Here is a 72,089-nt window from a genome sequence, read left to right as displayed (position 1 = left end):
TTTTCCCAATTAATCAATGATGGCCGGCCACATCAATGGGAAGCAAATTGGACAAGTTTCAATCAACAATTAAAACTTTCCTTATTTGTTTCCGGAAATTTTAAAAATAAAATTTCTCTTCAAAAAACCTCTTCATGATTAATAAAAAGAAATTTCCATAATTTTAATTTTACAACATGTGAATAATTTTTAAAAAGAAAATAAAATATCTCACCAATCTACAAATAAGGAAAGCGATCTAATCTCTTTCTTTAATCTTTTGTAAATTTTACAAGAGAGATAATTTAATTTAAATCCTCTTTAATAAATTATTTCTTCCACATAATAAAAATTAAAATTGAAATTCTTTTTAATTTATTTTGGCCGACCCTACTAGCTTGGGTTCAAGCTAGGGCCGGCCACCCAATATTATACCTAGGCCGGCCCTAGCTTGTTCCAAGCTAGCTTGGCCGACCCCTATTGGGTGGGTATAGAAGGTGGGTATAGGTGGGTATAGAACTCTATAAATAAGAGGCTACGATAGGGACCGAGAGGAGGAATTGGTTTTGGTCTCCTGATAAAATTAAGCCCTGAATACACAACTTAATTTTATCAATGATAATTCATTCCACTAGAGAACTATCATTGAACTACCGCACCAATCCCAAATTACATTTTTGGGCTCCTTCTTATTATGAGTGTGTTAGTCTCCCTGTGTTTAAGATATCGAATGTCCACTAATTAAGTGAGTTACTGACAACTCATTTAATTAATATCTAAGTCCAAGAGTAGTACCACTCAACCTTATTATCATGTCGGACTAAGTCCACCTGCAGGGTTTAACATGACAATCTTTATGAGCTCCTCTTGAGGACATTATCAACCTAGTATCTCTAGGACACAGTTTTCTTCTATAATCAACAACACACACTATAAGTGATACCATTTCTCAACTTATCGGGTTTATTGATTCATCGAACTAAATCTCACCCATTGATAAATTAAAGAAATAAATATCAAACATATGTGCTTGTTATTATATTAGGATTAAGAGCACACACTTCCATAATAACTGAGGTCTTTATTCCTTTACAAAGTCAGTATAAAAGAAACGACCTCTGATGGTCCTACTCAATACACTCTGAGTGTACTAGTGTAATTATATAGTCAAGATAAACTAATACCTAATTACACTATGACCTTCTAATGGTTTGTTCCTTTCCATTTTAGTCGTGAGCTACTGTTTATAATTTATAAGGTACTGATAACATCATCTTCTGCATGTGACACCACATACTATGTTATCTACAATATAAATTATATGAACAACTACAAAAAAATGTAGACAATTTGACCAAATGTGATTCTTTATTCATAATGAATGTTTACAAAGCTTAGGCTTTCAGTATACACTCCAACAGAAGTAACTCGGACGAGTCTTCATAGGAGGAACCGGAGACTCTAAACCATCAGAGACAACAAGTCGATCGAGAAATCTTATGAAGTAGCTCGGACGGGTCTTCATAGGAGAAACCGGAGACTCTAAACCATCAGAGATAACAGGTCGATCGAGAAAATCTTATGAAGTAACATGGACGGGTCTTCATAGGAGGAACCGGAGACTCTAAACCATCAGAGACAACAAGTCAATCGGGAAATCTTATGAAGTAACTCGGACGGGTCTTCATAGGAGGAACCGGAGACTCTAAACCATCAAAGATAGCAAGTCGATCGGGAAATCTTATGAAGTAACTCGGACGGGTCTTCATAGGAGGAACCGGAGACTCTAAACCATCAGAGATAACAAGTCGATCGGGAAAATCTTATGAAGTAACTCGGACAGGTCTTCATTGGAAGAACCGGAGACTCTAAACCATCAGAGATAACAAGTCGATCGGGAAAATCTTATGAAGTAACTTGGACGGGTCTTCATAGGAGGAACCGGAGACTCTAAACCATCAGAGAACATAAGTCGATCGGAAAATCTTATGAAGTAACTCGGACGGGTCTTCATGGGAGGAACCGGAGACTCTAAACCATCAGGGAACATAAGTCGATCGAGAAATCTTATGAAGTAACTCGGACGGGTCTTCATAGGAGGAACCGGAGACTCTAAATCATCAGAGATAATAAGTCGATCGGGAAATCTTATGAAGTAACTCGGACGGGTCTTCATAAGAGAAACCGGAGATTCTTAACCTGTTTGAATGTATACTGAAAGCCTAAGCTTTTGTAAACATTTGTTATGAATAAAGAATCACATTTGGTCAAATTATCTACATTTGTTTGTAGTTGTTTAATTAGTTTATATTGTAGATAACATAGTATGTGGAGTCACATGCAGAAGATGATGTTATCAGTACCTTATAAATTATAAACAGTAGCTCACGACCAAAATGGAATGGAACAAACCATTAGAAGGTCGTAGTGTAATTAGGTATTAGTGTATCTTGACTATATAATTACACTAGTACACTCAGAGTGTATTGAGTAGGACCATTTGAGGTCGTTTCTTTTATATTGACTTTGTAAAGGAACAAAGACCTCAGTTATTATGGAAGTGTGTGCTCTTAATCCTAATATAATAACAAGCACATATGTTTGATATTTATTTCTTTAATTTATCAATGGGTGAGATTTAGTTCGATGAATCAATAAACCCGATAAGTTGGGAAATGGTATCACTTATAGTGTGTGTTGTTGATTATAGAAGGAAACTGTGTCCTAGAGATACTAGGTTGATAATGTCCTCAAGAGGAGCTCATAAAGATTGTCATGTTAAACCCTGCAGGTGGACTTAGTCCGACATGATAATAAGGTTGAGTGGTACTACTCTTGGATTAAGATATTAATTAAATGAGTTGTCAGTAACTCACTTAATTAGTGGACATTCGATATCTTAAACACAGGGAGACTAACACACTCATAATAAGAAGGAGCCCAAAAATGTAATTTGGGATTGGTGCGGTAGTTCAATAATAGTTCTCTAGTGGAATGAATTATTATTGATAAAATTAAGTTGTGTGTTCGGGGCGAACACGGGATGCTTAATTTTATCGGGAGACCAAAACCAATTCCTCCTCTCGGTCCCTATCGTAGCCTCTTATTTATAAAGTACTATACCCACCTTTGTACCCATGATGTAGGGTCCGACCAAGCTAGCTTGTGGTTCAAACTAGGGCCGGCCAAGCCTTGGTTCATGGGTGGCCGGCCCTAGCTTGAACCCAAGCTAGAGGGGGCCGGCCATAATTAAATTAAAAAGAATTTTAATTTTAATTTTTATTATGTGGAAGATATAATTTATTAAAGAGAATTAAAATTAAAATATCTCTTTTAAAAAGGATCTACAAAAGATTAAAGAAAGAGATTAGATCTCTTTCCTTATTTGTAGATTGGAGAGATATTTTATTTTCTCTTTGAAAATTATTCACATGTTGAAAAATTAAAATTATAGAAATTTCTTTTTATCAACCATGAAGGGATTTTTGAAGAGAAATTTTATTTTTAAAATTTCCGGAAACAAATTAGGAAGTTTTAATTTGTTGATTGAAACTTGTCTAATTTGCCTCTCTATGATGTGGCCGACCATTAAGAGTTTAATTGGGAAATTTTATTTTATTTTTCTCAATTAAATCATGTCAAGGAAATTAAGGAAATTTTATTGTAATTAAATTTCCTAATTTACCAAGGCTAAGGAATATAAAAGAAGGGGTGGGGGTGCCTTCATTGGACACAACCTCTATTATTTTTCTCCCTCTCTTATTCCTTGGTGTGGCCGGCCAACCTCTCTTCCCCTCTTATTCTTTGTGGTGGTCGAACCTTTCTCTTGGCTTGGAGCTCTTGTGGTGGCCGGATACTACTTGGAGAAGAAGAAGAAGGAGAGAAAGTTTGCATCCCTTGGAGCTTGGTTGGTGTTTTTTTTCTTCTTCCTTGGTGAAGCTTTCTTGTTTTGGCCAAACCTAGCTAGGAGGAGAAGAAGGTGTTTGGTGGTTTCTCATCTTGGAAGATCGTTGCCCACACAACGTCCGAGGTTAGAAGAGGAATACAGTAGAAGATCAAGAGGTCTTTCTAAAAGGTATAACTAGTAATTTTTCTTTCCGCATCATACTAGTTATTTTTGGAAATAATACCAAATACAAGAGGCTTACGATTCTAGTATTTCGAATATATTTTTCGATGTTGTGTTCTTTTGTTTTTTCTTTTCCATGTGATTTGATTGTTCCTTTCGGTTACCCTAATGTTATTTTAGGAAATTAAATATTAGCTTTCCATAAAAGGTTTTGTCTAGTCGGTGGTGGTTGCTCCCATATCCAAGAAGGTCATGTGCCTCGCCACGTCAGTACTGGGAATCAATTATGGAAATTAATATTTAATGGAATTAATAACTTAAGGTGATTTGGATCGAACGTGTTAAGTTCCGCAGGAGATCCAAGTTTAAACCTAAAAGAACAAATAGATTAAGTTTTGGATTAAACGTGTTAAGTTCCGCAGGCGATCCAAAATTTAATTTAAAAGAACACATGGTAGCTAGGAAAAGGTTCAGACCTTTGTACAAAATTTTTGTACAGTGGAACCTCTAGGTTTTCCGAGTAGCAACCAACAAAGATAACAGGTCGATCGGGAAAATCTTATGAAGTAACTTGGACGGGTCTTCATAGGAGGAACCGGAGACTCTAAACCATCAGAGACAACAAGTCGATCGGGAAATCTTATGAAGTAACTCGGACGGGTCTTCATAGGAGGAACCGGAGACTCTAAACCATCAAAGATAGCAAGTCGATCGGGAAATCTTATGAAGTAACTCGGACGGGTCTTCATAGGAGGAACCGGAGACTCTAAACCATCAGAGATAACAAGTCGATCGGGAAAATCTTATAAAGTAACTCGGACGGGTCTTCATAGGAGGAACCAGAGACTCTAAACCATCAGAGATAACAAGTCGATTGGGAAAATCTTATGAAGTAACTCGGACGGGTCTTCATAGGAGGAACCGGAGACTCTAAACCATCAGAGAACATAAGTCGATCGGGAAATCTTATAAAGTAACTCGGACAGGTCTTCATGGGAGAAACCGGAGACTCTAAACTATCAGGGAACATAAGTCGATCGGGAAATCTTATGATGTAACTCGGACGGGTCTTCATAGGAGGAACCGGAGACTCTAAATCATCAGAGATAATAAGTCGATCGGGAAATCTTATGAAGTAACTTGGACGGGTCTTCATAAGAGAAACCGGAGACTCTAAACCATCACAGAGCACAATCAAGAGAAAAATCTTATAATTTCCAAGCCTAATCGACTGGGGTTATACAGACATGAAGACAGGATTCAAAAAGGGATGCTATGCATATACGATACATTATTCATTTGGAAGCCTATCTATCTAGAAGTTGTTATTTAAAATTCACCTGGAGTAATATATTCAGCTTAGAACTCAGGAATTTTATACAGTTCTCTATCTAGAACTCAATTGAAATTATACATTCTTTTGGAATTATGAAGTACACCAGATATTGTCGGCAGAAGGATTCATCATAACAAAGCCTAACTTCACGAGATGAGCAAGGAATTCTCGAATAAAGTTTATATTTAATACTCACAGGCATTTCAGAAGGGGTATTCTCAAACCAGCATAATAAAGAAGCAAGTAAGTATCAAGAATTTCTTATATATTACAATTACTTGATTACCAAGCTTTAATTGTACTTCTTTATCAGTTCTTATATTACAAGCCTTTTATGAATAATTTCCTTAAACATTCGGAATAGGACCTTTCAAATCTGCGGGCAGTTCTTCGTTAAGCCTGCGATGGTTTATGAAAGAAAGGGGAGGTTCCTTGGGTAGATAACCACCCTCTCTTAATTGTTGAAGAACTCCCGATACAGAATGATTCAGAGCACCCACTATCCTGCGGACAAATTCTTGGGCAAATGCTGAAGACTTTAAATAGGCCTGCCGCCACTCTTCCCACCGACTCTTTTCTTGCTCCTTATAATTTTGGAAATCAGCTTGCAGTTTTGTGTTTTGTTCTTTTAAAACATCCTTCTCTGATTTAAGCTGATCCAATTCCTTCTGGAGCAGTGATAATTCAACATTTTGAGCTCTCCTCTGCTCTTGTTCCTGTAGGAAAATGAAATCATGAGAGGCTAAGTCCTGAGCTTGGTCAGAAAGACAGGCATTATGAAGCTTCTCTACTTTCTATAAAATAAGACTTTTTTGAGAAGCATCTGAGAGAGCTTTCTCTTTTAAGGCAATCTCTAATCGAAGACCAGAATGTAGTCGATCCACCTGTAACTCTAAAGTTCTTTGGGCAAGCTCTTTATCTTTCAATAATTGTTGACACTCCTCCAATTCTTGTTTTAAGGTCCCCAGTTGTTGATCTTGTAGGGCCACTTTCTCTTGTAACTGAGCCAAATCGCTACTAGAAGAAGGAGAAGTAGCCCTCAATGCTTCTAGTTGAGCTTTTAATCTTTAGTTCTCCTGATCCTTAGCCGTAAGTAGCTGGTCGATGTGTAAACTTGAGGCAAGGAACTAAACAAAAGGGTAATATAAGTTAGAAATGAGGATATAAAATTGATAGCACATAATTAGAGATACCTACAGTTACTGCTTGACGACTGTGGCGATCAGCTCGATGGGGAAGACTAAGGCCTTTTAATTGTTCTTGACCTTGTAGCCAAGATTCGGCTAATAAACCCTGTAGTTGCAGAGAACCATAGCTAGACGGATTAGAGGGCTGGCCCAATTGAGAAGGTAAACCCGCAGCCTACCTAAATAAAGGACTAGGAATGGAAGAAGCAGGAGGTGAGGATGATGAGGATGCAATAGGAGGGAAAGGGATAGTAGAAACAAGAGAAACAGGGGAAGAACTAGATGGAATAGAAGGTAACAGTGTAGGAGGTGCTGTTGCAGTTGCGGGAACACTAACGACTGAAGGACTGACACTTGGAGAGGATCTCCGGCAAGGTGTCCATTTGGCTCGAGGCCTAGGAGCCAAGGGAGGCAGGGCCAATGCCAAAGATGCAGAGGACACAGGAGGAATAACGGCCATCTCAGAAGCAGAAGCAGGAGGAGCTGAAATAATAGAAGAAGAAAGAATAAGTAGACCGGGTCTCATCATCCTAAGAGCAGGATTAGATATAATATGGGTTGGAGTTATCGGTGCCTTACCTCTCTCGAGAGAAATAGGCGCCGGGACAAGAGGAGCTTGCGTAAAAGTACCAAAGAAATCACTGAAGGGAGAGTCCTTAGTGAGATTTGGCTTTTTAACTAAGGTAACAAAAGGTTCTTCTTCTTCCTCTTCCATGGTTGCAACAGCTTCTGCCCGTCGTTCTTCCTCAGATAGTAAACCCAACATGGAGGAATTAGGATTGGATCGGCGGGCGCGCAACCATTCTTCTCCGAGATTATTTACAAAAGACTTAGTCATAGCAGAATTCTTGTACATAAAAGCTGGAAGAAGAGCATCAGCTGAAATACAGAGGATAAACACCATTGTCAAAAAGATATACTAATCAGCAAAGGCAAAATGAAATGATTATACCTACCGAAAGAGCTATCCAAAGGAGTGTCAATACTGCCTATCCCAAAGGGAAACATCAGACCCTCCTCAATTAGATGCGGCAAACTAAATTTTGCTCCTCTCAATTTAGATAAAGCAAGAGTAATGGAAGGATCGTTGAGGAGATTGTGAGTGCTAGGATGCGGAGGTAAGTCATATATCCAGTGAATGGGAAATGGAGGAGGAGAAGGGAGACGCGTATAGAAAAATTTGCGATACCATTCCCCTTGAGGAGGAATGCGGTTGAACAAAATGGCCTTGGGACGAGACTGGAACTTGAAAACACCAACATCTATCCGCCGGGGAATAAAGAAATGATGAAAGAGACGGGGAGATAGGGGAAAATCTAACAGTTTAGATACCCCGATAAAACCAACAAGGATAGAAAAGGATTGAGGGACAAATTGGTTTAGTGGAATATTGAAATAAAGACTAACATCACAGAAGAAAGAATGAAGAGGAAATCTAAAACCTTGTAGGACTTGGTCTCTGAAGATAGAGATACACCGTAAAGGAGGGAGATGTGGACCCTCATGAGGAGCGGGACGGATGATATAAGAAGGAAAACCATAGGTTGCCTGTAAGTCCACTTCTTCTGTATCTATGAGGTCGGAAGAACATGAGAGAAACCATGCAGGAGGAGAAGCCGCCATATGAAGAAACGATCAAAGGAAGAGGAATCAGGGAAGAAGAATAGAGACGAGAAAAGCGGAAGAAAACTTCGTAAAACCCTTATGTTTCTTTTGACCCTGTGCTAAAACCCCCAAAAAGATAGTGGAAGGAAAGAAGAAGAGGAAAAGGTGTTCAGAACCCCAATCGTCATAAATAAGGAAAAACCTTAAAAGGATAAAAACAAAAGAAAGAAGTAAGGTTGAATGATCTTCCTCGAAAAGTGTGTAGAGATTCTCCGAAAATAATTTTTGAGAAACTCTACATTAAAGTTCAGATTATTGGCGTAATAAAAGGAGGAAAAAATTAAGTGTAAGGTATTTGTTAGCAGATAGAACCTGGTCGAAAACTACTAAGTAAGATTCATAGATATGAATCGGGCGGTTCTGATAAATCGGCTGAGACAAAGGTCACCCAAATGTATTGACCAAAAGCTTATCATAATGAGTCAAATAATATACACTATAATAAAACCCTATGAGACTAAATTAATACATGGAAAGGACATATGAAGACATAGGGGTATATCGGTCGAATGAAATAAATCGACCAATATTAAGGACATCATGATAGAGCTGTGTCAAATCGGGCGAGACATAACGGTGTTATGGAATATCGGGCGATATTTATCAATCTTGATATATATCGTCCGGGCATAAGGAAACGATCTAAGACATGATAATCTGTTGGGAGAGATCGTATGGTGGCAAGTCGAGCAACATTGGACACACTTATATAAAACAGATAACTATCATGAGAAAGAGTGAAGTTGATAACAAAAGGAGAATAAGCAGTGTTATGCAAAATCGTCATTACAAAGTTTTAGCCCGCTTCTTTACAAGAGTTTGAATTCAAGTCAGAGTCAACTTAGGGTACAGATCAGGGGGTTTGTTCTCAATCAATTTGCGTCGATTTAAGAAATTGGGAGGAGGGTCACGAGATAAGTAACTCTCTTCTCTTAATTGCTGAATTGCCCCTTGAGCTCCTGTAGTAAAGGCAGATAGGATGGACCTCACGATCGGTCTGTTGAATTCGGGAGACTCAATCATGGCAGTGGCTCGTTCCTTGTAACGAACATCCTCGCTCCCCTTGTAGACTACCAACGCCATCTGAGAGGTCTTTAATCCATCTTCTTTAGCAGAAACCTCGGCTTTAGCTGAATCAAGGAAGGTGGTCAAAGATGCTACCTCATCCTCTTTCAGTTGCAGGGCTTTGAGCTTCTCAGTCAATTCTGCTTCATAATTATCTTTTAGCTCGCCAAGTTTTGAAGTCAGTTCCTGGTTGAGGTCCGTAGCCAGTTTAAATTGTGCTTCAAGACTTTCAATCTGAGCCTCAAGCTGTTTCTTGGCGGCAGCAGAAAATGCAGCAGAAGATAACTCAGCAACCTCTTGTTTCAGCTTATCATTTTCAGATCTCAGCCTCTTATTCTCAGCGTATAGGTTGTGTAATAGTCGAGAAAAACCCATATTTTCTATCCATCGCTGGAAGTACAACAGAAAGCCATAAAATAATAGTTGAGAAATAGAAAATAGGCGTTAACAAGCATATACCTGATTCTCCTTATGAGAAAAGCGATCAATTGCCTCGGGAATAGAGAGCTCTTCAAAAAGAGGACGAACTTCGTCCCAAGAATTGGCAAAAGAACCCCCTAATAATATGGGGAGAACAGGAATGACGGAGGAACCAGTCGAGAAGGAAGAAGTAGGAATAGAAGGGGGAGCAAAGACTAAGTAAGAAGAAGACGAGGAAGGTAAAGATCCAGAAGTTGGTATAGATAGAGGAAAAGTAAAAGAAACATCCCCAGAAGCGCTGGCACTGGAGAAAGGCGAGGCAGGAAAATTGAGAGAAGGATAAAGCTCCGCCAGCATCGGCTCATCGGAAGGAAGGTCAGCCGAAGCAAAGCCTTCTTAAACCAACTCATCAACAGGAAGAATAAGCCTCCTTTTTGAAGGAGGAGCCCTGGTTAGTTTACGCCCTGGACGCTTGCCCGTGGAAATTTCAGTTATCAATTTACTGGGGCTATCAAGAGATGTGAGTTTGATTACAGGGAGAGCAGTAGAAGAAGAAACGGCAGCAGCTGCTGGAGAAGTAATAGTGGGTACAGGATTGGGAAGGATCTCCGTAGAAGGGTCTCTAGGAGCTCCAAGAGCTTCAAGAGCACCCAAAGAACTAGGCACTTCAGCCAAAGGAGCTGGCTCTTCGATTGGAGGAGGAAGAGCAATTACAGCCAGAAGTTCAGCCTCCTTGGCGCGAAGTATGCCCTCTTCCACACGCAGTTCTTCGTCAATCGAAGCATCATAAAAGCTATCCACTACAGAAAAAAGAACAACAGTTCAGTCAGTTAAAAATAAGGAGAAAGAAATAGGGTATTACCTAAAGGAACTCGAGTATCAGGTCTGACAGGGCTTAAACCAAACAAGTATAGGAGATCAACTCGTAGCCACTTAAGAATGGAAAGCCGATGATTTAACAATTTCTCACAATAGAGGGGGAAAGAAGGATGAAGATGAAACTCCTTGACGTCGGGCAAGGGGGGGGGCAAAAAAGATTTCCAAGCATGAGACCAAGGAGGTCCTGGAAACTTTAAGAAGAAAAAACGAGATTTCCATGCTTTGAGAGATGAAGGCATACCCTCAAAAAGAACCATTTTAGTTCATGAATGAAACAGGAAAACACCCGGTTCTGAGCACTTGGGATAAGAAAACATGAAGAAATTTTGAGGAGTAGGAGGAATATCCCATAGACGAAACAACATGTAAGTACTGCATAGATAACGAAATGCATTAGGGGCGAACTGCTGCAAAGGAATATCAAAGTACCGACTTATTTCAATCAAGAAAGGAGGAATGGGGAACCTTAAGCCCCCTATCAACTGGTCCCTGAAAAAAGTCACGCAGTCATCGGGGGGACGATGAGGCCGATCATTCGGTGTTGGGATTATGATGCTATATTCCTTAGGAATTTCATATTGGCGACGGATGGATACTCTAGCATTCTTATCAAAGGAAGAAGACATATGAACATACCAAGGAGCAATTGCTTCCGCAGCCATGGACAAAAGTATAGGCTAGTGAAGCAACAGATTACTTACTGAAGACAAGAGAAGAGATCGTCGAGAAATGGTGAGCCCGGGATATGGTTGAAGGCAGCAACAAGAAAAGAACTCTAGAGAAGGAAAAAGAAAGGACAAGGTTTAAAAGGAGACGAAGGGTTTAGGGTTTGGAAGATGCACAACCATCGTTAGATCAAAATATTTTTTGCAGCAGGCGCGGAGGATCACAATAGAAAGTCAGAAGACCCACGTGACGTGGCGGTCAGAAAAAGTGCGTGTCATACCATCATAAAAACATTTATATCGGAAGTGACAGGTCGGATCACGCTGGGGTTGGTAGCGTCTCGGGGTACATTTTCAACATTCTCTCACCTGAAGAAGAGTCAATCACTAGCTAGGAAGCTTCGATAGAAGACGTGAATAACTGGGTATAATAAAATAAAAAGGACTAAACTTTTGACTAAACTCAGGCTAAAGACAAAAACATTTAAGGATGGAGATTTAGGCGAGTGACAACTTTTAAATTAATATCCTTATAAAATACAAACTAATATTTATCAAAGTAGTTTTATAATGATATAATTATGATTATGCTAGATAAGTATAGTGTTGACTGTGATCAATAAGACAATATTGGCTGGTATAACATTAGTTATAATGAGAAGATGTTCCGACAGTTAAGATAGCCTTAGCTATAATAAATGACACACAAGATACACCAAGGAACGATGAATGCCCCATCACAGTTAATCTGGTAAATTACAGAAGGATTCAATAGAACCACTTAATTCGATACAAAAGTTTGTTTTTACACTTGGAATCTGATCAGGATACACAACATTACATTTTCCCTCAGAACAGTAAAACCTCAGCTAGATAACAAATATTACAAACATAAACTCTTAGAATGTTCAGAAAATTTCTATCCCACTGGATTCAAACTTACCACGGAGCGGAGATAGAGATAGCTCACTTCGTCCAAGCTTGTCAAGGCTCATAAGTGGCAATATGCTGCCTAAGACGAAGAAAGCAACAAAAACAGAAAGGCTCAGAGGCAACGAGACAGGGAAATATTTATTCATTCCATCATGGAAAAGTAAATGTAAAAACCACTTCCCCTCTCAAGCCGTCTGAGCTCGGCAAGTGAAGCAACCAAGTATAGCCCAAGGGTAACATGTGCTGTGCCCTTCACATAGCACCCTTGGGTCATTTGGCCGCCCCTCTATGAGTAGCAAAAATCTCTCTGAAGTTTCTTGAGTCCTTCAGAGCATCGACATCTTTGGATGAAAAATATGAATGATGAGGCTTCATCTCTTAAGACAATCCCTTGAACCTTAGAAGTAGTTGGAGCAAAAATTCCAATAAACTCATATATAGATCTCACCTAGTCCAACAAAAGTCGCCCCCAAAGGGGAGGATCCAAGACCATAACCTTAGCAATAAGAGATGACAAGGAAGGAAAAGAACTGAAAGGGGTGGTGGATGAAGAGAAGGTTGTAAGCCTATTTAAAGAAGCAAAAGGCTCACAGGATCACTATACTTGGTTTAGAGAAACAGTGGTACACAAAATCTGTAAGGTCATTTCAAAATCTGGAGCAGAGTCACGGGTAGGAAAAGACAAGACCATACTTATGTCTAGTCAGTCGTCTACACCTCCTTCGACTAGACTTGAAGGGAAGGCTAATGATATGGGTTAGGTATTGTGGGTCTCCCGATGAGGAAATAAAAGGAGGAAGGAAAAGCAAAAGAGATAGGATAATATCGGTCGGGACACACCTTCAGGATGAAGGTAGGGTAATATCGGCCGGGACATACCTTCAGGATGAAGGTAGGCTAATATCGGTCGGGACATACCTCGATAGGAGGTAAGCCTATATCAACCGAAATATGCCTCCCAAGGGAAAGATATATATACTCTAAAGGGAGTAGGCTAATATCGGCCGGGACATACCTTCAGGACGAAGGTAGGCTAATATTGGTCGGGACATACCCCGATAGAAGGTAAGACTATATCGACCGAAATACACCTCCCAAGGGAAAAAAATATATATACTCTAAATGGAGTAAGCTAATATCGGCCGGGACATACCTTCAGGATGAAGGTCGGCTAATATCGGTCGAGACATACCTCCAGGATGAAGGTAGGCTAATATCGGCCGGGACATAACTTCAGGACGAAGGTAGGCTAATATCGGTCGGGGATATCCTTTCAAGGGGAGAGCCAGTACGGGTCGGTTGATCAATACCTTGGAAAGATACTGGATAAAATGCAGTTTATTAATGTAAAAAGGATACAAATAGAAACTGCATGAAGCTGCATGAGAAAGGATCATAAATGAATATTTCAAATAAGATAATTAACGAGGATATCTGTAATATGTAAATGCATGACAGGTGTTATATATTTTGACGGGAAATATGCTCCCAGATTATTTTGCAGGTACTAAACGACAAAGAAGGTACATCTGGGGTACAAAAAAGACTCCTTAAAAGTCATTTACCACAAGTACGCCGCTGACATCATCTCATAACTAACTCTAACAAACTGAGGTCCACTTCATGACTACGGAGGTTATATGAAGTGGTATAAAAAGGGGAATCCTCTCCGTGGGCAAGGTAAGTTCACATCATTGCCGGTAGTGTTGGTTGGTCTCTTGTGCACAGGAAGTCTTGGAAGCTTCTGATCTGGGTTTTTTCTCTTCAGATTTGGATTTCCTCTTCGTCATCGAGTCTTCGTGGAGGAGGACCTTCGGTGACTCTATTTTCTCCCGATCCGCTTTGGGTTTCTCGGATCGGCGTTCTACGAGTATTATTCTTCATCAGCATAGTGGGTTTCCTTCTTCCGGATCTCCGCCTTGTTCAGCTTCTCATACAGGATCAGTAGTTATCTACAATGGTTAAAAGAGAGATTTTATTTTGTTAAAATCTTTTCTTTTTGTAGTTATCTACAATGGTTAAAAGAAAGATTTTAATTTTCCTTTTATAACCATTCTCATGGTTTTAAAAGAGAGTTTTAAAATTTTAAAATCTTTTCTTTTATAGTTATCTACAAAAGATTAAAGAGAGATTTTAATTTAGTTAAAATATTTCCTTATTTGTAATTATCTATAATGTTTAAAAAAGATTTTAATTTTTGATAAAACTTTCTTTTTTTGTAACCATGATTTAAAGGAGAGGTTTTAATTAATCTTTCCTTTTTGTAACCATGATTTTAAAAGAGAGGTTTTAATTAATCTTTCCTTTTTTATAGTTGTCTACATGTTTTAAAAGAGAGAGATTAATTTCAAAACTTTTCTTTATTACCATGTACAATAGGAAATTTAGAAAAGAGAGATTTTAATTGTTGTTAAAATTTCCTTTTAAGGAGAGGCCACAAATAAGGAAGTTTTAATTATGTTTAAAACTTTCCTTCTTTCCCATAACCAAGGATTATAAAGGAGAATGAGAGGTTGCTTCATGAGTAACACAATTCTATTTCCTCTTCTCTTTTCCTTGGGTGGCCAGCCATTTTTCCTTTCTCTTCTCCCTTTGGTTTCTCCCCTAGAGGTCGGCGACAATTGTCCTCCTTCTTCTAGCTAGGGTCGGTGGTACAAGAGAGGGAGCTTTCCACCCTAGAGCCGGCGGCAAGAAAAGAGGCTTTCTTCCTTAGGGTCGGCGGCAAGAGAGGAAGCTTATCTTGTTGTGGCCGGTGGCTTGGAGGTAAGGAAGAAGAAGAGAAGGAAATTTCCTATTTTGGCATCCCTTGGTGACTTGAGAGTCTTGGAGGACAAGAAGTGGTTCGGATGGATTCCATCTTGGTAGATCGTTGCCCACACAACGCCCAAGAGGAGGAGAGGAATACAACATAAGATCAAGAGGTCTTAAGCTACAAAGGAAGGTATAACTAGCTATTTGTTTCCGCATCATAACTAGTTCATGTTCTTTGTATAGATCTTGAAAAACCAAACACAAGAGGCTATTTGTTTTAGGTTATCGTTTTGTTATCGATTTTATTTTTCGATTTCATATTTCGATATTGTGCTTCTATTGAGGTCTCTGTAGTTAAACCTAGTTTATTGTAAGAAGTTAAATATCTGATTTCTTTGAAAAACTTTGTCTAGGAAGTGATGGATAATCCCATAACGAAGAAGGTCTAGTGTCTTGCCATGTTTAACCTGGAAGTCAATCTTTGAAATAGATATTTAATTAACTTCTGTAATATGATTTCACTTAGGAAGATCACATCAGTTAAACTTGGAGTAAAAATCTTAAGTGTCATTTCCAATCCAAGTTTAACTTCTGAAGGACAATTTTGATTAATAATGTTAAGCATCATTTGCAATCCAAATTTAACTTCAGTAGAGCACATGGGTAGCAAGAATAGTTCTATGCTTGTACAAATTTTTGTACAGAGGAACTAGAACAGTATTCCGAGTAGCAAGGACAAATTCACTAGCCTTGAGGAGTCTATCACTTGTCTCTAACAAGAAATTCATAGCCTTAGGGAGGAGGAGCAGACTCAACATTTCTAGTTGATGATTTTTTTTAGATCTTGGAGCTCTGGCCCCCTCCACCATACATCTTCATAGTAGACTATCAGATTTTAGGTCTTGAGACTGATCTATATTTTTAGATACATTGACTTGGCTTTGACTTTTTTTCTTAGTTGACTTTGTTTTTTTGTCTTTATCCTGAGTTAAACTTTAACTTTAACTTATGCTCCTGATAGTTGACTTATAGTTTTCTAATAAAAATTTCAATAGAATAGGATATTGTTGGTCTTTCGAAACTTACATATTTTTCAAACTTATTTTTTAAAAATAAAACCTTTTTTTTCAAAACTATATACTTCAAAATTTAATGAATAAACCTTAGCATTGATGTACTGAAGGTGCTGGTCGAACCCTCCTTTTATAGTTTCATCTAGGCGCTTGGAATCCTTCCCGAGCACCCCTACTGGGCTGACGTGGCGTGCTCTCGTTGAAACTTTATCTAGTAAATTTTACCCATCTCTGGGCGCCCAGACCGATCCTGGCGCCTAGATTGTGAGATGTGGCGGCCAATCCGGGTGCGCCCACCTCAGCTCGTGAAGGTGCTTGGATTCTCCCCAGTCCGGACGCTTGGACCATGTCTGAGCACCTGGATGTCCGGGTTCGGGTGCCTAGATGCTCATTTTCTAACCAACATACAATTTCAATCACCTGCACCATAATGTTATAGACATAAATAATATGTAAAGAAAAGTAATATTTGATAGTTTCTGAATTATCTGGTCATGACTTTGAGTTTCGCCGAAACTCTAGGTCTGACTGACTTCTATTGTTCTCTCAACGGGGAATGTGTCCTCACATACTCCTTTCAGGAGAGTTTACCTTTTGTCAAATTGATCCTCCAGACCATTTGGACTTGTGCTCAGTATTCGAGACTTCTAGACTTTTACCTAATGTCCTCGACTCTAGGATTTTTCGCCTAGTGCCCACGACCTCCAGGGCTTCATCTATTGTCCTCGACCCTAAAATTTTATCCGACATCCTCGACCTGCCAAGACTTCGCCTAGTTCATCGGACCAAGACTTCGTTGCCTAGCCCAAACTAGGATTTTCTAATTGCTTAATGTCCACTTTGACTTCTTTGCCTAAGATCACTTAGGACTTCTGTATACTCAGTTAAACTTTCTAGAACAACAATAAGACGTAACATAAAACCTTTTGTCAATATCAAAACTTACGTTTGATCATCTGCTGCTTCTTGCAATAACATTTATACCTAAAAACTTAATCAACTTAATTAATCCTAAACTAACTAACTATATTAACTAATTAAAATTTTGACTTAATTTGAATTTTAATCTAACTAAATCCAATTAAAACTAAATTCATAATTTTAATTTTAAAATTAAACCTAACATAAACCTAACTTAAACACACCTAAATGACTCCAAAATTGAACCTTAGTTATCCACCTTAAATTAACTTAACTAAAACTTAAATAAATTTAACACTATTAAAAGTTAAGTAATCTTAATCAATTTAATTAAAACTTAAACAATTAATTCAATTAATTAAAAGTTTTTTATTTTCTTTATAACCTAAAAACTTATTTATTAATCAACGTAATAAACCTTTATTATTTGATTAATATAAGTTTAATTTAACCTAATTCATAATTAGTTTAAATCAATTAATTTAAACATAACTAAACAATTTAATTCATATTTAATTAATGAATAAATCTTAATTTAAGTAAGAATATTATTTCGAATCAAACTTAATAAATTGACCTCAGATTCAATTAAATAGTTCATAATTACACTTAATTTACCAAAACGTGAGTAATAATTATAAATCTTAAACTTAATTACTAATTTACTCAAACTTAAATTATGTTAACTTACACTTAATTAATCCTAAACTAATAAATCTAATCTTAATTAATCCTTAACTAGTTAATCCATACTTAACATTTTAGTTAATTCGAAATCAAATTTAAAATCAATTAATTTAACATTAACTAAATAAATTTAAACTTCATTATTAATTTAATCTCACTTAATTTAATTAGTTAATAGTCAAGCTAAAACTAATTAGATCATTATATACGTGACTCACAAGAAGTGCTAAAACTAATTAGATTTACTTATTATGATAAATGAATAATCCAGTGAGTGAGTGGTAAAAGTTGATAAAAAATAAGGGAAAATTAAATTAGATTTAAATAAAATATGAATATGCATTATTTCATTGTATAAATATTGAAAAAAGTGTATTTTTTTTTTAAATTCTTTTAATTTTGAAAATGTTTATTCAAAATTAATCATTCGTTGGCCTTTTACAGAGTCCATTGCCAAACAGAACAAACGCATCAATCTCCGCTGGCTCCAACAAGAATCCATCCCATATAAAAGATTCATCCCATAATTATCCAATGATTCATCCCATAAATAAGATTCTATTCCATTCTATTCCTCATTCCCAATCAAACAATGAAGCCAAGTTTCAGTTGTCTCTTCTTCCTCCTCCTCCGCCTACTCCTCTTCTGTTTCTTACACTGCGTGGCTTCCAGCACGGCGAGGCAGAGAGATCTGCTAAACAAGTTCTACTTTAACAACGGAGCAGAGAGGTCGTCTTCTTCTTCTTGGGCAAGAAGTCTTCTTTCGATATCCGACTTGGAGTCGAAGGCCTACGACAATAGTGGGCTGAAGGAGGGGGACAAGGTTGTTCGGCTGCCTGGCCAACCAAAAGGGGTGCATTTCGATCAGTACGCGGGGTATGTCACAGTTGACAGAGCCAACGGACGGGCTCTATTTTACTACTTTGTCGAGGCTGCCGAGAACAGCGGATCGAAGCCTATTGTGCTCTGGCTCAATGGAGGTATGGAATTAGTATAAAATGATGTTGCTTTTCGATGGATAGAGTGGTGATTGCTGTGACATGGGTGGGTGCAGGGCCGGGGTGTTCATCTCTAGGGTACGGCGCCATGGAGGAGCTCGGGCCGTTTCGAGTCATGAGTGATGGCAAGACTCTGTATAGGAATCCCTATGCTTGGAACGAAGGTAGGAATCATCATCATCATTATCATCATCGTGACAAAAGATTTCTGCTTTGGCATTACCTCGAACTGATTGGCATCATGCCACCATTCAGTGGCGAACGTCTTGTTCCTGGAGAGTCCCGCCGGCGTCGGCTTCTCCTACTCTAACACCACATCGGACTATGCCACGAGCGGTGACCGTAGGACGGCAATTGACGCTCTGGTTTTCCTCGTCAACTGGTTCGAGCGGTTCCCGGAGTATAAGGGGAGGGACTTGTTCATCACTGGCGAGAGCTATGCCGGGCACTACGTCCCCCAGCTCGCCCATGCCATACTCCATCACAAAGATCGCCTCATCAATCTCAAAGGCATCGCGGTAAGACATGGATCCCGAGAATAATCAGTCTGATCGATCGATCCCCACTCTTTTGATTTCTGATTAAATTGATTGGGAAGGATCGATCCCCTCAGATCCGATTCTTCATCGAAAGTTCTCATTTCGATTGCAAGATGATTTGGGAAGTATTAATCTCCTCTAGTTCTCGACTGAAAGATGTCATTTTTTTGCTTTTGAATGACCTAGATCGGGAACGCGGTGATCGACGAGGAGACGAGTAACAAGGGACTGCTTGACTACTATTGGACGCATGCGTTCTTAGCCGACGAGACCATCGTTGCGATCCACAAGTTCTGCAATTTTTCGCCGGGTGCGCAACTACAGCCTCCGGAGTGCAACCGAGCTATCGCCGAGGCGAACCACGTTTTCACGGAAGTGAACGTCTACAACATATACGCACCTCTATGCTTCTCATCGGGCGTGACGCCAACTCCAAAGTTGCCCTCGGTTTGTATATTGCAAGCATCTTTATATATTTATCCTCATTTTCCTGGTAGTTTTAGAGTCAATTTAGAATCGAAGTTCATTGCATTCTTGTTTGATCGCAAGTAAAATTAGGAAAAATCTATATTGGATTTAGGGGTAATCAGACTGTAAATGCTAACTTCTATCATGATCCCTTTGAGAAATACAATAACAACTAACTTGATGCAAACCCTCATATTCAAAAAAAAAAAAAAATGCATGAACGCCAGGTGATCTCGAGATTGTGTCCGCTTGATCATGTGATGTGCGAAGAGATATATATGCAATGGTCTTGCTACCCTTTCAAGGCCCCTCCACCAATCATTTGAATGTTAATCACTTACATTACATAGTTTTCACTCAAATCATTTTATGGTTCTCAGTCAAGTCAGTCACTGGATAAGGTTAAATTGCACCCAGGGAGACCTATACGTTGCAGGATTGACTTGATGAGATTATAAGTTTCCTTAGATCATTTGGCGGGCAGGCCCCCTTTCTAAACTCATTCTAAACTTAATCACTAATATGAATATTTTCCACTTGAATATTGCACAAATGGAGAAGGGTGGCTTATGATAATGGCCATTCAACATTCGAGTCAGAGAGATTATAAATTCCTCTTGATCATGGATTCATGTGTTTCACAAGCTCCTCTTCCACATGTTGAGTTGGAACTTGCATAATATATTTTTGTTCACCTTAGGAGGCTTCTTTTTGTGGCCTAACTGATTCTAAATTTTCGCTCAATCATATCAATTATGAATAATAGAGATATGGTTTATAGCCAAGTTAAATGTAAAAACCATGGAACTAACAGATTCGATGATCTCGTTCTATTTTTCAAAATATATGACAACTTTGTCCGATCCCTTTATACCTACCAATTGTTATCTCTGTATACTGAAATTAATGTTGTATTTAAATTCTGATGCAGATTGAGAATTTTGATCCTTGTACTTCTAATTACGTGGAGGCATACCTTAACAATCCTAAGGTGCAGAAAGCTCTACATGCCAATGTGACAAAGCTCAACTACACTTGGTCTGGTTGTAGGTATATATCTATACTTCATATGCACCAAGCTGTCACTTGATAATTTTATTTTCTTTTAAACAAAATAATGAAAATTCAACTCATTTATTTATATTTTTTGTCTCAATGCAGCAAAGTGATACAGGGTTGGTCAGATCAGCCTTCCACAATGCTACCAATTATTCACGAATTGTTGTCTAATGGAATTAGGGTTTTGAAGTACAGGTAAAAAAAATAATTATAGCCTCATCGTTAGATTCATATAACTAACCCAGAAGATAAGTTAAAGTGAGACAAAATTTAGATGAAAACCCCTTTGTCGACATCGATGTCTTCATTGTATGACAATAGTTTTGCATGAGTAAATAGAGATTTTCATCATATTAAAAGGGGTATCGGCTTTAGGTACATCAATTTTATGGCCCTTATATACATTGTGTAACTACAATAATAGTTATAGATATATCGATTTTTCATTTCGAGGCCATTGTTTTAGTAGCTATAGTTGCACAAGTCTTTAAGAAAAGGTAGATTCGTTACCTTAGCACCCTCCTTAGTGTCGGCCCCACGGATATAGAGAGAGGTACATGTAGGTACACAGGCTATAGGCATATGGTAGGGTGAACTCTAGATTATCAATTCTTGAGAATCGACCCCTGATCATTACGCCATAAATGTCATGCATCCACCGTCTGTGCTACGCCTTGGAGACATGCACAAGTCTTTAAGATTTCAACATAATGTATGTCATACGATAAAGATAAAGTTATTGTTTGTCAGATTACGAGTGAGGGGTTTTCAATCAAATTTTGTCCCTAAGTAAGCTTTGGCTTGGTTCACTTTCATATTCATGCATGCAATTGTGCAGCGGTGACTTGGATGGAAGAGTTCCTGTTACTTCCACAAGATACTCCCTCAACAAGCTAAAGCTTAAAGTGAAGGTTCCATGGAGAGCTTGGATGCTTAACAATGAGGTAGACAATTATATTATTTTAAATATTTTGGTAATTGCACATTCATATATTTTGTATTTCATTATCCTTGAATCCACCTTCACCCATAGATAAAAGAACTGAAAGTCTTTACATAGATAAGCAAGTTATCCTCCTATGATATTGGTAGAATTACAGTGAAAGATGTCAAAACTCTCTTCATTGCTAAAACCATGACTACAACTACTAGAACAATATTAACTTTGATGATTTTTATTGTGAATATGCAGGTTGGGGGATACACTGTGGTTTATGATCATAATTTGACATTTGCTACTGTTCGGGGAGCAGGACATAGTGTTCCAAGCTATCAGCCAGCTCGAGCTTTGGAGATGATTAAGAGTTTCCTTCAAGGGCTGCATCTCCCTGTTATTTTAAGAAATTGAACCAATTAATTTGTTGGTGTTGTTGTTATTTATTGTTAGTTCAATAGTTAAAAAAATATATATATAATCTACCGTTTGTTTAAATATTCTCTCTTGTACAAGTTAATCATGGTTGAGGCGGACTTCAATTAGTAATTTAGAAATTTCATATTAAGTGATTTAATTTATTTTAAATTATCATTAATAATAAGTGATTGTGTCATACTAAATAATATATTATAATTAAGGCATTGTGACAGATTAATTATAATTTGAATATGCTAATAGGCTAGGTAATTGGACTGGTTTCATAGACCTACTAATGGACCTGGTAATTTTGAGTTAATAAATTGATTCCAATTCCAAACTTGTTTCGATTGCTTCTCACCCAAGTCACCTATATAAGCTCCAATAAACCCTTTGACAAAGCAAAGGTGATTTCACTCCAGCACCCCTCATCGCCTGTACCCCTTCCGTGTTGGGGAAGCGCCATGACGCCAGCCCACCGATCATCGCAAAGAAGCATTATTGTAGCAATGCTATTACTGTAGTATTTATTGTAACATCCGAGAAAATGATTGCTTGGGTGAAGATCCTACCGACTTGGGATGCTCGGGGATAAATCTGGATACCATCAATTATATTTAATAGTCACTCTAAATTCCTTTGATTTTATGAAAAACAAGAAACTACACGATTTTAACAAAGATAGCAAGTATATAGAGGAGAAATGGTAAGTTCCATCTTCTTCAAGTAATGAAATCGTGAAGTCCTTTAACCTAAAGGAAAAGCACCCGTCGTATATAGAATTTCCCCTCCATCATACATTGTCATTCGCCTTCCTAAGTCGCCATCATTGTCCAACCTGACAAGCTCAAAGATAAGTTTCTTTTTAGTGCATATTGATACTGATATCGGCGCTATACTCAAAAATTTCAGAACAAGGTATACTCAAACAGGAAGAATGTACATTATAGCATTAATGATCATGAAAGAGGGGTTGAAATAAAAACTCACATGATATTGAAAAGGATGAGAATCAACTGAAAAAATTAGGAAAATTTTATACTATTGGAGAAATGTTTCTCCAACATAATACAACTCAGTTATGATAAATCCATCTATAGTTTGTAGAATTGTCTAAATATATGAATCCATCTATATTTTGTATGCCAATGCTCAGAAAATCCATCTACGAGGGCAGATCCTCTGGACTGCTTTTTGCGGTCCAGGGGATGGTCCCTAAACATGCATTTGTGGAGATGAATGATCCCTACCTATTTTATAAGTGGGGACCATGTATTCCATCAATGCATATTTAGGGATCATTCCTTGGACCGCAAAAAGCGGTCCAGAGGATTCGGGCTCATACTAATAAGCAAAAAAATTCTTCTACCAAAAGCCTGTGTTCTCGCTATAAACACATATTAGATTCATTAGAATTATTGATTTAGTGAGTTTTCTTGTGTAAAAGTGCATAATATAATTGATGTAAACTGAAATCTTAATCTGCCTATTATGCACCCAACCCACCTCTTGAAAGATTATCGAGGGAGGACTCGACCACATTGAAGGAAGGGAGTTGACCTCCATAAGAGGATGCATCAATCTGTACTTCCAAAGGGAACACATCCCATCTTCACCGACCACGATAAACATTGTTCTAGATAATTTTACAAAAATATCTTAAAACGACTAAGTTAGAGTCTATCCTTTATAAATGCGTATCATGTGGTACAATGGGGATTAGCAGTGATGCAGAGGTATGAATAGGCACCACGAGGTCAAGCGGCTTATTCATCTTTTCCTCCTTTTTTAGGGTTGGGATTGAGAGAAGGGGAAAGGAGAGGATTCACTCAAGGGGCACCGCCAACCCCTCTACTCTCTCTCCCTCTCTCTCTCTCTCTCTCTCCCGATTTCTCTCTTGAAAGTCTCTCTTGGAGGATCTCTCTCTCTCAATCTTGCAGCCACGTCCGATCAATGGTCGTCGACCTCATAGTTGTGTTCAACCGTCACATACCGTGTCTCCCTAATCTAAACAGGGATCATCATTAAGCTACTGCAATTAACTAAGGAAGCAAGGATTCAAATGTAAATGGCACAAATAGGAAAATAACAAACTAAATTGACCTCAATCAAATTTAATGCAGGCTTCACTCAAGGGGTGCCGCCAACCCCTCTACTCTCTCCCTCTCTTGTTGGGATCGAAAATGGGGGGGGGGGGGGGGGGGAATAGCTCGGCGCGATCTCGTGCTCGTTGTTGCTCGCTTCTTGGGATGATGTGCAGCGGAAAATACAAGAGCCAAAAACAACAACGCTAACTCTAGGGATTAACTTGGTATCCACCTCAAGAAGAGGCGACTAGTCCAAGGATCCACACACTCACGCACCCTCCACTATGAAAATACTCCTTTACGGTAACTACCGAAGACGGAGAAGCCTTACAATCTTACAATACAACAATAAGAAAGAAGAAAGCCAAATACAAATAAATCTTACAAGATTTTATACAATGAAACCCTAGCTTCTTCTTCTTGCCGTAACTCGCCTCTTGACTTGGGCATGCCTCCAAGAACCTTCAAGAACTGGCCGTGAGGATGAAAGAATCGCTGTGGAGGTTTTTCTGTGATCGCCTGTGGAGAAGGAATGAAGAAGAAACGAAGAAAACGCTCGCCAACGTCTATATTTGCGCCAACAGTCGAATCCTAATCGATTGGATTGCTCCCAATCGATTGGGGAGGCTTTAGATCGATCGACCGATCGATCCAAAGTGCCTCTGTGCTCTCTGGAATCGCCCTGAATCGATTGCCTGATCGATTCAAGGCTTCTCGAGCTATTTCCAGCTCTCCAATCGATCGACCGATTGATTGGAGGTTTCAATCGATCAACTGATCGATTCAAAAGCGTACTATTCACTCAGAAACTCTCCCAATCGATTGACCAATCGATTGGGGAAGTTTCAATCGATTAACCAATCGATTCGGCCCATTTCTGCACGAATTCGTGTCACCCAATCGATTGACCAATCGAATGAACCCCCTAATCGATTGGCCAATCGATTGGAAATTAGAAAACTGGATAGAGCTTGAAATTAGGTTCGTTTCGCATCTGAGATCACCTCATTCCGATATCTGAGTCAAAAGTTATGCCATTCGGAAGCTCACTACGTCCGAACTTCCTAGTTCCATGCCAACTCCCTATTGGACTTACGACCGCTAAGAGTTCGGTCAACTTTTGACCCATCTAGACTTTCTCCTTGTGGCAAGTGTTCGGTCAACCTTTACCCACTTGGACTTATCATCTTGTGCCAAGTGCCCGGTCCTCCATGACCCACTTAGATGTCCGGTCACCCTTGACCCATCTGGATTTCCTCGTGCCTGGCTTCACTCACCAGATCTTTCCATTGCTCGGCTTCACTCACCGGGACTTCCCCTGCCTGGCTTCACTCACCAGGACTTTCACTTGCCTGGCTTCACTCACCAGGAGTTCTACCTGCCTGGCTTCACTCACCAGGACTTTCCCAACTGTCCGGCTTTACTCATCGGGATTTTCACCTAGCTTCACTCACTAGGATTTTCATCTGCCTAGCTTCACTCACCAGGACTTTCCACATGGACGATTGCACCTGCAATCTCCATGACCTGTCAGTCTCCATGTATTGTCTCAATGTATTGTCAAATATCGAAACCCAAACATCAAGACTCAAGCTTAGTCAACCAGGTCAACCTTGACCTAGGGAATATTACACCAACAATCTCCCCCTTTTTGATGTTTGACAATACCTTTAAGTTAGGGTAATCCCATGCCAATGTATGAATGACGGTTCCCTTCATTCTTCCCCTTTCCTAGAGGGCACAAACTTCCTCTTTAGGTAATAAAGGTCTAACTTAACCACACATTCTCCCCCTATTGGCAAACATCAAAAACTCTCCCCCTGAAGAATTACCCAACGTTGTTCACAACTCAATAACGAAGGTCTTATACCCTTCATTATTCTTAATGCTCATCCTTGAGCATATACCACTTGGTATGTTCACACACGATTCAAATAAGGTCTCATACCCTTCATTTTCATCAAATGCTCATCCTTGAGCATATACCACTTGAACAATGAAGATATCCACTCTCCATTGTATTCAAATACCCAACCTTGAGCATTTCCGCGAAAGAAGGTTAACCACCTTCCAAGGTGTATGAAAAATAAATTTTCATGTCCTTAAAAAGTAACTCCCCCTAAAGATATGACCGTAACTTCTGTCATTGCACCAACAATGACTTGGAACTCCTAAATCTTTAGGAAACCCAAAATTAGAAGTTTTGAGGTTCAAAAATATAATATTGAAACCAAACCTCAACCTAAACCTCTACTTAGTCTTCCTCAACCAATCCATTCTAGTTTTCATCATAAAAACTCTCCCTAAATGAGTGCAAATGTGTTCCAAGGGGTTAGGAATGGTTACCTAGACCACAAATGGTTTAAATCACTAAAAACAAGCTTTCCCAGCTGAAATTAGTGATTCAATCAATCAATAGATCAATTCAAACCATGTGGATCGATCGGTGGATCGATCCAGCAAGCTTCTGCTTGCGAGAAACACACCCTCAATCGATCGCCCGATCGATTGAGACCCTTCAATCGATTCGACGATCGATTGAAGGTCTGAAGTTGCTGAAAGTTCATTTCAGTCAACTTCAGAAACCCCTAGAAAATTTTACAACATTTTAAAAATCATGAAAATTGTTGTAGACATTATTTAGGGCATATATTATCATAGAAAAATAGTTTTATAAGAAAATACTTCATATTTTCAAAGATTGACACAGACTTGAAAACTTGTAAAGACTTCAGTGTTTTCTTCCAAGTTTGTGCCTAACTATTCAATGATGATTACTATCAAAAGATAGCCTTCACCAAGGTTTTCCAAAAGTATTTTAAAATCATTTTCGAAACCAATATCCAACTATGTTCCTTGGGCTTAATGCACATGACTTTTACATTAGCTTTCCCAATGATTGGAAAACACATAACTATGTGTTTTGATGAACTTAAAACTCAAAAGAATGTACTAAACCAACATCTTGAGTTTTGTTCATCATCCTAACATCTCACTTGTATTTAATGTGTATGAAACCACATACAAGTCACCTTATAGTTCTTTGGTGAGATGTAAAATCTTGGTTTTGCCCTAAACTAGGGATCATGTATATCTACCTAGGCATTTTTAAAACTATGAACATCCACCCAGGATGTTACTTGTTAGTGAATGCCATTAGTCCTTAATTGCAAGAAATAAACTGATGCATGAAAATGTTATGGCATACATCAAAGATAAATAATTTTTAAAAGAAAATTTCCTATAACTACATGATGTATGTATGACATGACATGATATTTTTGTATTTTTCATAATAAAACATGAATGCAAAAACAAATAAATAAATATGATGTCATGACATATGATGGGCAAACAAGACATGACAAATTAGCACACATACAATACCTAGATTACCTATCTAAGTATCCTTAACCTTAGCTAACTTTAATAAATTTGAACCCTAGATTGCCCACTATTTCCCAAGAGAATGCCAAAGTCTAATTTTGACATTTCTTTTGCTTTTCTTAATTTGTGCCAATTCAAATTAAGCATATTCCTCAAATTTTGGCACAATTTTCTCCTTCAAGGAGTAATCATCGAGATCAAGTTCTAAATTTTTGCCCTTACTCCTTAAGAACATACCAAAATCCCAACTTGGTAGTTTTTTATGATTTTCCCATTTGTGCCAATTTAATTTAAAATTGAAACTCCTTATGATTTTTATGATTTTAGCCTTAGTATAGATCAAACACTTAGAAAACATGTTCCTATAGATCTAGAACTTGAGCATCTCATCAACACACCAGGACTACGCTGTTTGTGTATTGCTGAACTTAGAAAGGGGTGAGATGCATAGGCAGATTGTCTGGACTTAAGATGCTTATATTAGTGCATCAATATAAGTCTGGGCATTAAAAACCAAACTAACAGTAATCAGGTTAAGTTTTTTAGATTAGTCAAATACTAACTGGATAAATTAACTTAACCTGACTAACCAAGTCAAAACTGCTATCTTCTTATAGTCAATGAGTAACTAATAGTTAGACAGTTAAGGACACTTTCTAATTATTTTATTTTAAAAATACTATCAGTTTCAGGGGGAGTATTAAGAATTGTTTTTTTTAAAAAAAAAAATACTTCCTTAATCTTAAAAGTTTTAAAGATAAATTTTTAAAAATCAATATGACTAATTTTTTTTTGAAAATGACTTGATATAGTCTTTAAAAATTATTTTACTTAAAATATTATCGTACTACTTTTGGAAACATTAAAATGTTTTTGAAAAGGCATTTTGAAAACATCCTTTATATCTTTTTCAAAATTCAAAATTCAAAATGTTTAGTAAGTTCTATTAAAATGTTTTCAAAATTTAAAACTCTTTCCATTTTGAAAATGTTGTTTCCTTAATTTTTCTAACTTTCTTTTAACATTTTCAAAATTTTATATATCTTTTGAAAATCTAATAAAGTTTGAAAATTATGTAAACTTAATAGCCTTTGAAAATGATCAAAACTTTATTTTAGAAAGTATACATCTAGATTAAAGACATATTTGAAAATCATTGCCCTTTTTATTAAATTTTTCCCCTAGTAAACCTGAAAAAATTTCAGTTGTCGAAATTTACTTAGCCAATTTTTTTTTAAAAGTTTACTAGTTTATATTTATTATTTTTGATGAATACCAAAGGGGGAGGGTTAGGTGGTTTAAGTTAGAAATAAATACTAGACAAAACACCAACGTAACTAAATCAAAACTATTTCAATGGTACAGTTATTTTTGCATATTTTTTTTACTAACTTAACTCAGGTTGTCATTGCATCAAAAAGGGGAGATTGTTAGTGGGGTTAACACTAATGGTCTAACTCAGATTTTGATGAATGACAAAGTAGGTTAAGTTAGTTATGTTATGATCTAACATTTTGAATGAGTGTGCAGGAGAAATCCAGCTAGGTCGACGGACCGACCAAATAGCTGGTGAGAAGCCTAGCTAGGTCGACGGACCGACCTGATAGCTGGCAAGAAGTTCAGATTGGTCGACGAGCTGACCTGATATCTGGCACGAAGCCTAGTTAGGTCAACGGGCTAACTTGATAGCTGGCATGTGTTGGTTGCTACTCGGAATACCATCATAGTTCCCCTGTACAAAAATTTGTATAAGTATAGAACTATCCTAGCTACCCATGTGCTCTACTGAAGTTAAATTTGGATTGCAAATGATGCTTAACATTATTAATCCAAATTGTCCTTCAAAAGTTAAACTTGGATTAGAAACGATACTTAACATTTTTACTCCAAGTTTAACCGATATGATCTTCCTAAGTTAAACCATATTACAGAAGTTAATCAAATATTTATTTCAAAGTTCAGCTTCCAGGTTAAACATGGCGAGACACTAGGCCTTCTTGGGTATGGGATGATCCACCACTTCCTAGACAAAGCCTTTCAACGAAATCAGATATTTAACTTCATACAGTAAACTAGGTTTAACTATAGAGACCTCAATAGAAGCACAATATCGAAACATGAAATCGAACAATAAAATCGATAACAAAAATGATAACCTAAAACCGATAACCTCTTGTGTTTGGTTTTTCAAGATCTATACAAAAGATGAACTAGTTATGATACGAAAACTAATAACTAGTTATACCTTTTGTAGCTTATAGACCTCTTGATCTTTTGCTGTATTCCTCTCCTTCTCTTGGACGTCGTGTGGGCGACGATCTTCCAAGATGAAATCCACCCAAGCTTCTTCTTTTGCTTCCTAGATTCGACCACCAACTAACCTCCAAGGGATGCTAGACAAGAGAGCTTCCTTCTCTTCTTCTTCTCCTTCAAGCAATCGGCCACCAAGAGATCAACAACCTTGATGTCGCCGACCTCCAAGAGAGAAAACAAAAGGAGAAGAGAAAAAGACAAGGGCCGGCCACCAAAGGATTGGAAGAGAGAAATAGAAGATGTGTTTTCTCATGAGGCACTCCTCCATCTCTTTTATAATCCTTGGTCTTGGGAAAAAAAAAGAAAGTTTTAAACATAATTAAAACTTCCTTATATTCCTTGCCAATGACTAAAAAGGAAACTTTTAAAACTTCCTTTAATGCTTGTCATGGCCTGCCCTACACTTGTGCTCCAAATAAAGAAAGTTTTAAACATAAAATTAAAACTTCCTTATTTATTTCCGGTAAGAAATTTTAATAAAAAAAAATTCTCTTTTAAATCCCTTGTTGGCTATAAAAGGAAAATTTTATAAATTAAAATATCTCTTTTAAAACATGTGGATGATTACAAAAAAGGAAAGTTTAATCAAAAATTAAAATTTTTCTTTTAACTACAAATAAGGAAAGATATCAAACTTTTCTCTTAATCCTTTGTAGAAAGCTATGAAAGGAAAGATTTTAAAATTTAAAAACTCTCTTTTAAAACCATGGCTTCCACAAAAGGAAAGATTTTAAAATTTAAAATACCCTTTCATTTTAATGTGGTCGGCCACCTAGCTTGGGCTCCAAGCTTGGCCGGCCACAACTTGGCTCCTCTCTTTGGCTTGGCCGACCCTTGCTTGGGCTCCAAGCTTGGCTTGGCTGGCCACAACAAGATGGGTAAGAAACTTGGCTTTAAGTGGATATAAGACTTTATAAATAAGAGGCTACAACAGGGATAGAGAGGATGAATTGGTTTTGTTCTCCCGGTGAGCTTGAGCTTCCCGTGTTCGCCCGAAACACTCAACTCAAGTTCATCAATAATTACTTATACCACTAAAGAGTTATTATTGCACTACCGCACCAATCCCATATTACAATATGGGCTCCTTCTTATCATGAGTATGTTGGTCTCCCTATGTTTAAGATATCGAATGCCCACTAATTAAATGAGTTACTGACAACTCACTTAATTAATATCTAGCTCCAAGAGTAGTACCACTCAACCTTATTGTCATATTGGACTAAGTCCACTTGCAGGGTTTACATGACAATCTTTATGAGCTCCTCAAGGGGGCATCATCAACCTAGATTACTAGGGCACAACTTCATTCTATAATCAACAACATACCATATAAATAATATCATTTCCGAACTTATCGGGCCTATTGATTTAACGAACTAAATCTCACCCTTTGATAAATTAAAGAAATAAATATTAAGTATACGTGCTTGTTATTATATCATGATTAAGAGTACGCACTTCCATAATAATAGAGGTGTTGTTCTTTTATGTAGTCAGTATAAAAAGAAACTTCCTCAAATGGTCCTGCTCAATACACTCATAGTATACTAGTGTAATTTTATAGTCAAGATAAACTAATACCAAATTACACTACAACCACTCCAATGGTTTGTCCCATTCCATCTTGGTTGTGAGCTACTATTGATAATTTATACGAAACTGATAACATGATCTTCTATGTGCCACCTCACACAATGTTATCTACAATATAAATTAAATGGACAACTACACTTAGCATAAATGTAGACATTTGACCAATGTTATTCTTATTTCAAAATAAATGTTTATACAAAAAACTAAACTTTTAGTATATACTCTAACAATCTCTCACTTATACTAAAAGACTATGCTGTCATAAATGCTTCCATACATCTGATTCTCATCCCCTCAACATGCCAATCAAAAGCTTTTGCCGGAAGGGTCTTAGTGAAAGGATCTGCGAGGTTATCTGTTGATGCAATCTTAGCGACAACAGCTTCTCCTCGCTTTATGATGTCTCGTATCAGGTGGTACTTGCACTCAAAGTGTTTACTCGCCTTATGGGCTCGTGGTTCTTTCGAGTTTGCTACTGCACCATTATTATCACAATAAATTGTGATGATTTTGGGCAAATTCGGAATCACATCTAAGTCCATTAAAAAGTTCTTGAGCCATACATCTTCTTTGGCTGCCTCACAGGCTGCCACATACTCAGCTTCCATGGTTGAGTCTAAAACGCATTTCTGCTTAACACTCCTCCAAGCTATGGCTCCACCTCCTAAAGTAAACACATAACCTGAGGTAGACTTACTATTGTCCCTATCTGATTGGAAGCCAGAATCCGTGTAACCCACAGGGAGCAAATCATTTGCTTGGTAAACCAGCATACAATCTCTAGTCCTTCTCAGGTACTTTAATATATGCTTTACGGCAATCCAATGTCCCTATCCTGGATTACTTTGATATCTGCTAACTATGCTCATGCCAAAATAGATATCTGGTCTCATGCCTAACATTGCATACATTAGGCTTCCTACAGCTGAAGCATAAAGAACTGCTTTCATTTCCTTCATCTCTTTTGATGTCCTAGGAGACATCTCTTTAGATAAAGATACTCCATGTCTAAAAGGTAGAAAACCTTTTGTGGAGTTTTGCATGCTAAAATAAGCTAGGATAGTATTGATATATGAAGCTTAGGATAAGCACAACATTCTTTTTTTGTCATCCCTTATTACTTTGATCCCAAGAATATGTCCGCATTCTCCCAAGTCCTTCATATCAAATTACTTGGACAACCATACCCTTACTTCTGACAACACTTTGACATTGTTGCTAATTAACAAAATGTTATCTAAGTATAGTACAAGAAATACCACCACGTTTTCGTCACACTTCTTGTATACACAAGACTTATTCAAATACTGAATAAATCCATAAGACTAGATTACTTCATTAAACCAGATGTTCCAAGATCTTGAAGCTTGCTTCAGTCCATAAATAGACCGATTGAGCTTACATACAAGATCCTCTTTGCCCTTTGCAATAAACCCCTCTGGTTGCTTCATATGGATGTTTTCTTCAAGACTTCCATTAAGGTAAAGCTGTCTTGACATCCATTTGCCAAACCTCATAATCCATATGAGCAGCAATAGATAAGAGTATCCGGATAGATTTAAGCATAGCTACTGACGAAAAGGTTTCCTCATAATCGGTTCCCTCTTTCTGAGTATACCCCTGTTAGGATGTATACTAAAAGTCTAGCTTTTGGTATAAACATTTATCTAGAAATAAGAATCACATTAGTCAAATGTCTACATTTATGATAAATGTAATTGTTCAATTAATTTATATTGTAGATAACATGGTGTGTGGTATCACACACAGAAGATCATGTTATCGGTTCCTTATAAATTATAAACAGTAGCTCACGACCAAGATGGAAAGGAACAAACCATTGGAAGGTCGTAGAATAATTAGGTGTTAGTTTATCTTAACTATATAATTACACTAGTACACTTAGAGTGTATTGAGTAGGACCATTTGAGGTCGTTCTTTTTATACTGACTTTATGAAGGAACAAAGACCTCAGTTATTATGGAAGTGTGTGCTCTTAATCCTAATATAATAACAAGCACATATATTTGATATTTATTTCTTTAATTTATCAATGGGTGAGATTTAGTTCGATGAATCAATAAGCCTGATAAGTTGGGAAATGATATCACTTATAGTGTGTGTTGTTGATTATAGAAGGAAACTGTGTCCTAGTAATCTAGGTTGAGAATGTCCCCAAGAGGAGCTCATAAGGATTGTCATGTTAAACCCTGCAGGTGGACTTAGTCCGACATGACGATAAGGTTGAGTGGTACTACTCTTGGACTAAGATATTAATTAAATGAGTTGTCAGTAACTCACTTAATTAGTGGACATTCGACATCTTAAACACAGGGAGACTAACACACTCATAATAAGAAGGAGCCCAAAATGTAATTTGGGATTGGTGCGGTAGTTCAATAATAGTTCTCTAGTGGAATGAATTATTATTGATAAAATTAAGTTGTGTGTTCGGGGCGAACACGGGATGCTTAATTTTATCGGGAGACCAAAACCAATTCCTCTCCTCGGTCCCTATCGTAGCCTCTTAATTATAGAGTACTATACCCACCTATACCCACCTTCTTACCCATCCCATAGGGGCCGACCAAGCTAGCTTGGAGACCAAGCTAGGGCCGGCCAAAGTTTGGTTCATGGGTACTTCAAGGTGGCCGTCCCTAGCTTGGGTTCAAGCTTGGTGTGGCCGGCCCAAATTAAAATAAAAGGATTTTTATTTTTAAAATTTTTCTTATGTGGATAACATGATTTAAAAGAGAGTTTAAAAATTTAAATCTTTCCTTTAATAAGATTAAGAGAAGAGCTAAATCTCTTTCTTTATTTGTAGATTAAAAGGTTGATTTTAATTTTGGTAAAAACTTTCCTTTTAATTATGTTCATGATTTAAAAGAAAGTTTAAAAATTAAAAATTCTCTTTTATTAGTTTCTACAAAAGATTAAGAAAAGATTTAATATCTTTCCTTATTTGTAGATTGAAAGGAGATTTTAAATTTTAGAGATAACTTTCCTTTTTGGAAATTATCCACATGTTTAAAAGAAAGATTTTAATTTATAAAATTTCTTTTTATTAACCAATCATGAAGGGATTTAAATTATTGGAGAAATTTTTATAAATTTCTAGAAACAAATTAGGAAGTTTTAATTTTTGTTTTAATTAAAACTCTCCTTGTTTTTGGGAAAGAGGTGGCCGGCCAAATAAATTGGAGAAGAGAAAATTATTTTTAATTAAATAAATTTTCCTTTTCATGGCAAAAGAATTAAGGAAGTTTTTATTTAAATTTCCTTATTTGCCAAGACCAAGGATTATAAAAGAGGGGGTAGAGGAGGCTTCATAAAGAACGACTCTATTCTTTTTCTTCCTCTCTTTTCTTCCTTGGTGTGGCCGGCCCCTAGAGGTTCCCCTTCTCCTTCTCTCTTCTCCTTCTTGTGGCCGAGACTTCATCATCTCTTGAAGGCATAGAAGTGGCCGGATCTAGCTTGGAGAAAAGGAGAGAAAGGAGTCTTGTTTCATGCATCCCTTGGAGCTTGGTTGGTGGAAAAAGATCTTCATCTTTTGGAAGCATTGTGCTTGGCCGAAACTTGAAGAAAGGAGAAGAAGGTGCTTTGGTGGTTTCTCATCTCGGAAGATCGTTGCCCACACAACGTCCGAGGTTAGAAGAGGAATACGGTAGAAGATCAAGAGGTTTTTCTAAAAGGTATAACTAGTATTTTTCCTTTCCGCATCATACTAGTTATTTTTGGAAATAATACCAAATACAAGAGGCATGCGATTCTAGTATTTCGAATTTATTTTCGATGTTGTGTTCTTTTGTTTTTTACTTTTCCTTGTGATTTGATTGTTCTTTTCGGTTGACCTAAAGTTATTTAAGGAAATTAAATATTAACTTTCCTTAAAAGGCTTTGTCTAGTCGGTGGTGGTTGTTCCCATATCCAAGAAGGCCATGTGCCTCGTCACGTCAGTACTGAAGCTAATTTTGGAAATTAATATTTAATGAAATTAATAACCTAGGTGATTTGGATCGAACGTGTTAAGTTCCGCAGGAGATCCGAGTCTAAACCTAAAAGAACAAATAGATTAAATTTTGGATCAAACGTGTTAAGTTCCGCAGGCGATCCAAGTTTAATTTAAAAGAGCACATGGTAGCTAGGAAAAGGTTCAGACCTTTGTACAAAATTTTTATACAGTGGAACCATTAGGTTTTCCGAGTAGCAACCAACAATTGGTATCAGAGCTAGGGTTTTGCCTCTGTGTATTTGGTATTAGTTTAATTATGCACATGTCATACATAATTTAGGCAGGTTAATAGTAGGATGTGCTAACTTTGTGGATGCAGGTGTAACGACCCAATTTTCCCTATTTTGAGTTCTGAATATCTTTAAAAATATTTAAAAATGCTTTTGAAATATTCTAGAGATTTTTAGGAATTTTTAGAGTATTTTTATGCAATTTTTGGTGTCCGTTTGGTATTTTTACCGAGTGGAGAAAGTTTAAAAAAAAAAATTTCAAGAGCTAGGGTTCGAACCCAGTCTCTCGGCCCAAGCAGTATTCGACCCAACCAACCGAGCTGAGCTCGTTTTGTTAACTAAGTGTGGGAACAAATATATTTAAGTAATAGATGGAACCGAAATAACCCAGGTTATTTAAGGAGATTAATTTCCTTCCCGAAACCTAAAACCTAATCTCTCCTTTTCTCCTCACGCACGCGACGCCGTTTTCTTCCCTCGGGCGAAATCGCAGCCAAGGCTAGGGTTTCCTCCTTACGACGTCGGCGAGGTGTTTTCCGGCCGGTCTCCACTCGTGGGTGACTATTCTGGCAAGGAGAGCTCGGGAAATACAAGGAAAAAGGTGGAATCGAAGCTCCACCGAAACCCTAGGGCGCTTCTCTTCGGTTGTAAGTCCAAGAACCCGATGTAAGTGCTTCTCACCTGCGGTAGGAGTAGCTCTCGGGGTTTTGTTTTGCATTTTGGTTGTAAAATGAACAATAGTAGCCTTTTCATTCTAGAATATGGAATTTATTTCAACCCTTGTTTTTAACAATCCGGGTTAAGATTTGGGATAAGTCCTTTTGGTTATTTTGATGCACGGCAGAGCCTTGATGTTTCCCTTGTTGGTCACAGCATGTTGTTGATGTGTTTTTAGTGCTCGGATGGAAATTCTTGAGGGTTTTTCCTTGATTACCACAGCATGCTATTTAGATGTATTTACCTTACACTTTAAGCATGATTAAGTAGTTAAACTTCCTTCAAGTTACAGCATGATCAAGGGACTATTAAGATTTGAAATAAGGTAGTTTTCACAAGCTTATTGTGGGGAAAACTATCACTGCCGTGAGCCTAACTAAGGATACCATCTATGACCATGTAGTTTTTGGTTATTGGCTGTTGAAATTCAGTTTGAACATATCATGTTACATTCCAGTGGTATAGTTGTTCTTTTTAAATTACTGTGGAATTTAGTTTGAGTAGGTACTGGTTTATATTTTTATATCAGTGACATATGGTTTAGAATCTCTTGTATACTGAATAAACGAGAGAAGTGCAAGTAAAGTGAGATAAAGTCACAATCTGATCCTAAATTTCAGAATTTAGAATCAAAGCACACTAAGTGCTTAAATCAATGCCAAGGCATTTTATTACAAGAAGTATTTAAAGAAGGATATAAAGAAAAGTATTTTACTTTTAAAAGGGCATGTACCGGACACAAGGTCCAAGGGATGGGCTCCAAGTTGCCCCTAGACATAAGGTCTAGAAGTGTCTTAATGGTTTTGGGATTAGCTACCTCAATTCTCATTAAGAAAGGCGCGCAAAGTGGTACAATGTCGGGCCCAAGTAAAGTTGAATATTATTTTAAAGTATAAAAGTATTAATTTGGAAACAAACAGAACAAGTTCTTTTATCTAAGTTGCAAATTTTAGCAAGTTAAATGGTTGTTTCCTTTAGAGATGCATGATGTAGTTCTATATTGCTATTTTCATGTTGAGCATGTACTCCCTGCTTTCTTTAATGCTTATGCATTCCTTATCGGATTTTGTGAGTAGAAAGCACTTACTAAGCTTTTAGCTTATAGATACTACTTTTTCCTCCTACTGCAGATATAGATAAAAATAAAGGAAAAGCTAAAGTGGTGTAGAAGAAGGCGACAAGGAGTCGTTGATGGTGTGTGTGTGGTGGCTATTATGGAAGTTTGGGATTCTTGCTGAATGTTATACCTGCTGGTTTCTTTAATTTCTACAAAAAGGAAATTGTTTTGAAATGCTAAGATGTGGTTAAATTGCTTCATTTATGTGTTAGAATCAATAAGATGGTAAATTTATATACTCAGTATTTTTCTTATCACTGCTGGAATGTTAAATCTGCTGGAATGTTAAATCTGTTCGGATTGTTAATACTCAGAAATTTTATATGTTTGCTGGTATGTTATATGAGCTTTACTCTATGGAGGAAATTGGCATGGGAAGTTCGGTTTGCTAGATACTCAGTATCCCTATGTACATGCTAATTTTTGGTTACTGCTAGCTTGGAGTTATTCACTTGGAAACTATTTTGCATGCTAGTGTTTTATATTTTGTAGAAGTAACTGTTTAATGGTAGGGGAAATATATACTGATCGGCTTGTTAGGAAATGAATGAGTAGTAGTTTATTTCACTTTCTCTTAATTACGGTTTGGTTGTAGAATGAATAACTACATTCTGTAACAAGGGATGTTAGGTAGGATTTCATGAATGCAAGTTAACAAAGGAAGTAGCAAACAGTAGAGATACTTAAGCTTCATTGCCTATATGTTACACTTGCTTGTGTTACACTTATTTGCATGTTTAAATAAGTAAGAAAAAAAAAACATCAGAGCAGTTTAAAGTTTTAGTTGATATGTGATATGTTTTAAACAAATAGATTAAAGCATTTCTAGTGTTAAAGTAGGTAGTACCAGTTATGTGTAGATAGTAGATTCAGTAGCGGTCACCCTTAGAGGAGTAGTAAGGAGGGTGGTCGTTACAGTTGGTATCAGAGCAGGTCCATTTTCCAGCAACACACACACATCAGCATCATCCTTGTCGTCTTCAAGTAAGAAAGTATTTAAGTTCTTTCTTTATTGCTTTCCTTTATTTACATTATTATTTGCAGTATGGATTGATAGTTATAAGTGAATGAGTAAGATAAGAGTTTTATTTTTTTAGCTATTTCCTTTCTTAATGATCCTGTCCCAACCAGGAGTCAACGGAAGCTGGGGGTGTGGCGCTTCTTGCTGGATCCTCGAGTGCTCCGGCGAACCTGCAGCAAAACCGAGCCGGGAGGGGTGTCCCGGCGACGGCCCTCCGACGCTCGAGTCAGGCGAGGAATAACAAAAAGGTGGCCTCAGGATCAAGACTCGTGTACCTCCGGTGAAGAAAAGGAGACCTTATATAGACCTCTCGAAGGAGCTTGGGCGCGCCAATCAAAGCAATCACCTGCTGTCGACCATGCCCAGGTATGGGTCTGTCAGAAGGACCATGCCCAGGTATGGGTCTGTCAGAAAGACGTCCATAAGGCTATACCGCTACTGTACCAACCTCTCCATGATGTGACAGCGAGATCCTCCATCGTGCACTCTGGTGTATGGCGTAATCATCAGACATGCCTTTGCTGACATCCCAAATGAAGCGGTACATAATGACCGAGCGGAAGGACGTGCCTCCCGGTCGGCGCAAGGAATTAAGGTCGTTCGGACGACGTTCTTCGCCCGCCCGGCCGGTCGGACGTTCCGGTCAGGCAGTGGGTAAAAGACGGGAACATCTTCTGACAGCCGTCAAGTCGTATGGCTACGCCATACTCCTGGTCTGACAACGGGGGGTCCTGTTGTCCCATCGAAGAACATGCTCGGACTGTAGCAGTATGGTGTCAGGTAAGCTCTCTGACAGGTGCATACCGGGGGTATGGGTTGCTGACACGTATGCACCTCGGTGGACGTGCATTAGTTCCTTCTCCGTCCTATATAAAGAGCCTATTACTCCGCCAAAGGTACGCATAATACAAGCTTGGCAGCCACTTTTTCCACCGCTTACCTGACTTGAGCGTCGGAGGGTCGCCGCCGGGAATCCCTTCCCGGCTCGACTTTGGTGCAGGATCGCCGGAGCTTCGTTTGACCAGCCGGAGATCCACTCCATCGACTAGGAGCGCGCCGCGTGCCCAGCGTCCTTTGGTTCAGCGGTTCGGACAGGATCACCAGCTATTAGAGCTTCATATTCAGCCTCATTGTTGGTAGCTCTGTAATTTAATCTAATGGAGAGTTGAAGTCTGTCTTCTCTTGGGGATATAAGAAGAATACCAATTCCACTGCCTTGTCTAGTTGCAAAGCCATCCACATAAACTTTCCAGGTATCTTCTTCTTCTGGGCCTTGAACCTCTATGATGAAATCTGCTAGAGCTTGTGCCTTGATGGCCGAGCGGGGTTGATATTGGATGTCATATTCCCCAAGCTCGGTTGTCCATTTGACTAACCATCCTGATGCCTCTGGGTTGAGCAATACCCGTCCGAGAGTGCTATTGGTTAAGACAATAATCTCATGTGCTAAGAAATATGGGCGCAACCTCCGAGCAGTCAATATTAGAGCATAAGCCAGTTTTTCTAGTGTAGTGTACCTACATTCCGCTCCTTTTAATAAATGACTAGAAAAATATACAGGTTGTTGCTCTTTTCCTTCCTGTCTGACTAATACAGAGCCTACGACGTTTTCATTAGCCGACAAATACACCCACATAGTCTCTCCTACTATAGGTTTAGCCAACACAGGGAGGGTAGCTAAATAATCTTTCAACTCCTGAAAAGCCTTATCACATTCTTCATTCCATTGAAACTTATTAGCCTTTCTGAGTATTTTAAAGAAATGAAAACTGCGATCGGCTGATCTAGAAATAAATCTAGACAAGGCTGTGATTCAGCCTGTCAATCTTTGAGCTTCTCTCAGGTTGCGGGGTGGCTCCATGCTCTGCAGTGCTTTGACCTTGCTCGGGTTGGCCTCTATCCTCCGTTCGGACACCATATATCCCAGGAATTTTCCTCCCTTCGCGCCGAACAAGCATTTGCTTGGGTTCAACTTGAGCCCATACTGTCTTAATGTCTTGCAAGTCTCCTCTATATCCCTGCACAGATCAGCAGCTTGAAGAGACTTAATTAAGATGTCATCAACATATACTTCCATATTCCTACCAATCTGCTTCTGAAAGACCTTATTCATAAGCCTTTGATAGGTTGCTCCTGCATTCTTTAGTCCAAAGGGCATAACATTATAACAATAAGTGCCTTCAGATGTTATAAAACTAACCTTTTCTTGATTCTCTTTGGCCAAGGGGACTTGATGATAACCTTGATATGCATCCAGCATGGAAATATATTCGCATCCGGCAATAGAATCAACCAGTTGATCAATCCTGGGTAAGGGATAGTAATCCTTCGGGCAAGCTTTGTTGAGATCTCGAAAGTCAATGCACACTCGCCATTTATTCCCAGGTTTAGAGACTAACACCACATTAGCCAACCAGCTTGGGAATTGCACTTCCCTAATGTATCCGGCCTCCATAAGCTTGGCTATTTCTTCCTTGATAATCTGATTTTGCTCCATACTGAAACTCCTCTTCCTTTGCATGACCGGGCGGGCATCCGGAAAGACATGCAAGGAATGTTCCATAACAGCAGGAGAAATGCCCGAAACTTCTTTGGGAGTCCAGGCAAATACATCATTATTCTTCTTCAAACATTGCACCAACTCAGCTTTAAGATCAGGATCCAGATCGGCTGCAACGTAGGTGGTAGCTTCTGGCTGCCCAGTTTGGATTTGAACTTCTTCCTTTTCTTCATAAACCAGGACGGGTTGCTTTTCGCGAATGGCATTAACTTCCATTCTTTGAATCTTCCGAGCGGTGTTGGCCTCAGTTCGAATGATTTCTACGTAACATTTTCGGGCTGTCTTTTGATCACCTCATACTTCTCCAACCTGATCCTCCACCGGAAACTTAACCTTTTGACAGAAAGTAGAAACGACCGCCCTGAACTCGTTCAAGGCAGGCCGACCCAATATCACATTATAAGAAGATGGAGCATCTACTACCATAAAATAGGATCTCCTAGTTCTCATCAGGGGTTCCTCTCCTAGAGAAATGACCAATTTTATTTGACCCAAAGGTTGCACCTCATTTCCTGTGAATCCATACAGAGGAGTTGCAATCGGTTGAAGTTCACTGGGGCCAATTTGTAGCTGATCAAAAGCCTTTTTGAATATAATGTTGACTGAGCTGCCAGTGTCTATGAAGGTACGAGCGATAGCGTAGTTGGCTATCACAGCTTTGATGATCAATGCGTCGTCATGAGGTATTTCTACCCCCTCAAGATCTTTGGGCCCAAAGCTTATTTCAGGACCGGCTACTCGTTCCATGCTGCATCCTACTGCATGAATCTCCAATCTTCGGGCATGTGCTTTTCTAGCTCTGTTAGAATCCCCATCAGTGGGTCCGCCCGTAATCATGTTAATATTACCCCGAGCAGCATTGTTTCTATTCTCTTCTTGACGAGTCATCGTGGTTTCGGAAGGTGCTTTATCTGATACTTGGCTGGTACCAGCTGGGACCGGTATTGCTTCTTGCCGGGTTCCATCCGGGTGATATTCCGGTTTGAGCGGACTTTGCTGCCCGGGGTACTGTTGCCTGTAATAGTTCTGCCTCTGATAGCGCTCTTTATTGACTCGTCTATTTCTCAAAACAAAACAGTCATCAGAGTGATGACTACTAGTTTTATGATAAGTACACCATCTCCTTGGTGCCTCCGGCTTCATCTCTACATGCTATACAGCTTGTGGACGATAATCTGGTTGCCGATGAGGTGGATGAGTGGTCTAGGTCCTCTTGGTGGGGGTACCGGGGTCGGAGCCTTCTCCTTCGCATGAGTAGGAGAAGAGGGAACACCTTCTTTCCTGCGAGCAGCTTGGGCTTCTTCTACGTTAATGAACTCAGTGGCACGTTCAATCAGGGAATCAAAATTAATAAGAGGATTTCTTACCAAATCTTTAAAGAAATCATTATCATTTAGACCCTGAGAGAAAGTACTTTTTAATATTTCAGTAGTAGCATTAGGTACATCTATAGCTACCTGATTGAACCTTTTAATATATGCCCGGATGGATTCTTTAGACGCCTGCTTAATTGAAAATAGGTTCCACGGGGTCTTATGATACCTTTTGTTGCTGGAGAAATGATGTAGAAAGACTTTCTTGAAATCTTTAAATTTTCGAATAGACTTTTCAGGTAATCTTTTGAACCAGCGCTGTGTTGCTCCCCCAAGAGTAGTGAGAAACATCTGACATTTCACCCCATCGGAGAATTGTTGCAACAAGGCTACATTCTCAAATTTCAACAAGTGATCTTCCGGATCTGTGGTTCCGGTATATTCTCCAATTTGTAGATTCTGATATTGCTTAGGAAGTGGGTCATCTAATACACTTTGTGAGAATGGGGAGATGACCTTTTCTGGTGAACTATCACTGGTTATCATTTTAATCTTACGCTTCACTCTGTCCGGCGCCTCATCAGAGGACTCTTGGAACACAGGCTTCTTACCCCCTGGATCCAAGGGAGTGCGAAGGAAGGCTCGTGGACGCCTAGTTGGAGAAACAGTAGCTGGAGGAAAATACAAAGGTTCTTCTTCTTCCATCTCCTTTCCTTTCCGATGCTCAGTAGTTGATATCGCCGGATGATGAGCCGTCGGCAGAGTGGCCCCAGTATGAGCTTGCAGTTGTTGTTGCTGTTGTTGTAGGGCTTTCTGAACATGAGAATTAATGAGGAGATCCAAATCTTCGCGGCTAATAGTAAGTAGGTTCGACTTCCCAGCCTCTTCCATCACGTAGTCTCAGATTCAGGCGAAGTTCCCACAGACGGCGCCAAATTTGATCCTGTCTGAGAAGCTGATCATGAAGGAGATCCGGGAGAAGGAAACCCACTGTACTGATGAAGAATAATGCCGGTGGAACCTCGACCCGAGAAACCCAAAGCGGATCGGAAGAAAACTAGAGTCACCAAAGGAAATCTGATAAGTAGGAAGAAATCCCCGTCCAGATAGAAGAAAATCGAACTCTCAAGCTCCCGAGGCTCCCTGCGCACAAGAGACCAACCAACACTATCGTCAGTGACCTAAGACCGGGGTGGGAATCCCTGGCTAGGCCCTCCGACGTTCAAGTTAGTGATCTCTCTTGATGTCAAGGAAGGAAGGAGGAAGAAGATGAACAGTAGCCCGAAAATTAGGGTTGTGAAAGTACACAATGATGTGAACTCACCTGGCCAACGGAGAGGATTCCTCCTTTTATACCACTTCATGTAACCTCTGTAGCCATGAAGTGGACTCCGGTTTGTTAGAGTTCGTTATAAGATGACGTCAGTTGCGCCCTTGCGGAAGATAATTTTTAAGGAATCTTTTTTATACCCCAGATGTACCTTCTTTATCGTTTAGCACCTGCAAGACAAGCTGAAAGTATATTTCCTGCCAGAATATATATTCTCTATCATGAATTATTCTATTCGATATATTCATGTATGATTCTTCTTCATGTGACTTCTATTTGTATCTTTGTTGTGTCAAAAAATAATATTCAACATGTTTCTAAGGTATTCATTGAAGGAGCTGTGTGGGTTCTTTGCTCGAAAAAACCCTCTTGACCGATATTGGTCTATCTTTGCTCTGGAGTATGTATCGGTCGTTATTGGCTTACCTTCATATGGCAGGCGTGTATCGACCGATATTGGCCTACCTTCTTATGGCAAGCATGTATCGACCGATATTGGTCTACCTTCGTTTGGCAGGCATGTATCGGTCGATATTGGTCTATCTTTGCTCTGGAGTATGTATCGGTCGTTATTGGCTTACCTTCATACGGCAAGCATGTATCGACCGATATTGGTCTACCTTCGTTCGGCAGGCATGTATCGGCCGATATTGGTCTATCTTTGCTCTGGAGTATGTATCGGTCGTTATTGGCTTACCTTCATACGGCAGGCATGTATCGACCGATATTGGCCTACCTTTGTTCTAAAGGTATGTCCCGACCAATATTGACTTACCTTCATACGGCAGGCATGTATCGACTGATATTGGCCTACCTTCGTTCGGCAGGCATGTATCGGCCGATATGGGCCTACCTTCGTTCGGCAGGCATGTATCAGCCGATATTGGTCTATCTTTGCTCTTTTGACTCTTTATTCCTTTTCTTTCCTCATCTGAAGACCCTTAAAACCTAACCCATATCAACTGACAATTAGCAAATAAAATTAGAAGACTCAGGAACAAATAAAATCAAATACATAGATATATAATCATGAAAGCAATCAAAGAACAATCCTAAAAATTATCAAACATTGCATATAGTTTCCTCGGCAACGGCGCCAAATTTGATATAGCCTAAATATTATTAAATGTCTGTCACGATTGGGCTTATCAAATTAACAATGTATTTCCACTGAACCCCTTAATTTCATAATAATGTTGTAGTAACGAGCCCAGGATCGAACCTCGAGGAACCAACGATAGGATGTAATCTAGGATTGTATTTTATTCCTATTTTTGGGGTTTTTAATATGAAATTGGGGGTTTGAACTTTGAATAAAAATCTAACAAATGAAAAGCACAGAAAATAAGAACTAATTTACTGCATAAATGAAATCTACCTAGGTGTCAACAATTAAACCATAACGCATTGTCACTCTGCGTTGTGATTAAATCATTAACACACTCAATCTAAATATGAAATGACGATACACAATTAAATCTAAAGCATAATTAAAACCCTAACTTAGAAATTAAACACTTAACAATTAACTAAGCATCAAACAAGAATTAAACTAAATTGTATCAACAAAATTACAACTACTAAACATGAATTAAACTTCAACAAAACAAAGAAATGCTAAATTACTTGCATAGAAACATAACAAACATAAGAGGAATCGGTTCTAAGCTATAAAATAGTAGCAAAATGAAATAAAACCCTAAACCAATCCATTCTCACAATTAATCTATCAAGCAATACACTCTTGCTGTCACACAAGAGTGCCGAAGTCGAGAGCACCCAACTTCAGACCTCAGCGGAGAGTCTCTACAGCGTATCAGCTCGAGTATTTCTCAACAGTGCCAACGGACCACCCCCACACGCTGGAAACACTCAAAACCCACTCAAATATCGAAAATCTGGAAATCTTCAAACCTTGACCTCTGAATCTGGAATGGAAGCTACGGATTGCGGATTGTGGTCGGATGAAGCTCAGTAACGCCGGAGGACCACCGCCGAACATTGCTGATGGAAATCTGAGGTGAACAGAGGTATCGCAGAAGTGGAGATTGTGCCGGAGGGAACACCCTCCGGCGGGTCCAGATGATCGGGATGACGCTGCCGATAAGCTCTCCACCAAGGTTGAAGTTGGAGAGGTTGATTGGAGAAGGAATCGGGGCCGAAATCCGCTGGAAATGCGCCGCGGGACGAAGCTGCACGCTGTGGAGGATCGACACTGGAAAACACTGTAGCTTCTGGGTTTAAATCTGTCCCAGATCTGAACAGATGGCTGAAATTGATTTGGAACTTGATCAACGGTGGAAAGCCACCTAAAATCCGATCCGAAGGTACTGATCTTGATCTAGGGTCTGGATCTACTCTCCATTAGGTCAGATCAACCAGATTTTCACTGGATGGTTCAGATCTTCCCAATCTTTGATGAACGATCCAGATTAATTCGGGCTTGATCAATGGCTGAATGAACTCAGATCTGAATCAAAACCTCTGGATCTTCATATATAGCTGAGATCTCTTCCTCATTAGGTTGGATGGGCCAGATCTTCAATGGATGACTCAGATCTGCTTGATTGTAGATGAGCGGTCCAAATAACTCCAAGGTTTGATCTTCTCGTTTCAACTCCAATTCGAGCACAAATTTGGTCCAAATAGATCCAAATCCAAGATCCTTTGATGCCTACAAAATAATAATCAAATATTAGCATCAAATAATACAAAAATACAATAATTTGCAATTAAGTCCAAGAATAAGACAATGCACAAAAATGTGATGTAACCATGATTTAAACCTATGAAATCAACATCAAACCATGTATATATAAATCAAAATAATACAGTAAAATCATGGTTATCAAGGCGCTTCCATGCCAGTCTAAGGCGCCTCCAATCTTCGGTCCAAGGCGTCTCCAGCTCAGTCCGAGGCGCCTCCAACTCTACCGCGCGCAAGCTCTACACCTTTGCACCAGAGGCGCCTCCAAGCTCCATGGAGGCACCTCGGACACTGTTCATCCGAGGCTTAAGGTTGCTCCTTTGTACCTGCAAGATACGTTAATCCAAAAAAAATACACTGCAACACAAAGTTAGCACATAATATCATAAATATAAAGTCTGACAATCATCGGACTGTCCGATTCTGACTTCGGATTTCTGACCAAAAATCCTTGGTTGAACCGACGCCTACTGTTCCCTTTTCCGGGGAACACGTCCTTACCTATTCCACTCAGGAGAGCATACCTATTTGCCAGTTCGGTCCTCCAAACCGACTGGACTTTTCTGCCTAGGGTTACCACCCCCTAGGACCTAGGGTTACCACCCCCTATGACCTAGGGTTACCACCCCCTAGGACCTAGGGTTACCACCCCCTAGGGTTTTTCTCCACCTAGGGTTACCACCCCCTAAGACCTAAGGTTGCTGCCCCTTAGGGTTTTCCTCCTCCTAGGGTTACCACCCCCTAGGACCTAAGGTTCCCCCCCCCCCCCCCCCTTAGGATTTTTCTTCACCTAGGGTTACCACCCCCTAGGACCTAAGGTTACCACCCTTTAGAATTTTCCTCTACCTAAGGTTACCACCCCTTAGAACCTAAGGTTACCACCCCTTAGAATTTTCCACTTGCCTAACCGTAGTTAGGACTTTCCTGAAACCTCATTCAAGCATGTTAGAACACAAATAATCTTAACTTTGAATTCCTTTGTCATTATCAAAACCTAAGTTCGATTGTCGGATGCTTCTCGCACCAACAATCTCCCCCTTTTTTATTTATGGCAATTGAAACTCAAAGTTAAGGAAAAAGATATAATAAAGAAATGATATAATGCATTACTAGCATAAACATAAAATCGATAAGCATAAATTTATCACAAGAATAAATTTTGTCAAAAAACTCCCCCTTAAAAGAAGCTTACACAAATAAAAGCTTCCCCTTAATAAAAGCTCCCCTGAATTCCCTTGAATTTTCTTTAAATTTTCAAATTTTCTGTGAATTTCTTCCTACACTCCCCCTTTGCCATATATCAAAATAAACAAGAGAGTGAAGAAAATATAGGCCTTAGCATATTTTGAGAAGACTTAACTTTCAGAGATAATTTTTATCTTATCTTTCAAAGAGAAAAATAGAGGGTTAAACATACTTTTGACAAACACTTAGCTTTTTAGAATTAATCTTCTTATAAAACCTTTAGCTAAGGGAATGATTTATCATAAATTTAAAAAACATTTTCTTTTAGAAATTGCTTAAAAAGCTAGGTTTGCAAAATGCTTTGGCTAAGAGAAAATTGACTTTAAAGGTAACTTAGCTAATTTTGAGATTAGAAAAATATGAAAACTTAGTTAGATTTGAAAAGCTTTTGAAAAATATTTAGTTAAATTTGAAAGCTTTTTAGAAAAGTTTTAATTTTAAAGCCAGGTCACAAATAATTAATTTTAAAACTAGGTTAAAGACAATCTGTATTTTTGAAGACAAGTCAAAAATAGTTTTTAATTTTGAAGTAAAAAGAATTTTTATTTTAAAGATAAGTCAAAAGTGATTTTAAAAAAAAAAAACTGACTTAAAAAAAAATTCACTTCCCCTAAATTAATGCCTATAGTCCAAGCATGTATTTAAAGGTAATTATTTTTCTAATTTTCCATCTCACCCATTCCAGGTTATAGAGCATGTTCAACTTATGAGTGAGTGTGAGAAGGAGATAACTCCATTTTAATTTAAAAATATTGAAAGCAAAGGTTAGAATTCCGAATAAGTAATCATTTGAGGAAAAAATTAATTGAGTTGAAATTGAAAATATAATTTGAGAATTGATTAAGATTAAGGAAACCAAATTTTGAAACTTAATTATCATATGATTTGAATATTTAAAATAATTAAAAATTTAAAAGTCATTAAAATCAATTGTGATTAAGGTTTTGAAAATTAAGTTACTTGAAGATAACTTACTTTTTGAAATTAAAATTCTTGCACGTCATTAAAATTAATAATTTGAAAGAATTTAATTATAATAATTAAAATTTTTAAACCTTTACTAGGATTAAGATTTTAAGTTACTTGAAAATAATTAACTTTTCAAATTAATTAAAATAATTAGTAAGACTTTGAAATTATGATTTTAAAATAGAATTAAGTAAGATTTTGAGATTGATTAAGTGTGAAAATATTAGGTGCGATCATGATTTTGAAATTAAATTAATATATTAAGTGTGATCATGATTTTGAAAGTAAATAACATATTAAGTGCGATCATGATTTTGAAAGTAAATAAAATATTAAGATTTTAGAAATGATTATCAAAATAATTATTATTAAAATTAAGTTAAATTTATTAAATTGAATTAAAATTGATTTAAATTGAGTTAGGTTTAATTAAATTCGACTAAGTTTAACCTAGATCCATCTCACTCGATTTTAAGTTATCAATCAGGTAATCTTAAGTAATTTTGTAAGATGGTTATGTTCAATTTAGATTATGTTTAAGGATTAATTTACATTTGAGTTAAACTTAGGTTTTCTACTTAGTTAATTAAATACACATTTCAAATATTGGCTCCCAGGCAAAGGCGAGGCACTAGGCCTTCTTGGGTATGAGATCATCCACCACTTTCTAGACAGAGTCTTTCACAGAAATTATATATTTAATTTTCTTTTTGGAACCCCTACGACTAACCGGTCAAGTGTAAATTACGCCTAGGTCCTTAATCTAACCTAATCAAAGCATTTATATAAAAGCAGTAAAAGCAAGAACAAGACAATCATCAAACAATTCTTTTTGTTTATAAAGATAATTTTTCTTTTAGCTCCCCCTGGATCATAGCCTAGATATGATCTATCAAGGTAATGGACTTGATCATTGGGGAGCCAATATTGACTAAGTCAAACAATTCATTAGTTAAGTTAACAAGTTTAAGTTAACTTTTAGGTTGACTTTTAGTTTGATTTAGTTTAGATCTAATTTAATTCAATTTAAGGTTAGATTAAAGTTAGATTCAATTTTAGTTTAGGTTATATTCAGTTTCAGTTCAAGCTAGATTTAAATTAAGTTTAGATTTAAGTTAGATTTAAATTAAGTTTAGATTTAAGTTAGATTTAAATTAAGTTTAGATTTAAGTTAGATTTAAATTAAGTTTAGTAAATAAAAGGTACTTGATTATAGCTTGGTTTGTAGTGTTTAAGTTTTACTTTAGACTTATAACCCAAGTCTAGATTTTGTTGATTAGTTAAATTATTAATAATCTTTTCTAACTTATCTATTTTATCTTTTAAGATATTACTTTGTTTCTCTAATTTTCTCAACGTTAATTTCTTATGTTTATTAAATAATTTTAAGTTATTCTTATTTAGATTTGAATTAACTCTATTTATTGTATTGTTAGCATGCATATCCAATTTTGAAGAAAAATCTATACTAGAGCAAGCAGGATTATTTAGAGTGCCGACATGTGTTGAAAAGATTGGATTTTCATATAATGTAAATTTATTTACCTTTATTCTCTCCCTGGATTATTGGGTCTTCTTTCTGGGCATTGTCTTTTGCAATGACTCATTCGTTTGCACTTAGAGAATTCAATGTGCTTCTTCCCTTTCCTGATCGTTTTCTCCTTCTCCTCCGATTGTGTCGGGCGAATCTTATGAGTAGGGCACTCGTTTCTATAGTGCCCTCTCTCCCTACACTTAAAACAAGTTATGTGCAATTTACAATTTGAATTCATAATTTTACCTTTCAGATCCATGACACGATCTTCCCCCTTGACTGTTGTCGTTTCAAATGTAGACTCAGATTCAACAATCTCTTCTTTGGCCATTAGTGCTACGAAGTCGGTCTGATCCGATTCTTCTGAGTCTGGTTCAGAGGTTGACTCTGGAGATTCATACTCGAGTTCGAAGTCTGGTTCGACTTCTGACTCTAAAGGAATCCCATGAAGCTTGAGTAGTTTCTCCCAAAGCTCCTTAGCATTGTTGAACTTTCCAACTTGATTAAGCTCTGAATTTGTCAGTACGCATAGGAGAGTACATGTTGCTTTTGCATTTGCCTCGAACTTTCTTATTGTTTGTGCATCCCACTTGTCACAGGTGATGGGTACACCTTCTTCAGTGGGGAGAATGAGTCCGATCTGGACTATGGTCCATATCACCACTTGGATTTTCAATTGGTGCTCCATCTTGTCTTTCCAATAACCAAAATTTTCGCTAGACAAGAGTGGTAGGCATGTGGAGTTGTACCCATCTTCGTAGGCCATTTAGAAGGAATCTTGCAAAATATAAACAATAAAACGTGTTCCAAGACTTAGTCTTGGATTAGTAGTACGGGAAAAAGATAGAAATAGGAATTCACAAATTTCAAAAAAATAATAAAATAATAAAATATTATTAAAAAAATATTATTTCAAATTTTGCTAAATGCGATACTTTATCAATACTAATAAGTGGTGAAGAGATGAAAGTGAGTTTTTCGAAAATAGTTTTAGACGAAAAAAACGAAAGGCTCGAACGATAGTTGTACCAATTCAGAGCAACCCCACTCTAATACCATTTGTTGGATCGAGATCGCGCTAGAGGGGGGGTGAATAGCGCTCATGGCTTTCACGAGTTTTCGAAGATTCAAAAAACTCAATGAGTAAAGCAGCGGAATTAAAAGAAACAACCACACATAGAAGACCCAAGTGTTTTTACTTGGTTCGGAGCCTTGGCGACTCCTACTCCAAGGTTCGCGCTCGTTGAGCGTTTACTTTGAGCAATTCACTATTAGAGCGCAAAGTTACAAAGAATGTTATACAAAACAATATAAAAAAAATGTTATACCGACAACAGAAATACTGAGGTTGAAGCTCCGGGTTGTCGGGATGTTGCTACAACACTTCGGTAATGATTCTTGAGTTGCACGCAGGCGAAGGAATGCTTGGGAACTGATAAAATGGACTACTTCTCAAACACCCATTAAATAGCTTGCTTGAGGCGCCTCAAACCCCTTCCAAGGCACCTCCATGCTGCCGAGTCAACCGCGTGGATCAGCGCTGAAAACTTCTCCTCTGATCCACTTGAAGGCGCCTCCATGCCAGTCCAAGGCGCCTCCAATCTTCGTCCAAGGCGCCTCCAGCTCTGCCACGCGCATGCTCTACTCCTTTGCACTAGAGGCGCCTCCAAGCTCCATGGAGGCGCCTCGGACAGTCCAAAAAGTTAGTCCGAGGCTTAAGGTTTCTCCTTTGTACCTGCAAGATACATTAGTCCAAAAAAAATATCCTACAACACAAAGTTAGCACATAATATCATAAATATAAAGTCTGACAGTCATCAGACTGTCCAGTTCTGACTTCAGATTTCTGACCGGAAACCCTAGGTCGAACCGACGCCTACTGTTCCCTCTTCCGAGGAATGCGTCCTCACCTACTCCACTCAGGAGAGCATACCTATTTGCCAGACCGGTCCTCCAGACCGACTGGATTTTTCTGCCTAGGGTTACCACCCCCTAGGACCTAGGGTTACCGCCTCCTAGGATTTTTCTCCACCTAGGGTTATCACCCCCTAGGACCTAAGGTTGCCGCCCCTTAGGGTTTTCCTCCTCCTTGGGTTACCACCCCCTAGGACCTAAGGTTACCCTCCCTTAGGATTTTCCTTCACCTAGGGTTACCACCCCCTAGGACCTAAGGTTATCACCTCTTAGAATTTTCCTCCACCTAGGGTTACCACCCTCTAAAACCTAAGGTTACCACCCCTTAGGATTTTTCACCTGCCTAATTGCAGTTAGGACTTTCTTGAAACCTCATTCAAGCACGTTAGAACACAAATAGTCTTAACTTTAAATTCCTTTGCCATTATCAAAACCTGGGTTCGATCGTCGGATGCTTCCGGCGCCAACATAGATGTCTGATAAACGGTAAGTGAAGGTAAGTCACTGGAGGAGAGCGACTGTGAGGACGCATCCCAGTTGAGGGACATTAGGCGTCAGTCCAGTCTAGGACCATTTGGGATTCCTAGACTGAGATCTTGATTAGTTCCTGGTCTTGAGAGGACAGGAACTAATTACTCTTTTTATTATTTGTTTATTTTTCCTAACACATGTCTTGCAGGGTTAGTGGACTAATATTGGTTTGTAGAATAAAAGGAAGAAAATGGCCTTCGGGTGAGAAGTGTCCGAAGGTGCCTTCCATGGCTATGGAAGGGCCTTCGTACTGTTCATAGAAGGTGCCTTCCATAGGATAAATTTTGACTGATTCGCAGATAAGGTGAAGCGAAGTCGGGATAAATTTTTATTCCATTGGAGGTGCCTTCAAGGCCTTTGGAAGACACCTTCCAAGCCATTTATAAGGCTATTTCGAGGAGGCTTTGGACAATGAAGAACATACGAGCTATTTCGCGCACCTCTGAGCCTCCGACGACTTCCCGTTGCTGTTATGACACTACGAAGAAGCTGTTGAGCCCGACGACTGATCTGAGAAGCTCTGATCGTGCTTGGCAGACAGACATCAACACGAAGCGCATCATTTTCATTCCTACAAAGAGTGTTGGTAACAGTTATTTTTCTGTACTTAATTTCTATAAAAGGGTAAGTGCAATTTGTTGCACTTAACCTAATTCTTGTGTACTCGACTCTCTCTTCCGGGGGTACCGAAAGAGATTTTTAGTGGATTTTCCATCGATAGGTTCACGAGACCTGAGCCTTGGAGCAGGAATCGCCGAAGGCTCCAAACCAAGTAAAATTGGTGTTGTTAGCATTGTGCCTTTCATTTTTCTGCTGCATACTCAACTTGACTTTGTTTCAAATTTTTTGAATGCTATTCCCCCCCCCCCCCCCCTCTAGCGCTTTCACAGTCCAACAGGAAAATCCCTTAAGCCCCAATGATATATGGAGCTTTGGTGATCGATGGTGGATGGAAGGAGGAGATCATCGATTTCCTCTGTCCTCTGCACTAGCCTCTCTCTGTTTGACCCCGCCTAGTACTGTAGCTTCTCACAGAATTTAAATCAAATCTCATATCTGAACGAACGGATGAGAAGCTTTGAATATGATCCAACATCTAGATCAATTCAAATCTAGATCAAAAACTCTAGATCTTGATTAATGGCTTTGATATGCTCTCCCTTGACTTGGATGGACCATATCTTCAATGAATGGCTTAGATCTCTCTTAATCTTGGATTGATGATCCAGATTACTTTAGAGTTTAAACTCTTCAAGTAACCCTAGATTTGAGCCCAAATTTGATATGATCTGATCAAGTTCTTGGCCCCTTTAATCGCCTACAAAGACCACATTCAAATGTTAGTCATAATTCGACAAATAAGAGATAATTTACATTAAAATCCAAAAATAAATGCAACTCTTAACATGTGATATAAATGCAGATCTAAACACACAATCAACTCAAAAACTCAAGTATAGAATCCTAAATAATGTTATAAAATGATAGTTATCATTTACCCACTATGACTAAATTATGATCTGTTACACTTCGAATTTAGGACTATATCTTATATAGGGTCCTAGTCCTATGGATTTTTCCTCTGACCACTAGAGATATTATCATATTATCACAATGCTTGACGGAGATATTAGTTTACAAATGTTTCATGCCATCATTTACTCTGATAGTATTAGCACTAGTAGAAGGGTTCACATGCCTTAACGCTATATTTTGACTTCACATTTAGCATCAGTAGGTTTTGATGTCACCTCAGGTGATGTCAAAAACTTAAATGAGTTTAACATAGTAGGTGCTAGGAACCTTTCTTTAGCTAGTGTTTATATAGATGATGAGGGAGTCATGTCATGGAGGCAAGAGGACCAACATCAACCTGACCCAAAGGATCAGCCCCATCTTGACCTAGATGCAACCCCAGTAGAAGAGGAGGTTTTGCCTGATCTTCTTGTTGATCCTTATCTTCCTCCACCCCAGACTCCACCTACTTTAGAGGACAAATTCATTAGCCTTGAGGAGTCTTTCACTAGTCTCTAACAAGAGATTCATAGCCCCCTCCACCATACATCTTCATAGTAGACTATCAGATTCAACACTTCTAGTTGATGAATTTTTTTAGATCTTGGAGCTCTGGCCCCCTCCGCCATACATCTTCATAGTAGACTATCGGATTTTAGGTCTTGAGACTGATCTATATTTTTAAATACACTGACTTGGGTTTGACTTTTTTTTCATGTAGTTTACTTTATTTTTCTGTCTTTAGCCTGAGTTAAACTTTAACTTTAACTTATTCTCCTGATAGTTGACTTATAGTTTTCTAATAAAAGTTTGAGTAGAATAGGATATTGTTGGTCTTTTGAAACTTACATATTTTTCAAACTTATTTTTTAAAATAATAAAACCTTATTTTTCAAAACTACATACTTCGAGATTTAATGAATAAACCTTAGCATTGATGTACTGAAGGTGTTGGTCAAACCCTCCATTTATAGTCTCATCTGGGTGCCTGGACTCCTTCCCAGGCACCCCTACTCGGCTGACGTGGTGTACTCTCATTGAAACTTTATCTAGTAAATTTCTCTGGGCACCCAGATCGATCCGGGCACCTAGATTGTTGATATATGGTGGCCAATCTGGGTGTGCCACCTCAGCCTATGAAGGTGCTTGGATTCTCCCCAGTCCAGGCGCTTGGACCATGTCCGAGCACCTGGATGTCTGGGTCCGGGTGCCTGGATGCTCATTTTCTAACCAACTTACAATTTCAATCACTTGCACCATAATGTTTTAGACATAAAATAATATGTAAAGAAAAGTAATATTTGATAGTTTCTGAACTATCTGGTCAGACTTTCAGTTTCGTCGAAACTCTAGGTCGAACTGAAATCTATTGTTCTCTCAACGGGGAATGTGTCCTCACTTACTTCTTTCAGGAGAGTTTACCTTTTGTCAAATTGATCCTCCAGACCATCTGGACTTTTGCTCAATATCCAAGACTTTAGGACTTTTACCTAATGTCCTCGACTCTAGGATTTTCCGCCTGGTGCCTGCGACCTCCAGGGCTTCACCTATTGTCCTCGACCCTATGATTTTTGTCTGACGTCCTCGATCTACCAAGACTTCGCCTAGTCCACTGAACCTGGACTTCATTGCCTAGCCCAAACTAGGATTTTCTACTTGCCTAGTGTGCGCTTTAACTTCTTTGCCTAAGATCATTTAGGACTTATGTACACTCAGTTAAGCTTTTTAGAACAACAATAAGACGTAACATAGAACCTTTTGTTAATATCAAAACTTAGGTTTGATCATCTGCTGCTTTATGCAATAACATTTATACCTAAAAACTTAATCAACTTAACTAATCCTAAACTAACTAACTAAATTAACTAATTAAAAATTTGACTTAATTTGAATTTTAATCTAACTAAATCCAATTAAAACTAAATTCATAATTTTAATTTTAAAATTAAACCTAACATAAACCTAACTTAAACACACCTAAATGACTCCAAAATTGAACCTTAGTTATCAGCCTTATATTAACTTAACTAAAACTTAAATAAATTTAACACTATTAAAAGTTAAGTAATCTTAATCAATTTAATTAAAACTTAAACAATTAATTCAATAATTAAAAGTTTTTTATTTTCTTTATAACCTAAAAAACTTATTTATTAATCAACGTAATAAACCTTTATTATTTGATTAATATAAGTTTAATTTAACCTAATTCATAATTAGTTTAAATCAATTAATTTAAACTTAACTAAACAATTTAATTCATATTTAATTAATGAATAAATCTTAATTTAAGTAAGAATATTAATTCAAATCAAACTTAATAAATTGACCTCAGATTCAATTAAATATCAAACTTAATAAATTGACCTCAGATTCAATTAAATAGTTCATAATTACACTTAATTTACCAAAACGTGAGGAATAATTGTAAATCTTAAAGTTACTCAAACTTAAATAATGTTAACTTACACTTAATTAATCCTAAACTAATAAATCTAATCTTAATTAATCCTTAACTAGTTAATCCATACTTAACATTTTAGTTAATTCGAAATCAAATTTAAAATCAATTAATTTAACATTAACTAAATAAATTTAAACTTCATTATTAATTTAATCTCACTTAATTTAATTAGTTAATAGTCAAGCTAAAACTAATTAGATCATTATATACGTGACACAAGAAGTGCTTAAATTAATTAGATTTACTTATTATGATAAATGAATAATCCAGTGAATGAGTGGTAAAAGTTGATAAAAATTAAGGAAAAATTAAATTAGATTTATATAAAATATGAATATGCATTATTTCATTGTATAAATATTGAAAAAAAATGGAATTTTTTTAAAAATTCTTTTAATTTTGAAAATGTTTATTCAAAATTAATCAAATCATTCGTTGGCCTTTTAAAGAGTCCATTGCCAAACAGAACACATCAATCTCCGCTGGCTCCAACAAGAATCCATCCCATAATTATTCAATGATTCATCCCATAAATAAGATTCTATTCCATTCTATTCCTCATTCTCAATCAAACAATGAAGCCAAGTTTCAGTTGTCTCTTCTTCTTCCTCCTCCTCTGTTTCTTACACTGCGTGGCTTCCAGCACGGCGAGGCAAAGAGATGCACTAAACAAGTTCTACTTTAACAACGGAGCAGAGAGGTCGTCTTCTTCTTCTTGGGCGAGCAGTCTTCTTTCAATATCCGGCTTGGAGTCGAAGGTCTACGACAATAGCGGGCTGAAGGAGGGGGACAAGGTTGTTCTGCTGCCTGGCCAGCCAGAAGGGGTGCATTTCGATCAGTACGCGGGGTATGTCACAGTCGACAGAGCCAACGGACGGGCTCTGTTTTACTACTTTGCCGAGGCTGTCGAGAACAGCGGGTCGAAGCCTATTGTGCTCTGGCTCAATGGAGGTATGGAATTAGTATAAAATGATGTTGCTTTTCGATCGATAGAGTGGTGATTGTTGTGGCATGGGTGGGTGCAGGGCCGGGGTGTTCGTCGCTAGGGTATGGCGCCATGGAGGAGCTCGGGCCGTTTCGGGTCATGAGCGATGGCAAGACTCTGTACAGGAATCCCTACGCTTGGAACGAAGGTTAGGATAATCTGTCATCATCATCATCATCATATATATATATACAAATGTTATTTCCTAAAGTTTAGGGAGTAGAGTGAAAAAAGGTTTCTATTTTGGCATTACCCCGAACACGTGCATCGTGACATGCAGTGGCGAACATCTTGTTCCTGGAGAGCCCCGCTGGCGTCGGCTTCTCTTACTCCAACACCACGTCGGACTACTCCAAGAGCGGAGACCATAGGACGGCAACCGACGCGCTGGTTTTCCTCGTCAACTGGTTTGAGCGGTTCCCGGAGTATAAGGGGAGGGACTTCTTCATCACCGGCGAGAGCTACGCTGGCCACTACGTCCCCTAGCTCGCCCACGCCATACTCCACCACAAAGATCGCCTCATCAACCTCAAAGGCATCGCGGTAAGCAATGGATCCCGAAATCAATCAGTCCGATCGACCCCCTCTCATTTTTATTACAAATTAAATCGGGAAAGATTGATCTTGATCAATTTCAAATTGATTTCGGATGACCTAGATTGGGAACGCGGTGATCAACAAGGAGACGGATAGCAAGGGGACGTTTGACTACTTCTGGACACACGCGTTGATCGCCGACGAGACCATCCACACGATCCACAAGTTCTGCAATTTCTCGCCGGACGCCTCGCCGACAGCTCCAAAGTGCGACAGGGCGGTCGACGAGGCCAATCTTGCCGTGTACGAGTTGGACGTCTACAACATATACGCACCGCTGTGCTTCTCATCGGGCGTGACGCCAACTCCTAAATCGCCCTCGGTTTGTCTCTTCCGAACATCTTGACATTTAATTATCCCCATTTTCCTAGTATTTTCAGAGCCAATTTAGATTAAATAGATTTGACCTGTTAACTCAAGAATCAGAGCCCATCGCATTCTTGTTGGATCACTACAAGGAGAAGCAAGCTCTAAAGCTGGAACTTGCAAAGATTGAAATTAATGCCATACTTAAATTTTGATGCAAATTGAGAATTTTCACACAATCATTTCAATTGTGAATAGAACTAACTAACAGATTGAAATGTCCTAATTAAATTCGGATGCAGATTGAGAATTTTCATACAATCATATCAATTGTGAATAGAACTGATTAACAGATTGAAATTTCCTATTTAAATTCGAATGCAGATTGAGAATTTTGATCCTTGTACTTCTAATTATGTGGACGCATATCTTAACAATCTTGAGGTACAGAACGCTCTACATGCCAATGTCACAAAGCTCAATTACACCTGGTCTGGTTGTAGGTATATACATATCTCATATAAGATAATGTCATTTGATAATTTTATTTTTTTTTAAACATAGTAACTCATTTATTTATATTTTTGTCTCCATGCAGCCAAGTGATACCTAGTTGGTCAGATCAGCCTTCCACAATGTTGCCAATTATTCACGAATTATTATCTAATGGGATTAGGATTTTGAAGTACAGGTAAAAAAGAAATCGTTAGATGTCTTCATCATATCTAATTAGTGTGTGAATCAGCTTTACATTTCAATGTTTTCATATAAATAGGTGTATAGATTTTGTGGTTCATGTGTAAGTAAAAATAACATAAATAGATATATTAATTTTTTGTTTCGAGCCTCATTGATTTAGTAGATATAGATGTGCAAGTATGATAGCTTTAAGATTTCTGCATAACATATGCCATACAATAAAGATACTGTTAATTAGATTGCGAGTGAAGGGGTTTTCGATCTAATTTTGTCCCTAACTAAGCGTTGGCTGGGTTTGTGCAGCGGTGACTTTGATGGAGTAGTTCCTGTTGCTTCCACAAGATACTCCCTCGAGAAGCTAAAGCTTGGAGTGAAGGCTCCATGGAGAGCTTGGATGCTTAACAGTGAGGTAGGCAGACAATTGTGTCGTTTTAAATCTTTTTATAATATATAATCAACTATCCTCAACTGCACAAGGAATTGAAAGTTTTTACATTGATGACAAGTTATCCTTTATGATACTCTTCATTGCTCTAACGATGGTGACGACTAGTAGAACGAACGACATTAATTTTGATGATTTCTATTGTGAATATGTAGGTTGGGGGATACACTGTCGTGTATGATCACAATTTGACATTTGCCACTGTTCGAGGAGCAGGACATGAAGTTCCAAGTTATCAGCCAGCTCGAGCTCTGGAGATGATTAAGAGTTTTCTTCAAGGGCTACATCTCCCTACTGTTTAAGTGTTTCAACAAAGAACCAATTGATTTGTTATTAGTTATAGTGATATCAAACGTCACATAAAATCCAATCTATGATTTATAAATATTATCTCTGGCTTGATTTAATCATGATTTCAATAATAATTAATATTTAAAAAAACATTTTTCTTTAAAAAAAAAATATTAGGGTCGGTTCGCTAAACTAAGTGCACATACTATGAGTCATTAGCATGACACAACAATTAAATGGGTTCCGACTATCGACTTGCTACTTTCTCGCCCATATCTCTCTCGCACCACAAGTACCTCCTCTCCTTGTCAGCAGCGGCGATGTGGGCGACCATCATAATGTATGAGTCCTATCTTGCTGGAACGCCCACCTCCACCATAGAGCCGCCATCTTCACCCACGCGCTTGTCGTCGTGTCGTAGGCAAGTGCCGACAATATATTCTTATTAGTTGTGCCCCTCCCGCCGGACATGAATACGCTCTATGGCTAGGCGACGCAGAGGTAGGAAAACCGTAAGGAGGGCAACATCGACTTCCCTCGCCATCAGTCGTCGGTGATCAGATTGTAGATGTTAAACTCACCGATGAGGTAAAAGGCAAATACATTCTACCTATCAGCTAGCACCTGCTCTCACCCAATGACCACAACATACGGCAGCAGCCCCACATGGTGTCGGGGAAGTCAGCTATCAACCGCCTTTATGTGGCAGAATATTCCTATCGATCTGCACATATCTCATATGAATAAAAGTAGTACTAGCATGTCAATCAACATCAAGGTGGGTCAAACATAACCCGAAAGGAATCAGACCCAAGGAATACAATTTGTTTGGAGAAAAAGCAACTACTAAGACTTGGGCCTCGGTTGATGACATCCTCCGTACTCGACCTTGGTCGCCGACATCCACCCTATCTTGAACTCAATAGCCGACATCATTCACGCTTGAGTCTCAATCACCGACATCGGCTCCAAATCCCAGCATCCTCCCTATTTTGGCCTCAATTGCTGACTTCATTTATCTTCAAGACCACTCAACATCGATCTCATTTTCTCATCCTCGGATCAGGCCCACACCCCTACATTGGCCACTGAAAACATGTAGGGTGCATGTGGGTAAGAAAATAGCATAACCGCCTCACTAATGAGATTGCTTCTCTGGAGAGACACAAAAAACAACAATGAATGGAGAAGCGGTTATATGGTTGTATTAGATCTGGTTTCTTGGTTGTCCTACTTCAAAAACATGGTGCTTGGTGAATGAAGAGACAATTAGCGACTACCGGATCTGATTCATTCATTGGCTCATACAAGGACGATGAAGGAAAATGCCACATTTAACGTGGAGATGCTCTTCATTCATTGGATCATCTGATAGGGCAATCAATAAACGAATCCCATCCGCCGACCACCACCAACTCGCGCCCAACAACCATAGCTTATTGGCAGTAGATTGACTAAGATCAATGGGCGACCAATTGCCTGATCGTCCAAACTCTCGTGTCCAGCTCAAACAAGGCCAAGTGAAACTTGCTGCCGGAGGGCACGAACTTGCCCTGGAGGAGCAGCATGACGATGGGACAAGTGAGACCGACGACCTTACAGAGAAGAAAGAAGGACAACGAGGCAGGTTCATGCTGAAGTGTCTTAATATATGAATCGATATATATTTTGTAGAAGTGTATGAAGATATGATGAATCCATCTATATTTTGTAGAAGTGTTGAATATATGAATCCATCTATATTTTGTATGTCAGTGTATGTCAGTGCAATCCAGCTGTAAACACATATTGGATTCATCAGTATTATTGTTTTAGCGAATTTTCTTGGGTAAAAGTGCATAATAAAAATGATGGAAAGCTTAATCGGCCTATTATGCACCCAGCCCAGGAAACCACACCAACCGAGATGGAAGCATCAACCTAGGGATGAGCAAAAGTTGAATTAAACTAAACAAACCAATAGATTTTAAAACTTCAGTTCAATTATTTCGATATTTCATTTTTTTCCCCCAAAAAAATTTGTTTATTGGGTTAAGTTTTTTTTAGTTAAACTGAATAAACTGAAATAGAAAAATAAAATCAGGAAATCTTTCACGTTAAAAAAAATGATTTCATTTAAATCTCTCATGATTCCATCATTATTAAAAAAATTGGTTAATTAAGTTTTTGTTCGAATTAATTAATATTTCATCAGTTTAGTATATTCAATTTTTATTAGAAAATTTGGTCAATTTAGTTAGTTTTTAAAAAGTTCGATTGATTTGGTTTTGGTTAATTCAATTTGGTTTGATTTTAATCTAATACTCAGCATACATCAACCTTTTGTTACATCAGAAAACTACATAACGAGGCTACAAGTACATTTGTCCCTTGACCTCTATGATCATTCCAAACTGTTATCTTCGCTGTCAGTACTATAGAAATATAAGAACATTGTAGATCAAGCAAAAAGAACGTACGTTATAGTGATCATGAAAAACAGATAGAAATACTCACAGCAATTGTAAATGACCTCAACAAGGAAATGGTTAGTCTGAACAATGGACTTCCTTTCGACTGTGCCAAAATTTGGCCGAGTCATATTCGTCAATAACTCGCTCGAGATCAGAGGCACAACCGACAGAGGTGTCATATTTGTCAATAACTCACACAAGATCAGAGGCGCTACTGACGAACGAGCTTGCTCCTTTGGGAGATTGCCGATCATGAGCGAATTCCTAGATCGAGAAGGGCAAAGGTGGAAAAGTTAGGTTTATCGGAGAAGCAAAATGAGCGGTAATCCTATAATTTTGGTTGACAGTATGGATTACTAGTAAAAAAGTATTTTCGGAGCTTGGTCAATAAATATGAGCATCCGACCATTATATTAGCGGTAAAGTAGAGAAAAATCCCCAATGATAATTCGAATTTTACATGCAATCCCCACTCATAAAAATTTTTGTTTCCACTCCCTACATGCAAAGTTTTATTTGTTTCAACTCTCATGCAAATATTGTGACCTAATTGCCCCTCAGATTTTTTAAGTACAAAAGATCCAAAAATGAGTATAATTTCTCTTACATTCAACACTTTACATTTAAATCGAGTATATTTTCTATTAAATTGAGCATATTTTTTTCCTGTTTTAATATAATTCCTCCTAAATTCATCAGATGTAAAAAGAAAATCTAGTATATTTTCTATCTAATTAAGTATCATTTAAAGAAAATCTAGTATATTTTCTATCCAATTGAGTATCATTTAAAGAAAATCTAGTATATTCGAGTATATTTTCTATTAAAATTACCCTTTATATTTTTTAGGTATAAATAGTCTAAAAATGAGTATAATCCCTATTAAATTCAACATTTTAAAGTATATTTTCTATTAAATTGAGTATGACTTTTTTCCTATTTAATATAATTCCTCCTAAATTCAGTACCATTTGAAAAAAATCTAGTATATTTTTCATCCAATTGAGTATCATTTAAAGAAAATCTAGTATATTTTCCATCCAATTGAGTACCATTTAAAGAAAATCTAGTATATTTTCCATCCAATTGAGGTGGAAAAAGAATCGTACTCAATTTGATAGAAAATATACTAGATTCTAGTTTAATGTACTGAATTTAAGAGGATTTATACTCATTTTTAGACTTTTTATACTTAAATATCAGGGGCAATTAGGTAAATATATTAGACTAAGGAGTGAAAATAAAGAATTTTCTCGTCAATGGGGACTGCATGTAAATTTTCCCTTATATTAGTCGGTATTTTTTAAAAAAAATTACAATCCAAACAAATGGCAGATAAACTTTTTAAAAAACATCGATTAAATATATATTTGGCTAATAATTTTAAAAATAAAAGGCAAGCAAATCTTATAAAAAACCAATCGAATATGTATTTGATTTATAAATTTTTAAAAAATTTACCGGCTAAATTTGATTGGTAATTTCTTCAAAGTTACCTGCTAATATTTATTTAGTAAACATTTCTAATTGAATTTCAAAATATTTTTTGGTTGCTTAATTTTAAAATTGAATCATTTTTATTAATTTATCAATTGTTTCGATAAAATAATAATTGATAAAATTAAAAATAACAGATAAAAAAGTGAATTTTAGACAAAATAGTAAATTATCATAAAATATTAAAAAAATAAATGTCTAATAACTAATAAAATAAACTAATAAATCTTCTCGTGGGTGGGAATAACTCTGATTGTTAGAGAAGTTGACGTGGAAGCCTTTGTACATCTTTGGTGAGTGCTCCCGTTTAAGTATATATACTCATCCACCTACTTCCTTAATACAATATAATGTTTATGCCACGCCTTAATTTACATCATGTCCCTGATAATTTTAATAAACAAAATAAACATTATATCATTAGTTAAATTAAAAATATATATTCTTATAAAACCAAACATATAATTATGAAAAAAAAACCCAAAATGATTAGCTTCGTTTTTCTAATTTACTATCTTCTAATAGGTATATGACACTGGCAGCGGGCCATTAGGATAATAGATTTCACCTAACAAAAAAACTGAAGGCTAGTTAACTTATAACCAAGAATAAATATTGGGCCTGCTTTGAGTCATCAACATTCCGAACGTCAAATCTCATGTTGGGTCTCATATTGGGCCTGCTTTGAGCCATCAACATTCCGAACGTCACATTAACTTGGCTTGATAGGCCTAAATTGCTATCATAATGTAAACTTATAACTCCTTCAGCAACCCTACATTATAATACACTATATTACCAATATTCTTTTATAAATAAAATAGCGTGCCCACACAGTGCCCAATTGATTAGAGTTATAGATTTATTATAATTGGATAGAGATTATTTTTTAATAAATTGATTTTATGATTTACTTTCTCCTTCAAGGACAGGTTGGGAAGGACACATGAGACGAGTATAATTACCTTTTACTACTATTTATAATAAAAATATCTCATTTTCTATTCAAATAAATAATATTTCAGAATACCCTTAATCAATCGAATTATCAAAATAGGAGCTATTGCGTATGGTGCTAACAATAATTCCCTATAGGTGTAGTTGAGTTGGTATCTTGTTCAATTTTTGCTAGGTGTAAATAATACTTTAGGTTATCTGATGCTCCCTGTGTGAAAGAAGGCACAGAAGGTCATCCGACTAAGATTAAATAAATTCTTATAATTTATAGCCTTCTAAAACAGATGAGACAGTTCTGTTTTAGTCACCATTATTTCTTCTCTACTATTAGTAGGCCTTTTAGTTCGAAAAGCATAGAACGCCAGCTAGACAAGTCAAAATAAACCAAACCTGACCCGAACACCCCCTTCCAAACAGATGAATTTCCTCGTTCCATGCAACAACAAGATTCTGTTGGATATAATTATCTCTATTAAGTGGATTTATTTATAAGTTACACATGTGAATACGATCAGAATCTTTTAAAGTGATTTAACTTATGTCTAATGGGTTTCGAGTAATTGGATGTGAATCTTATATGTGTAGAACTTATGTCTCACATCTATTATTATCGATGGACTGATAATAGATGTGCATCATATAATGGGTTGGTCCCTAGTGGATTAGGGTAATCTTTGAGACGTCTCTTCGTTCCCCATTGACGAAGAGAATTCGGCGCTGTCAACCCTAACTCCTTCGGAAGACCTACCTTTTTCTTTCGCTATTTTTTCTTCCATAGGATCTTCTTGACGACGCTAAAGGACAAAGATATGGCTCTTCAATCAGATTCTTTGTTATTATGTTTAGTATTATTTACTTTCTTATGTTATGTTATCGATGAAATGAAAATTCATGCTCATATGTTATTATTTTTTCTATACGAATTCTTATTTTGATTATTTCGAATTCATGCGGCTTGGGTTTTTACGAGAACATTTCAATTGGTATCAGAGCCAAGTTTCTATTTTGTCATTTTCATTGATAATAAAGTTTAGGTTTTTCGTCGATTTGTTATTTACATGCTATATCAAGTTTTTTCTAGTTAATTGATTTGATCGTCGAAATCTTTTGTATAGAAAATTTAGAAAAGACTTGATCATTTATTAGTGATGGTAATTAATTGATTTGGTCGATCGATTACCAAGTTTAAAATATCGAATAGAATCGATGAAAATTGATTAAAATTTTTTCTTAATTTATTTCTTGCCTTATAACTCGCGACTAAATTAATTTTAATTGATTGAGTTTTTTTCCAATCGATTAAAAAAAAATCTTTGTGAAACGGTGCGTTACTGTTTATTAAAATTTCAACGGATGAACAGAATTTCATTATATATATATATATAATTAAAACAGTATTAATGTTTATTGTTTAATATATATATATATATATATATATATATATATATATATATATATATATATATATATGTTTTTACTGTTCACGTTGAACTTAAAAAAAAATCTATTTCAACAACGAACAGTATGTCGTTAAAAAAAACAAAAATAAAACAAAACTGATTCACGGTTTCAATGTGAAACAGTAAATGATTTTTTTTAATGCAGAAATAATTAAGAAATTAAATAGTATTAAATAATACTATTTAATTATAGAACTTAAAAAAAAATTAATTTTTTAAAGGAGGATTCTATGTATGATCATATAGTCGCATATAGTAGACTAGTCTAATTTAGAGTTATTAAGGCTGATTAAATAATTTCTATTCGAATTAAGTTTCTAGAATTTTCTTGAGTCTATCTACACAACATGCTACTAAGTTGAATTAATATGTCGGCCCAAAAGAATGCACCTTAGGTAGGTGTATTTTGTGTTGGTAGATGTATATCTATACTAAAAGTAATCAGCCTAAAGGAAGGTTGTTTTTATGCCAGATATATACATAAGGTAGCTTACATCTATAGAACAAAATATTATTTTGTTCAAATCATGCACAAAATATGTCGGCCCAAAAAAATGCATATTATGTGGCCGATTAAGGTTGTTGTAAGCTATGAACCAAAATATAACTCATATAAAGTATCATATTATGCGCACAATGGGTCAGCCCAAAGGAAGGCACATTGTGTGGCTAATTAAATTTGAGTTATATCAGAGAGTATCACTAACAAATAATGTGTCGACCTAAAGGAAATCATATTATATTGTACTTGGTATCTCATAAAGGAGTTCGGATCCTCTGTCCCCAAATTTCTCTGTCCCTGTGTCCCCTTGCCGATCGGACGGACCAGATTACATCCCAAGGATGCTTTGCACATCACGAGGATACTGCACACATCTTAAAGATGTCATGATGCCTTGAAATGTAATCTGATCCGTCCGATCGACAGAGGACACGGGGACAAAGAAATTTGGGGACAGAGGATCTGAATTGCTCATAAAGACCCCATTTATATGCATTTAAAATTTTATTTTATTTGCATAATTTTTTATTACTTATATGTTCTTGGTTTTAGTTAAATCATGAGCTTAAATAAATTTCTCTCTTTAATTTCAGTGCAATTTGTAACTGCTAGCATTAATAACATGTCAACGCTAACTGGTTCGAATTTTGCTAAATGGAAAGAATATGTAACCGTAGTCTTAGACTGCATGGACTTACACTATGCATTAAGGAATGATCGCCTTGCACCTCTGACCAGTGCTAGCACTATAGAGCAGAGGGATGAATTTCAACTGTGGGAGAAATCAAATCGCATGTGTTTGAGTATCATGAAGTTTTCCATACCGGTACCAATAAAGGGCTCAATAATGGAGGGAGAAGATGCTAAGAGTTTCCTGGACCAATTAGCAGACCGATTTACCTCAAATGAAAAGGTAGAGACTACCACACTTCTTACGAAGTTGGTAACAATATTGTATAATGGTAAAGGAAACATAAGAGAGTACATTATGGAGATGTCCAATATAGCGACAAGTCTGAAAGCACTAAAACTCGATATGTTTGAGGGTATGTTAGTGCATTTTGTCTTGATGTCTCTGCCTGCACGATTCACTCCTTTTAAGATATCGTATAATACTCAAAAGGAAAAGTGGACATTGAATGAGCTTATTACCCATGCGTGTAAGAGGAGGGGAGGCTAAAGATTGAGATATCTGAGAGTACTCAATTAGCATCTAATTCTCAAAGTGCGAGCAAGAAACGAAAGAGGATCAATAACAAAGGAAAAGGGAAAACAAACTGCAAATTCTGAGAGTTTTCTCAACTTTGTTAGTTCGGAAGTCAATTTAGCTATAGCACCCACTGACACTTGGTGGATAGATACCGGTGCTACTACTCACATAAGCATTATGCAAGGTTATCTCAGGAGCCGACTTTCGCTTGATGGTGAAAGATACATCTATACAGGAAATGGAAAGAAGGCTAAAATCTAGTCGATTGGTGTTTTTAGGCTTTATTTATGAACCAATGTCTTTCTAGATTTAGAAAATACATTTATTGTACTGTCTTTTCGACGGAATTTAATTTCAATTTCTTGTTTGGACAAATCAGGTTATTCTTGTTCATTTAGAAATTAAATTTTTAGTATTTTCTTTAATTCAGTGTTGGTTGGCAATGATTCCTTGGTAAATTGAACACCTTTACTCCTACAATTGACAACGTGATAATGCATAGTATAGGTACAAAATGTAAATTGACTAACGAAAATTCTTCCATGTTGTAGCATAGGCGTTTAGGACATATATCAAAACAACGCCTAGAAAGGTTAATGTCACATGGAATTCTCGATTCCCTTGACATGTCAGACTTTGATGTCTGCATAGAATGTCTCAAGGGGAAGACCACTAACAAAAGGAATAAGTGGGCTACCCGTTGTAGTGATGTTTTGGAGCTAATACATACGGATATTTGTGGACCATTCCCTAAGACATCTTGGAATGGACACACATATTTTATTAGCTTCATAGACGACTATTCCAGATTTGGCTATCTGTACCTTATTCATGAGAAATCACAATCTTTGGACATGTTCAAAGTTTCAAAGCCGAAGTTGAACTTCAATTAGGTAAGAAAATTAAAGCTTTCCGATCTGACTGTGGAGGTGAATATTACAGTCGATATGATGGATCAGGTGAACAACGTCCAGGGCCTTTTGCGAATTACCTTGCTGAGTGTAGAATTGTGCCTCGATATACCATGCCTTGTACACTCAGTCAAAATGGTGTAGCTAAGCGTCGCAATCAAACCCTAAAAGATATGGTAAGAAGTATGATAACTTTCACTTCTCTACCAGAATCTTTATAGGGTGAAGCACTCAAGACTGCAGTTTACCTACTCAATAGAGTACCTAGTAAGGCAGTAACTAAAACCTCATTCGAGACGTGGACGGGTAAGAAGCCAAGCATTAGGTACTTACACGTCTGGGGTTGTCCAGCTGAAGCTAGGCCTTATAAGCCTAATGAAAAGAAACTGGACTCAAGAATGGTTAGCTGTAATTTTGTAGGATACTCTGAGAAGTCAAGAGGGTTTTATGATCCCTCTAATAGATCCTTCTTCGAAAAGGGAAATGCCAAGTTCATTGAGGACAATGAGAGTGATAAAATTAGGGAATATCTTTTGAGGAATGTGTTGGCAATCCTCCTGTGATTACTACTAGTGCGATCAGTAGCGGTATGGTTACCATACCGCACATTATGAGTATCACACATCCAGTAAGCGTAGTGAACCAAGATATTTCCATGATATTGTTGGGATGTATACTATAAGCTTAGTTTTTGTATGAACATCTGTTTTGAAATATTTTAAAATGAAAATCACTTTGGTCAAATGTCTGCATTTTATACTTATATATATGTCAATGCAGTTATCCATTTAATTTATATTGTAGATAACATGGTGTGTGGTGTCACACAGAAGATCATGTTATCAGTTCCTTAAAATTATAAATAGTAGCTCACAACCAAGATGGATTGAGACAAACCATTGGAACGGTTGTAGTGTAATTTGATATTAGTCTGTCTTGACTATAAAATTACACTAGTACACTATGCGTGTATTGTGCAGGACCATTTGAGGTTGCTCGATTTATACTGACTACATAAAAGAACAGAACCTCTGTTATTATGGATGTGCATCCTCTTAATCCCTATATAATAACAAGCACATATATTTAGTATTTATTTCTTTAACTTATCAATGGGTGAAATTTATTTGTTAAATCAATAGACCTGATGAGTTGGGAAATAGTACTATTTATATGGTGTGTTGTTGATTACAGAAGGAATCTGTGTCCTAATTATTTAGGTTGATGATGTCCCCTTAAGGAGCTCATAAGGATTATCATATAAACCTTGCAGGTGGAGTTAGTCCGACATGATAATAAAGTTGAGTGGTACTACCCTTGGAATCAGATGTTAATTAATTGGATTGTCAGTAACTCAATTAATTAACAGACATACGATATCTTAAACACAGGGAGATTAACACACTCATGATAAGAAGGAGTCCATATTGTAATATGTGATTGGTGTGGTAGTTCAATAATAACCCTTTAGTGGTATGGGTTATTATTGATGGACTTGGGTTGGGTGTTCGGGCTGAACACAGGAAGCCTAAGCCCATCAGGAAGCCTAAACCAATTCCTCCTCTAGGTCCATGTTGTAACCTCTATATAAAGCCTCACATCCACCCATCCATAACTTGACTTGGTTTAACTTGGCTTGGTTTAACTAGGGTCGGCGACAAAGTTATAGAAAGGGAGATTTTTTCTTAATAAAATTCTATTATTTTTCTTTCTTTGTAACCGACGGCAAGCCTATAAAAAGGAGTAGGTGGTGGCTCCTAAAACCTAATTTTCTCTCTTCTCCTCCTTGTGACCAACGCCCATCCCTTTCCTCCTCACCTAGGGCTGGTGCCCCTCCCCTCCTCTTTGCTTAGGGTCGGTGCCCCTCCCCTTCTCCCTTACTAAGAGTCGGCGGCCCCTCTCCTTGCTAGGGCCGGCGACCCCCTCCTTGCTAAGGCCAGTGTCCCCCTCTTCTACTCCTTGGTGGGTGGCGGCTTGGAGAAGAGGAAGAAGAGGAAGAAGAAGAGAAGGTGCCCCATCCTAAGAGCTCCTTTTGTAGCCGGAGGTTTGGAAACCGAGAAGAGAAGGAGGGTGGTTTTGTCTTGGTAGATCGTCACCCACACGACGTCCAAGAAGAGGAGAGGAATACGACAGAAGATCAAGAGATCTTTAGCTATAAAGAAAAGGTACAACTAGTTCTTTAATTCTGCTGTGTAATTAGTTAGTTTTCTTTGTATCATTTTTGGAATACCAACACAAGAGACCAGCGATCTTGTACTTCGATCAAGGTGTGCTTTGATCCGTCAAAAACTTGCTTGATTGATCAAACACATGTCTGATTGAACATGCGGGTTGCTAGGAAAAGTTCTGTACTTGTATAATTTTTGTACAAGGAAATTTAAACATAACAAAATTCCAGCGCCTTCAACTGGTATCAGAGTAAGTTTTCTGGTTTTGTGTGATTGGAAAACCAGTTGACTTGATATATTATAGGAGTGTCATAAGTAGCCTATTATACTTAACTGCAAGTCGACCTGATATTCTATTTGCAGTTAGTATGTGTGCTAGATACCAAACCTATGCTAAAGAATCACATTTGACACTAGTCAAAAGAATCTTTAGATATCTTAAAGGAACATCAAATATAGGAATTTGGTATCCTAGGACAAGCAATTTCGAACTAATTGTCTATTCTGACTCAGATTACACTAGCTGTAAACTGGACCGAAAAAGTACAAGTGGTGGATATCATGTAAAATACAGCACTCAAATAATATTTAAATAATAAGGTTATTGGAAAAATAATCTTATTGGATTTTTCAGAGATTTTTAGGAATTTTCTGGGAATTTTTCGGAGTCCGTTTGACGTAGTTTAAGGGGATCATTTATAGGCTAAGTGGAAGCCCGCTTCAAATACCTAAAAATGGGAGTTGATTGAGGAAATCAATTTAGGATTTAATTAGATTAACCTAAGTTGATTAATTAAAAACCTAAGTTTTATTATTCCTTCCTTCTCCTCCACCGATTACCCCTCTTCCTCATTCCCGATCCCCTCTTCCTCTCCCTCACGCGCCGCCTCTCCCGAACACTTATTGCCGCCACCTCCTTTAGCCGACGGTGAGCCCTCGCGCGACCTCCGCCTTCTCCTCACTTAACTCGACCGCTAGCCTTGTAGCGCCGATTTCTC

The 72,089-nt window shown here is 37.7% G+C and overlaps 1 protein-coding gene and 1 pseudogene across 1 annotated transcript; both read left to right on the top strand.

Annotated features, from left to right (window-relative positions):
* The first annotated feature begins 18,222 nt into the window (after positions 1–18,222).
* Positions 18,223–22,042, top strand: LOC122013698 (serine carboxypeptidase II-3-like). Its single transcript, XM_042569934.1, has 8 exons — positions 18,223–18,610; positions 18,685–18,792; positions 18,884–19,146; positions 19,354–19,614; positions 20,567–20,685; positions 20,797–20,889; positions 21,533–21,638; positions 21,887–22,042. The coding sequence occupies exons 1-8, from the start codon at positions 18,223–18,225 to the stop codon at positions 22,040–22,042; spliced, it is 1,494 nt and encodes a 497-aa protein (XP_042425868.1).
* A 35,143-nt stretch (positions 22,043–57,185) lies between these two features.
* Positions 57,186–60,034, top strand: LOC122013697 (annotated as a pseudogene).
* Positions 60,035–72,089: the final 12,055 nt, after the last annotated feature.

Source organism: Zingiber officinale, chromosome 8B (assembly GCF_018446385.1).
Source record: "Zingiber officinale cultivar Zhangliang chromosome 8B, Zo_v1.1, whole genome shotgun sequence".
NCBI classification, from domain to species: Eukaryota; Viridiplantae; Streptophyta; class Magnoliopsida; order Zingiberales; family Zingiberaceae; genus Zingiber; species Zingiber officinale.
This window is presented reverse-complemented; position numbering and strand designations above follow the sequence as displayed.

Excerpts from the sequence above, each read along its gene's own strand:
- LOC122013698 (XM_042569934.1), top strand. The coding sequence starts at position 18,223 with ATGAAGCCAAGTTTCAGTTGTCTCTTCTTCCTCCTCCTCCGCCTACTC. Across the intron at positions 20,686-20,796 it reads TACACTTGGTCTGGTTGTAG|CAAAGTGATACAGGGTTGGT; the intron begins GTATATATCTAT and ends GTCTCAATGCAG. Across the intron at positions 20,890-21,532 it reads ATTAGGGTTTTGAAGTACAG|CGGTGACTTGGATGGAAGAG; the intron begins GTAAAAAAAATA and ends GCAATTGTGCAG.